At 44.0% G+C, this 71,301-nt stretch overlaps 2 protein-coding genes and 1 long non-coding RNA gene across 11 annotated transcripts in view; 1 reads left to right on the forward strand and 2 right to left on the reverse strand.

Moving 5' to 3' along the window:
* Positions 1–370: 370 nt before the first annotated feature.
* TSC1 (TSC complex subunit 1) lies at positions 371–32,156 on the reverse strand. 8 transcript variants are annotated; one of them, XM_081846939.1, is made up of 22 exons: positions 32,031–32,156; positions 25,880–26,053; positions 24,364–24,467; positions 22,810–22,962; positions 21,383–21,527; positions 20,215–20,369; positions 18,899–18,972; positions 18,447–18,625; positions 15,041–15,126; positions 13,940–14,060; positions 13,265–13,365; positions 11,759–11,831; positions 11,039–11,122; positions 9,463–10,060; positions 7,940–7,983; positions 6,414–6,580; positions 5,419–5,601; positions 5,188–5,298; positions 4,690–4,812; positions 3,664–3,851; positions 3,155–3,313; positions 371–2,591 (listed from the first exon to the last, which is right to left on the reverse strand). In XM_081846939.1, exons 2-22 carry the CDS (start codon positions 25,983–25,985, stop codon positions 2,099–2,101), a joined length of 3,447 nt encoding a protein of 1,148 aa, XP_081703065.1. In that variant the 5' UTR covers positions 25,986–26,053; positions 32,031–32,156; the 3' UTR covers positions 371–2,098. The 8 variants fall into 8 exon arrangements, with proteins under 8 accessions (XP_081703065.1, XP_081703064.1, XP_081703058.1 ...); XM_081846938.1 differs by having other exon boundaries at positions 371–2,588; positions 11,018–11,122; XM_081846932.1 differs by having other exon boundaries at positions 11,018–11,122.
* A 22,005-nt stretch (positions 32,157–54,161) lies between these two features.
* GFI1B (growth factor independent 1B transcriptional repressor) lies at positions 54,162–70,693 on the forward strand. 2 transcript variants are annotated; one of them, XM_081847214.1, is made up of 8 exons: positions 54,162–54,653; positions 58,144–58,530; positions 63,209–63,340; positions 63,620–63,781; positions 65,239–65,489; positions 66,323–66,460; positions 67,673–67,838; positions 68,551–70,693. In XM_081847214.1, the coding sequence occupies exons 3-8, from the start codon at positions 63,220–63,222 to the stop codon at positions 68,727–68,729; spliced, it is 1,017 nt and encodes a 338-aa protein (XP_081703340.1). In that variant the 5' UTR covers positions 54,162–54,653; positions 58,144–58,530; positions 63,209–63,219; the 3' UTR covers positions 68,730–70,693. The 2 variants fall into 2 exon arrangements, with proteins under 2 accessions (XP_081703340.1, XP_081703341.1); XM_081847215.1 differs by having other exon boundaries at positions 58,334–58,530.
* LOC309333649 overlaps positions 66,449–71,301 on the reverse strand; it is a 15,914-nt gene continuing 11,061 nt past the window's right edge. The window contains exon 4 of the long non-coding RNA XR_014152638.1: positions 66,449–66,556. This is a non-coding gene — a long non-coding RNA (uncharacterized lncRNA). The remainder of the gene's footprint in view (positions 66,557–71,301) is intronic.

A 71,301-nucleotide genomic window follows, 5' to 3' on the forward strand; every position in this document is an offset into this window, starting at 1 on the left:
AGCCTTAAAAAGCACATCTCCTTGACATCTGATGGGAGGGCATTCAACAGGGTGGGCGCCACTACTGAGAAGGCCCTCTGCTTGATTTCCTGTAGCTTCACTTCTCGCATTGTGGGAATCTCCAGAATGATGTGAGTTGTCACTCAATATCTGGGAGGGTTACACTTTCCTTAACCCTGCCTTGCTATGGTTAGAAAACCAATCCAGCTGTTCAGTAAAGTGCCCACTCTCTCGAACAAAAGGAGTTGGCTATTCTTATAATCACCAATCCAGTTTTGTTTCTGCACACTCCTTTTAACATTAGCCAGCCAGTATAGGTCCTCCAACAGGATCCTTTTATGATTTTACCTGCAAAAACCATTCAGTCTAATATAGTACAAAAGAATTCTTTTTATTTTTGTTCACAGTAAAACACAAGGAACTGCTGTGACATATTACAACATCCTAGCAAGGACAGCAAATTTTCATCCATTTGGGTTTTTTCCCCCCTTTAATTTACTCCTTTATCTTGAATTGCACCATTTCTTACTTACAATTTCATATTTACGGCATTTTACATTTTATAAATGTAAAATATTTACTTATACAAAGAGCAAGGCAGGAATCAATGTTAAATCTAAATAGAGAAATCGCTCTCTGACAAACGGTTAACTAAAAGCAGCCAGGTTTTTTGTTTCTTTGTTAAGGGAACAAAATAATTTCCAGCTTTACCACCGGGATCTTCCTGCATCCCCTTGCCTTTTCATGTGCTGCATTCATGATTCAAGAGATTTACTGAATGCTCCATAATTTCTGTGGTCCATGGTGCAGTGGGGAGAGAACATACTGGGAGATTCTGGCAGGTGATCATGTGCCCTTTTAGAGAAAAATGCTGTCTCTTTAAAAGAGAGAAGGCTCTCTCAACTGAAGGGGTACTTTTGCTGTTGAAAATAAAGCCCATTTTGCAAATGAACCACAAGGGGACAGTTTGCAAGGGGGGAGGACACAATATAGCCAATCCCACTGCTTTTAAATCAAGGGGGGGATTCAGAAGCATTCCCCACCCATAGAAATGTAAATAGGCCAACTTGGGGGGGGGCAGGGGGGCATCTGGGCAGACAATGAGAAACAGGACTACCACTCCTTAGGAAGGGGTGGAAGAGAAAAAAAATCAGCTCACCCTTTTCTCTTAAGACAGACACAGCAGCAAACACAAAGAAAAAATTGTCTCAGCTAAGGTGAGGCATTTGCTTTGCTGAGGAAGTTCTGCATCCACTGTACTAACCAGAAATCTCCACAGGACAGGTTTCCAACAGAAAAGCCTCAGCTTTCTTTTCCACTCAGGGTGGAAAAATAAACACCCACACAACTGGAGGTCAGCTCAGTACCATCTCATCCAGCAACAAAAGCAAATTTGTGGGGAGGGGAGATGAGAGAAAGAGGGTATGGTTTTCAATGCTGGAGGGGACTCTGTCTCATTTCACGGTTAGAGTGAAGTCCAGTCTATGCACAAAATGCAAAAAGTTGAGTGGGGGGGAATGGGGAGGGGGAAGGCTGAAGGCGGGGAAAAGACTGAGTTGCCATCATATTATAACACTTTGAGAAAAACAAATCCAGGGGTTTCTCAATAAGAGTAAGCCTGAGTTGCTTGCAGGAGGGGAGACAACAGATGCTTAGTTCTCCAGATGAGCACACCCCGAGTATTCCTTGGGGGAGGCTCTGCTCCATATTGCACACAAGTTCATTTAAACCAACCTCTCAGCAGGGGGGCAGGGCAAGAAAAATGTGGATGGGCTGACAAAAAGTTTGGAGAAATCCTAGCTGCTGCTGCTGTTGCTGCGTCAAAGTGTGTACTACACAGTGGCTTCAAGAGGGACAGAAGTGTTTCAGGGAAGGCCTTGACTGATCACCTACACTTCTAGACCCAGAAACTCTGCCATCCCATAAACCCACTTGGGGCAAACAAGTCCAACAAAAGAACTGCTGCCTGTGTAAGCTGGTAGGGTGCTGGACTGACAAAACCCAAAAGCTTTTAGTTAAATTGGGCAGCCACACCTCCCTGTTCTATGCCAAAAATATGAAAATGTTAATACTGATTTTGATTATCCTTTCCTCATTTCTAGCTATGGCCATGAGATTCATTGTAATCCATGATATGAAGCTGTCCAACATTGGCGTCCTGGGTTCTGGGGGAGGGAGGGAGTTCCTCGGGGCTAGGGGAGGGTGCCTGGGCTGCCTCCGTGACCTCCAGGCTGGGATCTTTGCAGGTCTTCAAAGGTTCACAAACGTTGCCAACGGCTACCCCATCCTCATTGCAGTGACCCTTGCTCTTGTTGTGGAACAGCTCTTGGGCCTTCATCCCTAGGAAACTCTCAGAGCTTGGGAAGGAGCCCACTGTGGGGGGGACACTGCCAGAGGAGGGCTCCAGCAATGCAGACGACTCCCTGCGGTTGTTGAGCTGCCCAGTGCGCTGGCTGGGCCTCTCAGGGGTGGACATCTCGCTGCTGCTGCCCCGGGTGCTGGGAGGTTCAGTCTCACTGCTACATTCCAGCGGTTCCTCACTGTGTCCCACAGTAGGGTCAGCACTGCTTTCGTTTGCTCCAGGCAGCCTGCTGCAGGGGAGGCGGGGGAGGGGAGAGAGACAGGTCAGCCCAAGTGACCAAAGGTTTGCCTTCAGAAGCAGCAGCACATGGGCTGGAAACTGCCCCACCTACCCAAAGATTTCACTCCCCCTACATAAGAACAGCCTGCTGGATCAGACCACTGGCCCATCTAGTCCAGCATCCTGTTCTCAGTTAGTGAAACTTAGCCAGTGTGGTATAGTGGTTAGAGTGCCAGACTAGGAGCTGGGAAAGCAAGATTTTAATACCACCCCCCTTAGCCATGAAGCTCACTGGGAGACCTTGGGGCAGTTTCTCAGCCTAGCTTACCTCATAGAGTTGTTGTGAGGGGAGAACTATATAAGCCACATTGAGCTCCTTGCAGGAAAGGGTGGGGTGGGGTTATAAATGCAATGAAGAATAGACCCATGTGTCAAACCCATTAATTTCAATGGGTCTAACTCTGAATATGACAAATGTTGGCTGCAACCCCTAAGCTCTGAAAGCCTGCCTCAGACATAAATTGTTTATTATGAGCAGCCAGCAAGCCTCACAGCTGCACATGGCCCCTTTACCTTTCATTGGATTCAGCTTGTTCCACCTTGTTTTCTTCACGGTTGCTCAACAGCCGTTCATTCTGCACTTGGCCATGCAGACTCAATATCTCCACCTCAAACAGCTGCGTAATATTTTTCTGCATTTTGTACCAGCCCTCAGCTGCTTGGAGTTGGAAACTAAAAAAAGGAAAGAAACCTGTGTCTGGATTTTATGTCATTACATTTCCCCTCTGTGTACAAAAGCATTTCTCTTTCAAGGGGGGAAAAGAGGTATTCCCCTCCAGGCTATGGTCACATTCACCCCATACATTTACAGTACTATAAACTACTTTAAAGAGCCACAGCTTTCCCCACAGAATCCTGGGAGCTGGAGTTTCTGCAGGATGCTGTGAGTTGTTAGGAGACCTTTGCTTGCCTCAAAGACCTAACATTCCTGGAAGTTGACTTGAGTGAAATTGGGATTTGGGGGAGGCCTCTGTACTCCCTTGCTTGGTAAAATGAGCTGAAGGGCGGGGGGGGGGGGTTACCTGGCTTGGATTTTAACATCTTCCAAGTATTTCTTCTGCTCCAACAAGAGGTGGTCCCTCTTTGCAAGCTGATATTCCAGTTCGCCTATTCGCTTCTGAGACGCCTCCAGCTCCTGGCTCTGCTGCTGAATGCAGTAATGTGCTTTCTCCAGTTCTTTCTGAAAGGCCATCTGCAGGCATTCCACTTCCTGGAAGATGCAGGGGGTTAAATAAAGCTAAATGATTGTAGACGGGACAAGAGAAGACTGAGAGGGAACAAGAGAGGCCAGGCAGAATTATGACAGAACTAATTAAGTAATAGCTGCTTTTGACCTTGGGTCTGGGTTTAGCGAAACCACTAACTCATCGTAGGCGCTGGCAAAGGATGCCTGGGGTTCAATTCAACCCTATCATTCTTCCTAGAGGTGTGAGATTCTCAGGTGTTGAAATATTGGCAAGTATTTTTTAAATCTCCCCAGCCACAGATAATTTGATGAAAATTGAAATGTCTGCCATCATTTTCTTATTGGAAATAAATATTACTACTGTACTTCTTTAAGTACATGCTTTTTTCAAAGTATGCAGGGTTCAAAGTAGTGCAGCAGTGGCTAACCTATGGTCCTCCCAGCTGCAGGCCTGTCTGTAGCTGCCATCATCCCTGATCGGTGGGGCTAAGAGGGGTCCAACAACATCTGAAGCACCCAATCTATTGATCTGATGCATGCTCATTTGCAAAACTAGGCTTTATTTCAAAGACCCAGTTTGGCACCAACACCCCACACGTGCATTTGTGCACACACACACAGGCTTAAAATGTCAATGACACCCCTCTGGAGGCTTCACCTGGGGTAAAAAACCTGGCTAGTGCCCCCCCCCCCATTGGTAGCTATGGCACTGATTAACTCCCCAGCACCCCTGACCATAAGGCCACACTGGCTGAGATTCATGAATGCTGGAGTCCAGCGGCATCTGCAGGGCCAGCCTGTTGTGTTTGCCCAATGTGAGCCACAAGCAACACTGCTGGCACACATCTCTCCTGAGGCATACCTTAGTTGTGCCAGCCTGCTTGTGCTGAAGCTGTTTCAAACACAACTCTTTCATCTCCCCAAAGACTAGGAGTTGCCTGTTCAACATCTCCATCTGCTGTTGGGCCGACTCACAGTTAGAAAGCTTAAAAGAGAAAGTTTTAGTTAGAGACTACACAGTTATCTTTTTTAAAAAGTACTGCTTATACCAGAAGATGGGGAACCTGCTGCCCTTCATGTTTATTTTGTATTAAATTTATATAACACCCTTCATTCAAAGATCACAGGGCTGCTCACAACACAAAATGCATACTAAAACAAAAACAAACCAATAGACGCCCCCTCCCACACGTTACTGGACTCCAACTCCCACCAGCCCCAACCACACACACAAACAAACACAGAGCAGGGTCCACAATACTGGGATGCAGCTGGAAGAAGTCTTATTGAAACCAAGGACACACACCTATGCACACAAAATAGGGGAAGTGGGAACCCCACAGGAAAATTTAGCTCTTACCTTCTGAGAAACCTGGCTCAGCAACAATTCCGTGTGACACATCTTGCTGCTGGTCGTGTTCAACTCCAGCCGCAGGCCTGCGATGATTTTGTGGCAGTCTTCCAGTCTGATCTTGTAAAAAGAAACCCAAACAATATTAGTGAAGCTGGTTAGTGGCACCATATCCTTGGGAGACACCCACCCCTGCTCTTGCCGGCCCCAACCCCCAACTCAGAGAGTCACTTCTTATACCTTCAGTTCCTGGCTGTGATTATAATACTCTTCCCGTTCCTGCTGCAACTGGCGGATCTGGCTGTGGAGCCGAGCCATGAGCATGTCGTGTTCCTCCTGGAACTTGCAGAACTTGGCCTGCTCCATCTTCAGGCTGAGCTTCAGGACTTGGATGTCCTTCTCCTGGAGCCTCAGCTGGTCTTTCTGCCAGGAAGCAGAGACCAGTCAAATGGGCCCACTTCAAATAAGGGCAAGTTTTGTCAAACGCAAAGTGTAAATGTGTTTATACCATGCCTGCTGCATGTCAGTAGGTCTGTATTTTATTTCATAGAATCTATACATTGTTTAAAAGCCTCAAAGCAGTTTGCAAAAAAAAAAAAAGATGAAACAACAAAATCAAAGAATAGAATCAATAATTTAAGACTTTTCAAAAGTTAAAATAACTCAAAACTCGAAACAGATTAAAACTCATACCAATTTTCTAAATATCTGGGTAAAGGTTAAACGTTTTAAGCACAGTCTCCAGCCATGCAGAAACGCTCAAGGAAGCCACAAAGCAGAGTTGGTGAAAGGCACGGCCTGGAAATACAGTGGTACCTCAGGTTAAGTACTTAATTCGTTCCAGAGGTCTGTACTTAACCTGAAACTGTTCTTAACCTGAAGCACCACTTTAGCTAATGGGGCCTCCCACTGCCGCCGTGCAATTTCTGTTCTCATCCTGAAGCAAAGTTCTTAACCCGAGGTAGTATTTCTGGGTTAGTGGAGTCTGTAACCTGAAGCGTATGTAACCTGAAACATATGTAACCTGAAGTGTATGTAACTTGAAGCGTATTTAACCCGAGGTACCACTGTATGGGGCAATGTGTGAGAATTATGGGGGCCACATAAGAAAGTCTTCGAATCCTGCACTTCACTCCCAGACCCAAAGTTGCCTTCCGTCCCCCTTCCCCAGTAGTAACACAGCAGGTGGAAAACTGCCTGCAGTGAAGGGGCTCCCTGTAGAAACCTTGACTCACCATGGCAGCATTGTGTTCCTCCAGAGCCGTCACCTTTATCACTTTGCGCAGGAGCCGCCGGTTTCGCAGCGCGTGCTGCTGCCTCTTGAAGCGCTCATACAACAGTTCGTTGTGCAGCAAGAGGAGCTGGATTCTGAGAACACTGAAATCATCTGGTGCAGGAGCACCTGAGGGGAAGGCAGAAAGAAGACGATGGAATGCAAAGATGCTGGCCTAAGACACCTTGCAAACAGGACACACAACCAAGGCTGCATACACACAATATATGTGAGGCACATGGGCTTCCCCTGAAGAATCCTGGGAACTGCAGTTTACCCCTGGGTAGAGCTACAATTCCCAGCACCCTTAAACTAAAGTTCCTCCTCCTAAAGGATTACATCTGCAGCTCAGGAATAAGAACGTAAGAAAAGCCTGTTGGATCAGGCCAACGGCCCATCTGGGCCAATATTCTGTACTCACAGTAGCCAGCTAGACACCTGTATGAAACCTGCAAGCAGAATTTGAGCGCAACAGCACTCTCTCCTCCTGTGGTTTCCAGGAGCCAGTGTGGTGTAGTGATTAAGAGCAGTGGGCTCATAATCTGGTGAACCGGGTTCGCTTCCCTGCTCCTCCACATGCAGGTGCTGGGTGACCTTGGGCTAGTCACACTTCTCTGAAATCTTTCAGCCTCACTCATCTCACAGAGTGTTTGTGGTGGGGGAGGAAGGGAAAGGAGAATGTTAGCTGCTTTGAGACTCCTTAAGGGGAATGAAAGGCAGGGTATTAAGTCCAAACTCTTCTTCTTATTCAGAAACATTGATGCTTCTAACTGTGGGGGCAGAGCATAGCCATAAAAGCTAACTGCCATCAATAGTCTTATCCTTGATGAATTGGTCTAATTCTCTTTTAAAGCCCTTTATGTTGGTGACCATCACTGCCTCTTGTGGAAGTGAGTTCCATGGTTTAACTGTGCTGTGTGAAGGAAAACTATTTGTTTTGCATCTGCTGACATTCAGCTTCAATGGATGTCCACAAGTTATGGAAAAACTACTCTCTATCCACTTTCTCCATGCTATGTATAACTTCTATCATGTTGCCTCTTACTCGCCTTTTCTCTAAGCTAAAATGTCCTAAATGCTCCAACGTTTCTTCATAGGGGAGACGACTGTCCAATCCAGTCTTAGAGATGGATGTCCAAGCATTGCCCATAGCATAAAGCACCTTCAACCAGGTTGGTGTGTGCTTTGCAGCCCTGTTTTGGAAAAGTATGATCTGGCCAGTTTTCCCATGTTCTGGTTAACATCTAGGTTAAATGCCACTGCACTCAGGTTCACGAAGTCTATGAAGAAACTGCAATGGATTACCAGATGCCAGTGAATAGAGGATATACCATTTACACTCTTGGAAGCTATCGAGCACCATCAAATGCAAGATGCCAGTGCAGTGAGGAAAGATGCACAGCAGCTTGATACAAAAGCTGAGCAAATTTTTGCTCCAACACATGGATTAAAATACATGCCTCAAAAAACAAACAAACAACCTCTTACCTCCAAAGTGAGTCCAGTCAGCTGATTTGCTTAACAAAGGTAATCTGAGGAACAAATAAGAATGGTGGGTTTTCTGGATTGCAGTAAAAATGTTTTTTTTTTTAAAGCAACAACAAACCCCAGGTGGTTTCAAGCATCACCCTACTGCTCTCACTGTCCTAAGGTACAGGACTACGTGAGTGACCAATTACACCAATGTAGTGGTAAATTTGGGATGCAGGTGGCGCTGTGGTCTAAACCACTGAGCCCAGGGGCTTGCCGATTAGAATGCTGGCGGTTCGAATCCCCGCGACGGGGTGAGCTCCCGTTTCTCTGTTCCAGCTCCTGCCAACCTAGCAGTTCAAAAGCACACCAAAGAGTGCAAGTAGATTATTAATAGGTACCGCTCTGGCGGGAAGGTAAACGGCGTTTCTGTGCACTGTTCTGGTGTCGGTATTCCATTGCGCCAGAAGCGGCTTAGTCATGGTGGCCACATGACCCGGAAAAACTGTCTGCGGAGCGGACCAATGCCAGCTCCCTCAGCCTGTAAAGCGAGATGAGCGCCGCAACCCCAGAGTCGTTCAAAACTGGACTTAAATGTCAGCGGTCCCTTTACCTTACGTGGGAAATGTAGCAATTAGCAAGCCATAATTTTTTTTTTTAAAAAAAGGCAAAAAATCAGAGCAAGTTCTTAAAGTGGAGCATGCAGGTTATATGCACTGTTTTGCCAAGCTCTACATAATGTGATTAAGATTTTGAATTGTTTGGCAAAGGGGGGGGGGGGGAGCTGTGCTGAAGGAGACCAGAGGATGAGAGGAAGGTCACACAGCTATTTCCAAGCTTTCCACAGCCCCATCCCATTTTTCCAAGAGCCACATGCCAATGGTGGGGCCAGAGGCAAAACTGGGCAGGGCAACAAATGAACCTCAGTGGTGGCTCCCCCTTTATGGAACAGTCACACCCCGGGAAGTATGCCTAGAATAGCACTATTTTATTTTAGGTGACAAGGCAAAAACATTCTTATTCAAATAGGCCTTTGGATCTTAGCTTTTTGCTCATATTTTAGTGAGGTTGATTTGGATTTTTTTTATATGTTACTTGCATATTTCAGGGTTTTGTTTGTTTGTTCTTTTGTAAGTAGTTTAGCATTTCTTTTTTCCTGAAAAAAGGTAACTAGAGGATAGAGATTGTTGTATGTAGAAACTAGCCTACTGTATACATAACACACACACACACACACACACACACACACACACACACTTTTCTACAGCAGGCTAGTTTCTACATACTACACTCTCTACCCTCTGTTCAGACAATTAAGAGGCACCATCGGCATTCTGGTCATGCAAAAACACTCAAGGAGGGCAGTGGCCCAGGGAGCATTTGGGGGCGGGGAGAGAACCAGAGTGCCCTGGAGAGTTGCATTTGGCCCCAAGGCCTCAGAATTACAGGGAACAGACGAGTAACTTGAAACAGTGATTCAGTCCTGTTCTTGTCACCACACTAGCTCCAGCCTTAAGAATACAAGCTCTGCCGTCACTTACTGGTCAAGCCGTTTGCTGTGGGCATCTGCTCCATGCTGTATGAGCCGATCCAGCATTTCCAAGGGGGATGGGGAGGAAGAGTTCACATTGTCGTGACCTGCGTTGACATTCCTGAGAAGCTCTTCTGTCTTCTTGCTTACAAAATGGTAGGCGGTCTTTGGCAAAGCCACTTCGAAGAGGTGCTCGTAATCAGGGGGCTGCTCATCCCCAAACCCCATCCACTTGCGTGCAGGAATCTTGCAAGGGCTAGGGGCAACAATGTTTGACTCCAGAGACACCTGGCTTTGCTGGTGACCAGAAGGATGATTCTCGGAGTATCGGCCGGGTAGGTCAATAGGCGTGAAGGTTTGCTTAGGCATATCCAGTGACCTTTTCAGCCCAGATTGGGCCACACTTGGTGTCGATGCTGCAAGGGGTGACAACGCCAGGGGCTTGGAGTCCAGGTTATGCCCCTGTGAACTTGAGGCAGCCAGCTGGGATTTCTTTGAGCTGGGGAGACCCTCATTCAGGCGATAGAAAGGGGAGTCAAAACCTCCCCGGGGCACCACAGGTTCCGCGTCTGCTGTGGTGATCTCTGAGATCTCTTTTGATATGGCATCTAAGGGCAGAGAAAAGCAAAGTGTGGATGGATCAGACATGCTGCCCTATATTTGCTCATCAGTGGCAGGAAATCCACCCGCCTTAGCTGCTGTTGCAAAAGGTGGAGCACTGAAAATAATTTAACCTTCTGGTGTTATCACTCCTTGAGGAATCACTTTGTTATTAGGGTGAGACCTGCCAGGGCAGATTCTATGCCAAGACAATACATACTCCAAATAAAGAAAACACTTGGGATTCTGTAACTATGTACGTTGATTCGAGTATTTCTTTTTTTAAAAAAAGTTTTTTCAGGACAAAATGCCACATTTGGTATTTTGCAGAATTTATTTTGGGTTTGCTAAGCATGTGGCAGTGAAGCTCTAGCCCCTTGGCAGTCCTGTTCAGGCAGCCCAATAGCTTTCTGAGATTTCAGCAGGCATTGCCCTACATACTTTCAACAGTCTCTTTGCAGCCATGACGGATAGAAACTTGACAGCAGAAGCTGCTTTAAACCAAGTCTGCCCACTGGCTCATCTAGTTCAGTACTGTCCAAACTGAGCAGCAGCAGCAGCAGCAGCAGCAGCAGCAGGCTTTCCAGACAGCGAACCTTTACAAAGCCCTACCTGGAGACGTTGGTGGATTGAAGCAGGGACCTTCCGCATGCAAAGCAGATGCTCTACTACTTGTTTTCAAAAGAGAGATTTCTTCAAGCAGCTGAAGCTGGTGCCTAACTAAGTTCTGCATTCCCCAGGGAAACCATGACACGTGCACACACACATACTGCCCTGCCCATGCCTAAACTGCTAGTCTATAAAAAGACTGTTTTCATCCGGCTCCTACCCAAAGCTGGACAGAGGCATACAATTCCCTCTGGAGCCACACAAGGTGAGATCCCAACAAGCAGACTCATGAGCACAGAGTCTACCCTCTTGGCCATGATGTTCTTGAACTTCCCAACGCCCCCCTACCCCATTACCTTCCTCTCGGTCCTTCTCACCACTGTCTTGAGAAGAGGCCTCCAGGTCACCCAAGATGCCAGGAAGGTCACTTAAAGTTACCAAACTTTTACTGCTGTGAGAATCTTTTATGGGAGGGGGGGGGGGAGAGAGAGAGAGAGAGAGAGAGAGAGAAAGAAAACAAAATATTTTAACTTGTTTGCTATGGCAAACATTGTTGCAATGCAAGTTCAAACCACACCAAAAGGCCTCTTCTCCAAACTATCACAAAATTTGGCTGTACCCACACACACTCTGGAAGAACTTCCACACTTAGACTGCCATCTAATGAACTAGCAGAGACATGATGTGAAAATGACACTCCCAATTTGTAAGAGATGATAGAGGATAAAGATTTAGGACAGGGGTCAGCAACCTTTTTCAGCCATGGGCCAGTCCACTGTCCCTCAGACCATGTGGTGGGCCGGACTATATTTTTTTTGGGGGGGGGGGGATGAACAAATTCCTATGCCCCACAAATAACCCAGAGATGCATTTTAAATAAAAGCACACATTCTACTCATGTAAAAACACCAGGCAGGCCCCACAAATAACCCAGAGATGCATTTTAAATAAAAGGAAACATTCTACTCATGTATAATCATGTTGATTCCCAGACCGTCCTGGGGGCCGGATTGAGAAGGCGATTGGGCTGCATCTGGCCCCCGAGCCTTAGGTTGGTGACCTCTGATTTAGGAGGTAGGAATTCAGGTGAAGCTTACCAACAGCTTGAGAACTTTGGGTGATGTTTGGCTGTCGGGACAACGAAGACCTTGCGGGATTGGTTCTGCCCTCCTAGAAGAGAGCAAGAATTCCATGCAACAGACACATCTCCATCACAATGCTTCACATGTTCCCCAAAACCAAACAGAAAAGGAACACCCCCAACACACACACCCCAATTAAAACCAGGACCACCAAGAGTGTGTGCAAGGGAAAATATAATACATGTTTTCTGGAGGAGCTTCCCTCATATACCCAAGTCACTGCTCCGGGTGTGCCTCCTCCAAGGGCAGGTAATTCAGCCCCTGCATAGGAATGAACTGACAAAATGACTGCCCCCCACAAGCCAAGACTGATGGGAAAGAAGGAGACTCAGCAGCAAGTATGGTGTAGAGTGCCCAACTAAGACCCAGGAGACCAGTGTTCGAATCCCTACTCAGCCATGAAGCCCACTGGGTGATCACAGGCCCATCACCGCCTCTCAGTATAACCACCTCACAGTGTTGTTGTGGGGAAGAACCATGTACATTACCATGAGCTTCTTGAAGAAAAGATGGGCTGTTAATATAGGCGTCCACCCACTTATGTCTTTACATTCTGGGCCCTGGTGCACACAAGCAAAATTGTGTAAAGTGGGGTTCACCCTCTAAAAAGCCTCGAAATACCTACTTTCCCCTGCTCTCCAGATCTCTTTCCTGCTCTTTCTCCAATCCAGACCAAAATATCTAGAGCTGAAGCTCTGAGGCTGGCTGGAGGCTGGAGAATGTGTGGGAAAGCGGTAGTGGCTGCTGCTGTGCTACCCTGTGTGTCAACTGTTAGGTGGGGAGGCTGATCAGCCTAAACAAAGCCCCACTGGGCCTCCAGTCTCTTCCTCCACCCTCACTGTATCTCCTTTTTTGTAAGGGAGGGACTCTCCAGCTCTCTCTCATTTCCTGGTATGATTCTATTTATTAATTTCCTGGTGCCATGCATATGCAAGGGCACACGTTAGTAGAACATGTATGTGGGGAGGCGGGGAATGCCTGTAAGTCTTGCAAAGAAACAGCAAGTAGCCTCCTACCTAAAGTAGAGTTCTTTGGACAAGGCTATGCAGACTTCAGACTGGTCAGAGCTAGTAATGTCCCCCCCCCCCTTTTTATAACAACTAGATTTCAAAGTTGTATGAAGCAAAACCAGGTGGAAGGAACATACGGTTTAAAATTAAACAAGAGGATGCCTCTTGAGTAGTGGAATTAGTTTTCAGAACCAGCACTGTACGCAAAGTCCTTTCATCCAAAAGTCCACTCCATGGTTAGTCCCACTCCATGGTTAGCTTTATTCATTTCAGCACCATAATGTAGGGTGGGGAAAATCATGTTATGGTTGCTTCTGATGAACTGGGAAGCAGAATCACCTTGAAAGTCTCATAAAAGACAGCCATAATCAATTACTTTTTAAATCTGCTCATAGGCCAAGTTCAAAAGTGGAATCCCCATTTTGCCAAGCATTATCAATTTTGACGGTACCTTTTTGGGAGGTGCAGTGGAAACTGAAACATGAGCAACTTCTTCTGAACTGCATGAGGGAGGTGGGGAGATGGCAGTTTCTGGGCGGGCACCTTTCTCGGCTGTTTAAAAGAAATACAGGAAAAAAAATATTCCCTTACAAATGTTAATGCAATGACCCTTTTTTTAAAGCAAGGGTTGGGGAGAGCACTTTTCAGCTTCCCAAGGACTATGCTCCCACATGGGCAAACATTCTAGGTGTCGTGTCCCAGTGGTGGGCAGGACCAGAGGCCAAAAGTAGGTAGAGCAAAGTTAACTCTTTACCTTTGTACCACAGGTTATGTACCAGCCATACAGAATTTAAGAGGTTTCTATACACCCACATATATCTCTCTTCCCACCAAACACACTCACCTCTATCCATCCTCCAGTCAGGCAACCAAGGGTATATTCTGGCCAACCAAAAGTACTCAAAGAGGGCACAGAGCAAGGCTGCTGGGGCACACCTAGGAAAAGGCCCAAGGGCCAAACAGAGAGGCCAAAAGGGCCACTTTGGGCCCCCACGTATGAGAGTTTAGAGGCTTCAGGGGCTTGTGCAATAATGTCACAGGCCAATGGTTTGGCACTTAACTAGTTTTTGTTGCTGACAAACCTGCCAGGGTGCTGAAAAGAAAACCCCAATATGGCTGGCCCTACCTGGTATGTTAAAGGTCCTGTTGAGAGTCTGGGCTGTGGTATAAGGTGTCTCCAAAACAATTCCAGGGGAGTGGGGGGGAGTGGTCATGCCACAAGCAACGGCAGGGCTCCAGAAGGTCACCTGGAAAAAGAGTGGCAGGGTTTTTCCCAGTGTACCCAATAGAAAGGAGGGAAAATCAGACCTCCTGCATCCACTTTCAGTGCCATCACCACTTTAAACTTCCATCTCTGTTCCAGTCTTCACCAACCTGGTGTACCCTCCAGATGCTTTGGGCTCCCAACTCCCATTGACAAGGCTGGGGGGCTGATGGGAGCATGTCATCAACTAGGGCAGCAAGGCAAGAGCATTTTAATCCGACACTGCCTGCCGGTGTGGTTTTGCGCCCCATTTAAGGCATTGGTATCAATTTTTTGTTAGTCAGTCAGTCTTGGTATCAAATTAAATAAAGCCCTGTATGGCTATAGACTCAAGTCTCTGCAGAAGCACCTTCTACAAGGCCAACCAACTCAATCATTAACTTTGACTGGTGTGTGTGTCTGCTCATTGACGCTGCTAGGATTTGCGATTCAAGGATGCATAACAGGGCCTTCTCTGTGGTGGCACCCAAGCTTTGGAACTCCCAATAGAGGAAGCTGCCATACACTGAAGTCAGACCATGCAGTCAATCTAGCTCAGTACTATGAAGACTGACTGACAGTGACTCTCTCAGGGGAATCAGACACGTCTTTCTCAGCCCTATCTGGAGATGCCGGGGATTGAACCTGGGACCTTCTGCATGGCAAAGCCGGTGTTCCAACACTGAGCTGGGGCCCTTCCTCATAGCTCCCTTCTAGAGCACTGATTGTCCTCCTCACTTTTTACACTGAGACACAGTTTGAGGATGCTCTTGTTTTCCCAGGGCTTTACAGATTTGAGATTTTAATTGGCTTAATGCTCTACCGCTGCGAGTGATCAGTATTTATGGCTTATGCATTCTTTCATTTGATGTATTTTGTTCTGTTATCTTTTATTATACATTTACCTGAGATATTTCTGGAGAACAATTCATAACTGTAACCAGTAAAAGAAAAATGTAACAGTCACAACACAAGCAGGGTTACCTGCTCAGTTGCCAGAAACGAGGACTGAAACTTCGAGATCTGAGGTAGCTGCCCTTGCATTCGTGACAGCCGAGAAGTTGGTGTTCCTGTATTTTTTATTAAAGAAAATGGAGAAATAAAGGGTAAAGGGGAATTATTTCTCCCAAAATTAATAAAGCTGTATAAAAATTATTTCATATCCAGCAGGATTCCCCCTCCCAAAATTTGTAGACTGTGTGTGTGTGTGTATATATATGTGTATGTCTCTATGTGTGTGTCTTTATGTATGTGTCTAAATACATACACACACACACACACACACACACACACAAACTTGGAATGCTATAAAAAATGAGGCATTAGGAACATAGGAAGATGCTGCATCATCATCATTTATTTATACCCCGCTCTGGGTGGCTTCCAACAAAATATTAAAATACAATATTTTATTAAACATTAAAAGCTTCCCTAAACAGGGCTGCCTTCAGCTGTCCTCTAAAAGTATAGTAGTTGTTGTTCTCTTTGACATCAGGGGGGAGGGCGTTCCGCAGGGCGGGTGCCACTACCGAGAAGGCCCTCTGCCTTGTTCTCTACAACTTGGCTTCTCGCAGTGAGGGAACCGCCAGAAGGCCCTCGGTGCTGGACCTCAGTGTCTGGGCAGAACAATGGGGGTGGAGACGCTCCTTCAGGTATACTGGACCAAGGCCATTTAGGGCTTTAAAGGTCAGCACCAACACTTTGAATTGTGCTCGGAAACGTACTGGGAGCCAGTGTAGGTCTTTCAAGACCAGTGTTATATGGTCTCGGCAGCCGCTCCCAGTCATCAGTCTAGCTGCTGCATTCTGGATTAGTTGTAGTTTCCAGGTCACCTCCAAAGGAAGCTCCACCTAGAGCGCATTGCAGAAGTCCAAGCGAGAGATAACTAGAGCATGCACCACTCTGGCCAGACAGTCTGCGGGCAGGTAGGGTCTCAGCCTGCGTACCAAATCGAGCTGATAAACAGCTGCCCTGGACACAGAATTGACCTGCGCCTCCATGGACAGTTGTGAGTCGAGAATAACTCCCAGGCTGTGCACCTGGTCCTTCAGGGGCAGAGTTACCCCATCCAGGACCAGGGAGTCCTCCATACCTGCCCGCCTCCTGTCCCCCAAAAACAATACTTCTGTCTTGTCAGGATTCAACCTCAATCTGTTAGCTGCCATCCATCCTCCAATCGCCTCCAGACACTCACAAAGGACCTTCACCGCCTTCATTGGTTCTGATTTAAAAGAGAGGTAGAGCTGGGTATCATCCGCATACTGATGAAAACCCAGCCCAAACCCTCTGATGATCTCTCCCAGCAGCTGCATGTAGATGTTGAAAAGCATGGGGGAGAGGACAGAACCCCGGGGCACCCCACAAGTGAGAGCCCAAGGGTCTGAACACTCATCCCCCACCACCACTTTCTGAACACAGCCCAGGAGAAAGGAGCGGAACCACTGTATAACAGTGCCCCCAGCTCCCAGCCCTCTAGATGGTCCAGAAGGATGTTATGGTCAATGATGTCAAAAGCTGCTGAGAGATCCAGCAGAACTAGGAAACAGCTCTCACCTTTGTCCCTAGCCCGCCAGAGATCATCGACCAGTGCGACCAAGGCAGTTTCAGTCCCATGATGAGGCCTGAATCCCGACTGGAAGGGATCCAAATGGTCCGCTTCTTCCAGGAGTGCCTGGAGTTGTTCAGCAACCACTCGCTCAATCACCTTGCCCAAGAATGGAAGATTTGAGACTAGGCGATAGTTGGCCATATTGGCCGCATCTAAAGATGTTTTTTTAAGAAGCGGTTTGATAACCACCTCTTTTAGCAGGTCTGGGAAGGCTCTCTCACAGAGAGAAGAATTCACCACCCCGCAAAGCCCATCGCCCAGCCCTTCCCGGCTAGCTTTTATAAGCCAGGAATGGGCAAGGATCAAGGAGACAGGTGGTTGGTTTCACTCATCCAAGCAGCCTGTCCACATCCTCGGAGGTAACAGATTGGAACTGATCCCACGCAACTTGACTAGACAGGACTCTAGTATTCTCCCACCCCGGCCCTGCTCCCATGGTGGAGTCTACCTCTTCCCGAATCTGAGTGACTTTATCTGCAAAAACACCGTGCAAAATCATTGCAGGAGATCATGTGGCCCGTACTGGGCCCCGATGTAGCAGGTGGTTTCGCTAAATTGCGAACCACCTGAATTGCGAACTACCTGAAAGAGTCTCCTGATGCTGTTTTCTGCAAATACAATAGAGGCGGTGAAGAAAGTCTTCTTCGCCGTCGCTACCGCCACTTGGTAGGCTCGACATTGAGCTCTAACCCGTGTCTGGTCAGCTTCAGAATGAGTTATCCGCCACCAGCGCTCTAGCCGTCTCAGCGATTGTTTCATTGCCCTCAGCTCCATGGAAAATCATGGGGCTGTCCGGGCTCCATGCAATCGGAGAGGGCGCTTCGGAGCAAAACAGTCAAAAGCCCTGGTTATCTCCACATTCCAGCGGGCCACCAGGAAATCAGCTGAAAGGCCATCAACATGGGATAAAACATCCCCTGAACTGCATACACAGTTCATTGTTTTATCTAGCTCAGTATTGTCTACACAGACTACCAGGAGCACTCAAAGACTTCAGAAAATGGACATTGCCAGCCCTACCTGGAGATGTCGGGGATTGAACCTGGGACGTTCTGCATGCAAAGCAGATGTTCTATTAACGAGCAACAGCCCTTTCCAGGAATATAGGAAGCTGTGTTATACCAAGTCAGATTCTTGGTCAATCTCATTTCGTACTATATACTCTGATTGGCAGTAGCCTTTTTTCATTGGATGGAGAACATGGGGGTGGGCTTTCTTGAACCAGCTGGAAATGGAAATTTACAGCACAGCATGAAGTTCTGAAGGGGGCTCAGCAAAAGAGAGCTGACCCCTGCTTTAAAGCAGTATAAGCAACTCAAGTGGGGCAAAGGGAAGACAGTGGCAGGTCAGAACATGAGACACATAAATACAGATTCCAGAGCAGTCTTGAGCAAGCTATGGTTGCCCACTGCAACCATTACTCTGGCTTGCAATAAACCATGGTTTGCAAAAACCAGGATTCAACCACAGGCATGGTGTCTGCTTCCATCCCTCCACTTGCTGCCTCATACATGAGTTCACTTACCATGTACACAAACACTAGCCAGGTTCCAGTTTAGATAAGGTTAGCAAAACCAGTTTATGACAGGGTCTGGTTAGCATCAGGGCATTTGTCACAGGAAACCATGGTTAAGGCAAAAAAAGAAGCCCCAGAGAATGGCATTCTGAGGAGAGAACTAGCAAACTTGGTTTGCTAGAATGAGCAATACATCTGCTCCTAGCAGGCGCTTCAAGGATGGCGCCTGCTGTTTATAGACATTCTGAAGAGCTGGGGGACCTTACCAAAGTTTCTCTGCAAAGCAACAGAAGAATTGGAAACAAAATCAGAGGAGTGATGCTGAACGTAAGAGCTCATCTGCTGGGAAGGTGAATAGTAGTCATCTTCACAGGAAGCTTCGGCTGGGTCCAGGGAGATACGGGCACATTCTATCAAAACATCATGGGTTTCTAGCCTCTTCCACCTGTTTTAGGTCCAAGCACCACCAGTCAATTTTCACCCCGTCACAGAATTTATGATACAATCTCTATTTACAGGAAATATTTATCAAAAACATTTTAAAAGATTTTTGGAAGCCAACCCTAGGGTGACATGGGTGTCACTATGGTCTAACCTAGGGATGGTTTTAGAAAGGGTTCATTGTAGAATGCTATGAACGTAGTATTTTTATTTCAGAAGGGACGAGCGAAATGTTCAATCACAGCCTCTCTTTCAAAAGGGATGGGAATGTACATACCTCCGAGGGTCCAGTTCGTGATCCTTGGATCCAGTCACTAGCTCAGGGTGGATGCGCACATGTGCCATCATTGGCTGGAAGAAACAGAGAGAGAAAATGGGTATTTTATCTTGGTATATCATAAAAAGAGCTCTGCTGGATCAGACCACCAAAGGCCCATCTAGACTAGCATACTGTTCTCATACTGGTCAGCCAGATGCCCATGATGAGAAGCATACAAGCATGACCCAAGCCCAACACATCTCTCCCCACTGGTGATTCCCAGCAGCTTGTATTCAGAAGCATACTTCCCTCTTACTGTGGAGGCTGAAGATATCCACCAGGTCAGTAGCCAGTTACAGTCTGATTGTCTTTGAATATGCCTAAAACTCTTGTCAAGTCATCTAAGTTAGCCATCACTGCCTACTGTGGAAGCAAATCCTGTTGCTGTGTGTTGTGTTTAATACTTTCTTTTTTCTATCACCAGAGGTCTAGATGACCATCTGACTGTTACAACACAATTCTGTTATTTCCGGGTAGCCGTAAACAAACATGATGAACAGAGGACTTGGGGGGGCAAGCAGGGGGCACTGTGGCTTGCCGATCTTGGGCTTGCCAATCTTAAGGTTGGCAGTTCGAGTCCGCACAATGGGGTGAACTCCCAGTGTTCTGTCTCAGCCCCTGCCAACCTCGCAGTTTGAAAGCGTACCAGTGCAAGTCCATAAATAGGTACACTGCAGCGGGAAGGTAAATGCCATTTCCATGCGCTTTGGCGTCTGTCATGGTGTCCTGTTGCTCCAGAAGCAATTTAGTCATACTGGGCATGACTTAGAAGCTGTCTGCAGACAAGCGCCGGCTCCCTCGGCTTGAAAGCGGAGATGAGCACTGCACCCCATAGGCAAATTCAACTGGACTTAGCCGCCCTGGGGTCCCTTTGTCTTTAAGAACATTAATCAATCTAGCTCAGCGCTGTCCACCATGGCTGGCAGCAGAACTCTAGGGTTTCAGGCAGGGATTCTCTCCCACCTCCATCTGGAGATGTCAATGGGGATTGAACCCAAGACCTTCTGTATACAAATATATGGCTGTTCCCTATACACACCTGATTGCAGGTATTAATTTTCAGTTCCAATTGATTGCTGGACTTCCGGTTTCTCTTTAGAAGCCCACTTCCTCAGATGCAGGTTCAACTAGTTATTCATTTCGGTACAGTGAATGGCCAATACAAAAATAAATAAATACCAGCAATCATGCAATTCCGAAAAAGAAGCTTGGGTCAGGTCTTTCTGACTTACAGGTACACACAAACAAGACGTGCTTTAAAGAAAAAGATTTACCTTGACTATCTCTTCAAAGGTCTCCAAGTTTTCTTTCATACTGTAGTGGGAGCGCAGAAAGGAGACAAAATTGCAAGGGTACATTCCATAAAGGCGGTGAAAGAGAGCATACACACTGGCATGGAGGTGGACCAGGTAGATCTCAGCCGTGTGTCCTAGGGAGGGAAAGACGTGAAACAGGTTACAATAACTCCTATTATTGAGGTCTCTGGACATGTGCCCTCCCCCTAAAAATACTGCTGTGCTGTAAATATTATCATAATAAGTGCCACAATTCCATAGGTGCACAAAGGTAGCGGGGAGAGTAATTATGAACAGAACTGACTGTGATTTCAGCACCTTAGGAAAATATGGCTTCATTTTTAGAAAACTGTGTACAAGTCTGATTTAAACTCCATGGCTCACTCTGGGACAATCTGTTAAAATGGAGATTAGATGACAATCTTTACAACAATTTAAAATGCAAACATTAAAAATAACCTACAATCACAAAAATGTGGTGTGTCCTGAAAATTTACATCTCGGGTGTCAGAGGTCAGAATGCAAGTGTGTCTTCAAAGTAGTCAATTTAAAACCCAGACGATGAAAGATCAAAATGAAGCCCCAGTAATCTGGCTGCTGCATTTTGCACTGATAGAAGTTTCCAGTCAATTTCAAGGGCTGCTTCTTGTAAAGCACAATGTCAGGCTGAGACACAATGACTATGACACAATGCTACCCAATGAGCTTTCAAGGCAAGAGTCAGGATTTAAACCCTGGTCTCCCAGATCCAACACTCTGAAAACACAATGCCACAATTTCAGGGGGTTGTGTATCCATGGCCAGAATTGTAGTCTGAATTTAGAACCTTTGGCAAGGATGGGAGAATTAGTGAACTGCCTTATTCTGAGCCAGGCCTTTGGTTTATTTAGCTACAGTGAGAGCTATTCGGTTTTGGTTACTTTGATGTGGGTGGACTAAAACTCCCACCATCCTTGACCATCATGCTAAGCTGGCTGTGAATTCTGAGAGTTGTAGTTCAATCACATCTGGGGACCCAAGGTTCAACAACACTGATCTATGCTGACTGGCAGGGGCTCTTCTGCATGCAAAGCTGATGCCCTACTACTGAGCTACAGACGTTCCCAAGGATAAGCTTGTTCACAGCAGACCTTTTCTAGCATCTCACCTGGATTCTTCAAGTTCCAGGAAGCAAGGCGACCAAAGATGCCAAAGTAGTCATGCAGGTACTGCTTCCCAGAGTGGGGGATCATTGGCAGCATCGTTATTAACACTAGCACACCTGTGATGAGGACCACTACATCCGCGTCACTCTGAAAAGGATGAGTGTGTGAGGGGGGAGAGAGTTATCCAGAGGTTTAAGATTTCCTGACAGATGCATCACAAGTATTAGGAAAGCCCTCTGTTCCATTGCCTTCGTTTCTGTGGGTTCAGTTAGGATATCAATAGCTCTTTCAACACTCCTTAGCAGAGACTGCATTTGTACAGTCCTTACAACGTGGTAAATGGTTTCCCGAAATGCAGTACTTCGCCACCACTAATGTCACATGCTTTTATGCTCCTACAGATGAAGGAAACCCAACATTTTACATATAAAGCAGCATGTCAGGTAGAAGGGTTTAGGTCTCTCTGCACAACACCTAGTTTTCTACTTGTAGGAGACTTTGAATGATTCCACCATATTTAAAGCAATCTTTATTTCTCACAAACTCCCTTTTTAAAAAAGGGTTATTTAATTTCCCTACTCTCCTTTTTACATAAACAGGGTTCAATAAAAGTAACAGCATATGAGTTAAGTGGCAAATTTAAAATGTGAAACAATGTTTGAGAGGCTTGGCCAAAGCTACACTGGGGCGGGGGGGGAGAGAGCCAACAGCGAAGACCCTATTTGGGACAATAGTTGTAAAAACACACTGAGTTGGATCAAATATTAGTCCTACTCAGAGCAGACCCATTAAAAACAGTAATAGGTTACTAGCCTGGGTCTGTTAATTTCAACTTTTCTACTCTGAGTAGGACACAGCCCAATGAAAACAAAAAAAACTCAAACCCAGCTGTGAAGAAAGAGGTGTTATTTATTTTCACCATGTTTTGAGATTCTCTCTCTTATAATGGAGACTTTACCACTCTGATTTTATTGATCCATTTCAGAAATAAAGCCTACATCCCTTGAAAAGAGAAAATTCTGATATGAATGAGGGGAACTGATCCAACTTGCATGAACAGGAACAGGCTTTGACTCATTATCTGTCCTTGCACTATGGCAGGAGTATGATCGAAGAGAAATCAGTAAGTGATAAAGGTGTTATGTGAATGTGCCCTGATGAATAGTTCTAGGTTGGACGCCATTCACAAAGGTTTGCATTGCAGCCACAGTGTGCAGTGACCACTGTCCAAAAGGGTTTTGTTTTTGTATCTCAGGCTGGCACCCTCCAAACTCCCATCAGCCCCAGCTAGCACAGCCAATAGTCAGGGATGATGCAAGTTTTAGCACTGAACATCTGGAGGAAACCAAGTTGTGAGAGGTCACTGTAAGTCATCACATTCCACAGAAACATATAATAAACAAGAATTGCAACTACACAGCATCTGTACCTTAAGACACTTAAGCAACGTAACCAGGACAGACGCCTGAGAAAGCTTATGTTTCCAAGATGGCTGACATCTTATCACATGCCCAAGGAGTGAGAGAGCGGAGAGACGGGTACTTGACCTGTTCATACATTCATTGATTTTGTCCAGAAGGTGCTAAGAGAAATAAAAAAGAGAGAACTTGTGATAAAAGCAAATGGAGAATTTACCTGGAGGGAAGCCGAAATATATAACTGAACCTGCTCTCACTCTCTTTCATAGGCCTCTCAAAGCACTCCTAAATAACAACATGGGCCTTGGTTCACCTGTTAGATCACCTTACCCCATGAATATGCTCACTTGACCACTTCCATCTGCAAAACTGGCTATCACATAACATTCTGAAAGCAGAATATGTGTTTTTATCTGTTTTTAGCTTATCACTGATTTCAATTATTATTTGAATGTTTTTACTGTTAATTTGCTTTCTTCTTTTTTAAAGCTACTTTCTTACCATCATATTGTATATAAACTGAATGAAATAAATATTTGTTTACATCCCACCTTTAACTATAAAATAAACTCAAAGTGGCTTGCAATATAAAAATCTCTCCTTCCAAGAACCAATGCAACTAATGAATGCCAACAGGATTATAGTAAAAAGGAGGGCACTGAAAAGCATGAGGAGATTAGCATGTTCAGAAGGAACCTCAAAGTTTGCAGAACAATCACTCAATCTTTGGGGGAGACATTAAGGAGGTTAAAAAAGGGCAACAACTCCAAAACAGTCCAATATTGACTCAATGGCCACTGAATGCTGGGAATATCGGTTTAGGGACATGGTTGGCTGGCATTCAGAAACATTCTGAAAATAATACAAACAAGTGCAAATGTAAAACATACACACCCCACAGAAGTTTCATTTAACTAGTGGTTGTGGTTCAAGAACAGTACCACAATTAAAGACCCACAACTGGCTCAATTTACAAGGTTGCTTCATTCATACATGCTCAAGACTGGACCATGGAAGAAGCTGCTCAGAGGCACCTACAGTCACATGGGAAGTGATTGGCAGTGATGGACACCAACTTCAATGGCTTTTAAAAACTGCTTTGATGTATCTCCCCACACACACACAATCAAGCAGTTTTATAAAATTTATTAAATAAATAAAAAGTTGATCAGACAAAATCATGGAGGATAAAGCTGTCAATGGCTACTAGCCATGGTAGCTATGTTCCACCTCTGCTGTCACAGGCTGCATCTCCTAAATACCAGTTGCTGAGAATCACAAATGAGAAAATAGCTGCTGCACGCAGGTATCGCTTGCAGGCTTTCCATAATGGGCATCTGATTGGCCACTGAGAGAACAGGATGCTGGACTAGATGGGCCACTGGCTTCATTCAGCCGCACTCATCTTTTGATCTAAGTGGGCCCGTCTTGTTGCTTTTTAAAGCAGCTCAGCAATTCTTCAGCTCAATTTATACATGGCAGACTTTTCAAACATCCCTTCTTCCATTTAGTGTTTTCTCAATTTCTGGAGAAACATTTCTTATGACAACATACGTGTGCATTACCTTGTCATGCGGCTCTTGAAGAGTGCACAGGGCGTGCAAGACTTGCTCTGAACTTGTTTCCAAGTAGGAATCCACCAGGGTATTTACATGCACTGGCCCGCGGTCTGATGTGGTTATTGGCCACCAAAAGAAAACACAATTACAGATCAGTGCATTCACATACACAAAAAAGATGTATTGGTTAGAAATGATTTGAAGAAACTTATATAGGAGGTTACAGAATAAATCCACTGAGTACTATGCAATTTAACATTTATCCTGTGGGGATTATAGGATTTATTTTATTTTTAATATTTTATTGAAAGTTTTCAGTAAGGAAGTAAAGTGAAAGAAAAGAAAAGGGGGACTAAAACTGAAATACAATACAATATATGGGTGTATAAATAATACAATTATTTCACCAAATGTAAAATTATTAACAAATTATATTTTTCATAAAGAGATTCAATATATCAATTTATTTATGCATACACAATCTGTCTAAAAGCAATCCATTTGTATGCTGCAACCATTGTCATGACTTCTATCCATTGACGGAGGGGGGCCATGGTATTATCTTTCCAGTGAATAAGCATCAGTCTTTTGGCAGAAGGGCACAGAAAGTCTATCTACACCAGGGGTTTTCAACCTGCTCCCTACTGCCCACTAGTGGGCGTTTCAGGATTCTAGGTGGGCAGTAGGTGGTTCTACAGCACAAGCTGAACCCTCCTTCCATCGAGCACTGATGGGTGGTAAGGAAATTTTACCATCAAGAAAGATGCATTAGTGGGCGGTAGGTATAAAAAGGTTGACTACCCCTTATCTACACTGATCCATACCCCATATAGTTGCTATATAATTTAAAATATTATCACCTAACAAGTTTACATTTTTCAGTGGGGACTGTAAGATTTAATTGAAGACTGAGTGGCCAGCAACATGAGACACCTCTGCTAAAACATCTGTTGGCTGCCTCTATGATTCTGAGCCAGGCTCAAGGCTCTTGTGATGCTATACAAAGCCCTGAAAAACTTGGGTCCATGTTATCTTAACTTCCCTGAGCATTTCTATCCCAGTCTTCACTGAGATTATATGGAGAACTGTTAGTGCCCCCCCCACCCCCTGCCCCATCAGAGAGGTGCCATAGCCTCAACTACAAATACGGCTTTTGGTGCAGCCAATCCCATGCTGTGGAACACTCTTCCAGCAGAGATGCAGCATGCACCCTCGCTTTTGACTCTCCAGGTGTCTCTTGCAGACTTCATGCCAGCAGGCCTATGCAGTTTAAATCTCAAGAAGCCAGTTGTTTCAATGATTGTTCTGTACTGATTGCAATGGCTTACATTTTTATACTGCTGTATGCTGCCCTGATATTTTCTAAGAGAGTGGTATATTATTACTACGACAACAATTTAAAATAGCAGTATTCCGTGGCCACCTTAGGTTGAGCAGCAGTTGTGGGCCAGCTGCTTCAGAATAAAATGTGAGGAACTTCGGAAATTCTGTGGACATCACTGGAGACATGACTGATACTTACCTGAGTTTAGGATTTCTCTAAGCTCAGTCTTTACACCTTCCAGGACAGGCAGGTGTGGGGAATCCAGTACAGCCAGAAGATGGCTGATATTTCCATGCTGAGCCATTCTTCTTCACACAAAGTGCTTCTGTGCATGCCACACTGGCTGTGTTGACTCTCACTGCTTCTGTCTTACTGAGGCAAGAGAAATAAATAAAACCCCTGCTTTTGAAATGGGTTCTTTTTTCCCCTTCAGCCAAATACTGACTTTTTTACACCTCAACCCCCAATGCTTTCAATGTATATGCATGCTCAGAAAACGAAAACTACTACTATCTGAAATAAACTTACAGTATTCTGGTGTACACCAGCAGCAAATTTTGTTATTATTATTAACTGTCCTTCAACACTTTAAATGAGTTAAACATATGCCTAAATCCCTCTCAGCAAAATCAATGGGGTTCAAAAAATACTCGTTTTATTTTATTTATACAGGGGTTGTTCCCAGTATAACTGGAGTACACTGTTCTCACCAATTAACAGTTAGCTTCCAGCAGATTATATAGTCAGCTCGAGGGTGATTATCCTGATTTTACAAAGGGCATTATTATTATTTTGCAGAAGGCAAACTGAGTTTGATACATCGCAGGCTGGCTAAAACAATACAGTGGTACCTCAGGTTATATACACTTCAGGTTACATATGCTTCAGGTTACAGACTCCGCTAACCCAGAAATAGTGCTTCAGGTTAAGAACTTTGCTTCAGGATGAGAACAGAAATCGTGCTCCGGCGGCCCGACGGCAGCAGGAGGCCCCATTAGTTAAAGTGGTGCTTCAGGTTAAGAACAGTTTCAGGTTAAGAACGGACGTCCGGAACGAATTAAGTACTTAACCCGAGGTACCACTGTACAGGAATCTGTATGTGAGGCCTGATATTTGAACCCAGGCCCGTCCTGAGATTCAAAAAGTAAAGCTGTCCCACTACCCCTAACAAAGCATTTTAAACAGACTTTCTGGACATTTCCCATTTTTGTCTTTCAAAATGTGATTGAAATCCTCGCAGCCTACAGGATTCTATTTTCGCAAACACACCAATTTCTAGCAAACAGCAAAAGGGGGGGCAGGTTTTTAGCTTTTCTTTTAATGCTAAGAGCTGGGCTGAATGCCTCAAGCCAAGTCATGCTGGCTGGTGCCAAGTCAACTGGACTCCTGCCACTGTTGTCTTCATCTCCAGTGTCATCACCTCCTTTTCACTGCTATTTTGATATTCTACTAGCTATAGTACATAACATCTTGCACAGAGTTTTAATTTCAGGACAGACCCAGCGTCAATAATTCTTTGACAAAAGAGCTGTTGCTGCGGAACCAAACCGCCATTTCCCAGAGTCTTGGAACCGTCAGGGAAAACAGAAAAGGAAGTTATGTGAGATTTGTTTAGATTGTGACAGCTGACAGGCAATGCTGCCATTTTGCAAGCAGAAGCCAAACCCAAGCACAAAAACCCAAAACCATCCTTAAGTCATTTGGCAACTGCCATCCAACATCAAATACAGCTTTTATATATATGGGTTAGTAAAGGGCACTCAACACCAAAGAAGAACTATCAAATTTGCAATTATTATTTTTTTAATCCCAAACACTTGCAGAACATCTAATAGCATTCCAGAAAAAAACAGGCTGCAATTTAAACATCTATAAAATGCAAAAGTTCAGAACTCTTTAACTGTAATGCTGACTCTCTTTCCACTGCTAGAAAATCTGACTTTTTTTCATTAACACCAGTGGATAGGAAAAATAAAGATAAAGGATGATGAGTAAATAGCTGTTGAGCACTCCTACATTCAACAATTTGCCCCAACTAAAACCACAAACTGTATTTTAAAACTTGAACAGATTAAATACTTCAGTTATCTAGGGCTCACATTCCATCATACAGGATCTTGGAAGCACCACTGACAAACCTCCCTTCAAAAGGCGGAAATCTCAAAGCTAGCCATACTCAGATTTTTTTCCACAAAGGACGGCAAATATGTTCCAGCAGCCTTAAGGGTTTTCAGTGCAAAATCTGTTTCCCAACTCCTGTACACTGCAAATGTCTGGCCTAATGGAGACCTGCCTAAGCTAGATGACTTTCAGGCAAAATTTCTACGATCTCTGCTGCAGGTACCCAACTGTGTCCCCAACTCCATACTACTGTTAGAAGCTGGTGAATGCCCAATTTAAACTAAAACATGGTGGGCTGCCCTAAAACACTGGCTCAGGATCTCAGTGTTTGCTCTAGGGAAGGGTTTGTACCAACACCTGACCAATGAGGAGTCTGTCAGCAAATGGCAGAAAACCATGGCTAGAAAAGCCACCTCTATTGGTCTGTCACCCCCCACAACTTTATTACCTGGGTTACGCAGGCGCCCAAAAGACGTTAAATCAAAGATTATGGGATAATACACACAGTGACTTGCGATCTCGATCAAACGCAATCTGTAGTCCATTGGCAGTAGGAGTACAATATGGGCATGTCTTTAAGTTAACACCTTACATTAAATACCTGGCAGTACCAAATTATTGAAGGTTATTCACTAAAGCCAGACTAAACATCTTTCCTTCTGCAGTGTTGGATGGCAGGTGGAGAGGAGCCCCCTACCAGGACAGACTTTGCTCAGGTGCTCAGGACATCGATTCTATAAAACATATTTTGCTGTGCAAAATATGAGCAAGCCAGGGCTGAACTGATATTACCCTTGCTGGTACCTTTCCCAGGAAAATCAGAGGCTCACTATGTCAGGTTCCTATTGGAAGACCGGACAAACGCTAGAACATTAGCAGTGGCAAAGTTTTTATCAGTGGTTGCAAGAACCAATGATCCCTATCTTTAAGTCTGAACAAAATGTTTGTTTAACCTGGAGGTAGGCTGCCTGAATTGTGCATTGCTTTGTAACGATTTGTTGGGTCTCTGCACCGTAATAAAGATTGATTGATTGATTGATTGATTGATTTTGAGACTTTCCAGAGGGCCACTGCTCCTGCCCTACAATAGTAAGTTGTACACAGGTGCCACATCCTTAAAGCACTAAGATACCACCTGCAAGAATCATGGATTCTTCTGCAGAATCATGGGAGCTGTAGTTTGGCAAGGGTGCCGAGAGTTGCTAGGCGACACCTATATTGCTCACACAGCTAAAAATTCCAGAGTGCTTTAAAAATTAATCCTTCTTCCTAGGGAACTCTGGGAATTGTAGCTCTGTGAGGTGATTACAGTGTCTCTTAACCCTCAAAGTCTATGACAAACTAGAGCTCCCATGATTTCTGGGAGGACCAGGGAACAATTGTAGGAATGAAAATGTAATTTCTAGCCATGTTTGGTAATCAAGGCTCTCTCAAAAGAGCCAGACCTAACTGTAAGACTTAAATCTAAAGCTTCTTCTATCATGGCTCAAAAAAATAATGTCTGCACACTTGCACACAAAAGCTCATACCAATAACAAACTCAGTTGGTCTCTAAGGTGCTACTGAAAGGAATTTTTTTATTTTGTTTTGACTACGGCAGACCAACACGGCTACCTACTTGTAACTAGAACTGTGGTATAGTGGTTAGACTATTGGACTATGGCTTGGGATCAAATCCCCACTCAGTCACAGAGCTCACTGGGTGTGACCTTGGGCCAGTCACTATCAGCCTAACAGCCCAAGATTGTTGTGAGAATAAAATTTAGAGGGAGGTGTAGAAATACATATGCCATCTTGAGCTCTTGGAAGTAAGGTGGGATAAAAATGCAATAAAAAATAAATAAAAAAATAAAAGTTAAGCAACTGCAAAGGACAGCTGGCCGAATCTCTGCTGGAAGGGTGTTTACAGTGTGGACCCAACAACCACAAATGTCTGACTTCTAGTTGAGGCCAGCTTTGCCTCTGTAACACGGGTGGGGGGTGGGCTACTAACAGAACTCCTGTGATTGAGCTGCAATATAAGGGCTATGGCGATCCTTAAGGTACTCTGATCCAGAAGCGCATTCTTTTTTAAAATGCAGACTTTTAGGGTGTCATCTCCCTTCACACACAGCCAAGTCAACCAGGACACAAAGTTTAGTCTGCACATTACAATAGTTATCATAAAGCCTCCTGTAAAATTCTGCTGAAGTGGATTCTTCTTTGGATTGCTATAGACAAGTACCTCAAAGATGACTTCCCCCAAAAAACCTAGTAAATAGACTGAAAGCTCAAGACAGTTTTCACATCCAAGCCAACCAGGGAATAACCTGCTGGACCAAAGTGACTCACAGAACCAACATAGCACCCTCCAGGCAGTGTGGAGTACAACTGCTATCAGCCCTGATTACTGGCCATACTGGCTACAGCTGGAGGAAGTTGCAGTCCACAATTTCTCCCTGCCTGTAGACAATCAATGCCTGTAAGGAATAACTTTCATAAACTCTGAAAAATTAATCTTATTTTAAGTGATGGAGAGTATTATTAGTAACAAGCTCATTAGACAGGATAGCCTGAGGTATTTCAAGTATGCCTGCCAATTTGACGAATTAGCCATAGTTGGTATTAGTCAGTAGAATTTTACAGAAGTCATCACCAGCCACACACACAGAAATGAATGTGAGAGAATTTTTAAGTGCATACAGCCACCTTGAATACTCTCTACTGACAGCTATGCCTGGGAAGAGTGGTTTTCCTCTCAATCTAAGCCAGAGAAACACAACAATAGGATAAGCAAGCCAGCTGACTGTGCCTGAAAAACAGAAAGCCTTGCAACAGAAATAATCCAGCTAAAAACAAAAGACTATTTTGTTCCTTTATTTGTGGGTCCCTCTGAATTAGAGCTAGTCAACAGGATGTTTTTCAGAGGAGAAGGGTGCATTTTCTTTCCCCCCCAAAAATGTAAGAAAAACCCTGCTGGATGACAGTGGCCAAACAGATACCTATGAGAAGCCCACAAGTAGGATCCAAAGGGGGCTATATACACTAGCCAACTTTCCATTTTCAAAAACAGGTTAGTCAAGATTTGCCAAACACTGGTTAAAATGTATCTCAGATAAAGGGGCCCTTAGAAGGGACTTCCTGGTTCAAGGGGCAGGGAGAGGACGTTTCAAAAACAAGCTTAAACACAAGAGAACAGACTGGGGAATATTCACAAAGGCAATTCACCCATGTCTTTGTCCTCCCCCCCCCCCCCATTCCTCCCCTCTACCCACTACCACCTCTACTTAGCCCTGCCCACCTCACAGGAATAGCACACAAATAACACTAAAAGCTATAAAACTGAAATAAGTATCGTTCCTTTACCCTTCCTTACATAACAACAGAGCCCATCTACCCTTGCTTCCCTCCCCCTTTTTGGACCTTATTCTCCATTTCTTCTCGGTCTAAAGGCTTGCTTCATAGCTTTAAAACAATAAACAATTGGTTGCATCAACTGCTAGTCCTACTCAGTAGAACCACTGATGCCTAAGATGCATGGGTAAGTTAGGTCAATTAATATCAATAGGTCTGCTTTCAGTAGAACTAGCACCGGGTACATGAAGCACTGTGATCACAAAACAAGCACTATAACTATTATTTAGCAGCTGTCTTATGATTCTGCTTCTCTACACCGCCCCACCGTGCCCCTTCCTCATTCGGCCCCTACCCCAAATAATACTTAGAACTGATCTTCCCCTCATCTTCTCGATTTTTCTCCCCACCCTGTTTTTAGGCAAACACTATTCCGCAGCAAGAGCTTCAATTCAAAGGCGCATTACCTCTATTATTTCTTTGCCCGCAGGACCCTCCCGCACAATATATTTAGCTTTCCCTCCGCATCGCCACTTTCTTTCTTCCTTCCCCCCCCCATCAACACACCACTTTTCCCTGACCTACCTCTCAGGGGCGTTGTTACGGATAAACTGAAAAGTTGCAATGACAAAAAGGCGTCCCTCAACCAAAAAGCTCCAATTTAAATGCACGATGCCCCTTTATTGTTTCTTCGTCTCCCTTCTGCTCCGATGCACACACAGACAGCCCTGCCCCCGTGCTCCATCCTCTTCCCTGCTTCCTCTCGCCTGATGGACCACTCCTTCCCCACTGCCCCTTATTCCTCTCATCGCTACCCCCGTTTCTTCTTCCTTCCCCCCTGCTTTCCCCACTGTCACCCATTCATTCTTACCGAACCCCAAACCTAGATATTCACCCTTCCGATTCTGCTCCGGCGGCTGCTCCTCCTTCGCCTACGCTCAGCTGTTTACCACTCAGGACTCCTAAAGCCCACAGGGCGCCGCCATCTTGCCCCGCCCAGATATCCCTCCGCCGCCTTTCTCTTCTTCGCCCCCTCCTTCAGAAAATAGTCCCCCTCCCACAACGCAAGCGACCCCCGCTCCCGCCCGGTGTCACATCCTTTTGTCGCCTCAACCAAGACCCCTTCTCTTAAGACATTGAGACCCGAGCACGTTGTGTGCCGTCTCCGGTGTCCTTTGCTCTAGGGCGGAGGCGGACGGTTATCAGAACAGGGTGGCAATGCGTAAAGCGACCAAGAGGTCTCGTGATTAAGAGGGAGGCCCGCGGCGAAAAAGGTTCCAGCACTAGGGGTGGGTCATGTGATGCGAAGTCGCTCTGTGGGGGAGCAAGGCGGGAGGAAACTTTTGCAAACGGACAAGCAAGGCTGATGGAGGGAGGTGCTACCGGGTTCGGCCCTGGGGGCCACGCCCACCCTGTTTACGTTAGCAACTGCGGCCTGGACAACTTGAACCCGCCCGCCGCGTAATTAGAAAATGGTCAGAACTAGGAATAGGCCCGCAGCTCACTGGAGGGGAAAGCTACAAAGGCAGACCCCTTGGTCTTTCTATGCAATATCTGAGTTTCCATTCGTCTCATGAAAGCAGACACGGTCGCATTAAAACACTACATTTATTCCAAGAACATTCATCGCTATTACAGTGGTACCTCGGGTTACATACGCTTCAGGTTACAGACTCCGCTAACCCAGAAATAGTACCTCGGGTTAAGAACTTTGCTTCAGGATGAAAACAGAAATCGTGCAGCGACGGCGCAGCGGCAGCAGGAGGCCCCATTAACTAAGGTGGTGCTTCAGGTTAAGAACAGTTTCAGGTTAAGTACAGACCTCCGGAACGAATTAAGTACTTGACCCAAGGTACCACTGTATATATCAGCATAAGAACCTAGGAAGAGCCAGGTGGATCAAGCCAATTGTTACGGTAAAATCTGGGTGCAAGGCTGCTCTGCCACCCAGCTCGTCGGACTAAGTCCGCCGGTCCCTGCGGAGGAAAATGAGCTCAGCCGGAGACAGGAGCAAGCTGCAGAAGATCCAAGTTTATTGCGCAACAGGTTCAAGGCGAGATTGAACAGCAAGAAAGGGGTGACATGAACTTTTGAAACTTCCCTCCATGTGCCAGAATACAGTGCAAAATACATCCCAGTTACATCATGAATACATTAAGAAGAGGTTGGGTTACACAGGATTAACATATGGAGGAGGGAGGGGGGAATATGCAGAGCTGGAGATATGCGCAGATAAGCACATCCTGAGTACCAGCGATGAGAAGACAATGGTCCATGTACTGGCATTGCCCAGAGGAAAGGCTTGGCAGAGTGATTTGACAGGATTAGAGTCTTGACACCTTGCTTGAGGGATTATGGAGGACAGGGGAGGTGTCATGGAGTCCTAGAGAAATTGAGCAAATTGGCACGTTGATTTTCTATGAATTTTATAGATTTTATAGACAATTGGAAATTTTATAGACAATTGGAAATAAATGGATATATTGTAGCGAAGAAGAAGGTGAAGAAGACATGCCCCTCCCTTCCGTATCACAATGCATTCAGATTTGAAAATAAGGGATCAGCAGACTCACCTGTTCCAGGGACAGTCTACGGGATATCTAACAATCCGGGATAGCAGCGGGAAATGGCGGGAAACGGTGCTGGAATAAGGGAATTTCCCACAAAAAAAGGGAAGGTTGACAGCTATGAGCCAATGGCCTAATATAGCAAACTTAAAACCATGGAGAGACCTGGTCTGAACAAAGACATTGGATTCTTATCTCATTATACATGACAAAGCCATTTTTCACCTTCTCACCCCTTGCTTTTTCCTGTAAGACCTATTGCAGTCGTTAAGAGTCGTCAACAGGCTCATCACAGCTATCTGCCTATCACCCATTCCCACCACCCTTCTGAGTAATACCCCTCCCCACCTTCTCACTATATATATAGAAGGGTCTGGTGACTTCTGTTTCAGTGTATCTGAAGAAGTGTGCATGCACACGAAAGCTCATACCAAGAACTAACTTAGTTGGTCTTTAAGGTGCTACTGGAAGTTAATATCCAGGTGACCTCCAGCTTCCCTGGAATCCTCCAGGCTTTCTCTTTCCTCTTGAGGTACACTCTGATAACCATTCCAGTGCAGCTTACCCAGTCACTCACACTTGGCAGCCAAGATTATGAGTTTCCAAAGCATGTTTAAGTCAGGATGCCAGCCTCAGAACCAGAGCTGTCTCAACCCAGATGCCCTTCGTCATCACTATCAACATTTTCACCATTTCTTATCAGCACAGCTCCTATACATCATTAACAGTTTTCATTATCACAAGCATGCAAAAGCACATAGCTGAACAGAGTAATTTAGACAAAACACTTACTAACTGCATTCAAGAAAACAAAACACACCACAGCATTTCAAAACCTTTGTTGAACTTGCAGCAGGCAAAGTCCCTTTGTAAATCTGTTCAGTCAGCAGAAACCCATCCTCCTCTCCTTGTTGCAATACCCTGCCTGGGGTTTCCACATAATTCTTTCTACTGAGTAAATCAAACAAAGTTCTCAGTCCTTGTTGGTTAATCCATAGGTTCAGTCTTCCTGGGGCCCTGCTATTCCTTCTGGGTTGTGGGTCAGGGCTTCCAAACTTACACCTGCAGCCCCAAAACAATTTATGCAGCTGCTTGAAACACAATTCCAGGACCCCCAGCTGTTTCCTCTCTGGCACATGTGGAATCTCCTCCCTGGGGCCCAGTCCACCCCATCTCCTGCCCCATATTCCAAATCAAAATCTTGCCACCAGGCTTTATCTGGGGGCACTTTCTTCAGAATCTCCAGGCCCGCCTCACCCACACAGATGTCCAGAAAACGCCTCTTTGCATACTCCTGGTCAGTGCTGGATTTATGTATAATCAAAACAAGCTTTAGCTTAGGGCCCCACTCTATTGGGGGCCCCAAAAAAATTTAAAGGGAAAAAAAAACCCTGGATGTACATTTCCAAAATATAAGATAACAAATAAAATAAAACCTACATACAGCAACAGTGTTTTGGGTTGTGTAGGCTCCTATGACGTAAATAATGGACCCCGCCTGCTAGCCTGCTCCCTAAAATATCACTGGTTTGCTCATTTCTTTATATAGTTCAACAATTGCTTTGATAAAATACATATTTTGTTACATGCAAATGGCTTTAGATACCTATTGGGTCCATAAATTACCATATAGCATATATGCAACTGAAAAAAACAGCGACAATTTGTTGTTGACAAAGGACAGCTGGACATATAATGGGCCCCATTACCTTCAGTAGCTTTGTTGTTGTTTAGTCGTTTAGTCATGTCCGACTCTTCGTGACCCCATGGACCAGAGCACGCCAGGCACTCCTGTCTTCCACTGCCTCCCGCAGTAGTTGGAGCATTCTTTGGCACTGCCCTTCTTTGGGATTGGGATGTAGACTGATCTTCTCCAATTCTCTGGCCACTGCTGAGTTTTCCAAATTTGCTGGCATATTGAGTGTAGCACCTTAACAGCATCATCTTTTAAAATTTTAAATAGTTCAGCTGGAATATCATCACTTCCACTGGCCTTGTTATTTGCAGTGCTTTCTAAGGCCCATTTGACTTCACTCTCCAGGATGTCTGGCTCAAGGTCAGCAACCACACTACCTGGGGTGTACGAGCCATCCATATCTTTCTGGTATAATTCCTCTGTGTATTCTTGCCACCTCTTCTTGATGTCTTCTGCTTCTGTTAGGTCCTTACCACTTTTATTATGGTAATCTTTGTACAAAATGTTCCTTTCATATCTCCAATTTTCTTGAACAGATCTCTGGTTCTTCCCATTCTGTTGTTTTCCTCTATTTCTTTGCATTGCTCGTTTAAGAAGGCCTTCTTGTCTCTCCTTGCTATTTTTTGGAAATCTGCATTCAATTTCCTGTATCTTTCACTATCTCCCTTGCATTTTGCTTGCCTTCTCTCCCCTGCTATTTGTAAGGCCTCGTTGGACAGCCACTTTGCTTTCTTGCATTTCCTTTTAATTGGGATGGTTTTCGTTGCTGCCTCCTGTATAATGTTGCGAGCCTCCACCCATAGTTCTTCAGGCACTCTGTCTAGCAAATCTAAATCCTTAAACCTGTTCCTCACTTCCACTGTGTATTCATAAGGGATTTGATTCAGATTGTATCTTACCGGCCCAGTGGTTTTTCCTACTTTCTTCAGTTTAAGCTGGAATTTTGCTATAAAAAGCTGATGATCTGAGCCACAGTCAGCTCCAGGTCTTGTTTTTGCTGACTGTATAGAGCTTCTCCATCTTTGGCTGCAGAGAATATAATCAATCTGATTACGATGCTGCCCATCTGGTGATGTCCACGTGTAGAGTAGTCTCTTGTGTTGTTGGAAAAGCGTGTTTGTGATGACCAGCTTGTTCTCTTGACAGAACTCTATTAGCCTTTGCCCTGCTTCATTTTGATCTCCAAGGCCAAACTTGCCAGTTGTTCCTTTTATCTCTTGATTCCCTACTTTAGCATTCCAATCCCCTATAATGAGAAGAACATCCTTCTTTGGTGTCACTTCTATAAGGTCTTGTAAGTCTTCATAGAATTTGTCAATTTCAGTTTCTTCAGCACCAGTAGTTGGTGCATAAATTGGATTACTGTGATGTTAAAAGGTCTGCCTTGGATTCGTATCGAGATCATTCTATCATTTTTGGGATTGCATCCCAATATAGCTTTCGCCACTCTTTTGTTGACTATGAGGGCCACTCCATTTCTTTTACGGGTTTCTTGCCCACAGTAGTAGATATGATGGTCATCTGAACTGAATTCGCCCATTTCCGTCCATTTTAGTTCACTGATGCCCAGGATGTCAATATTTATTCTTGCCATTTTTGACCACATCCAACTTACCCAGGTTCATGGTTCTTACATTCCAGGTTCCTATGCAATATTTTTGTTTACAACACTGGACTTTTCTTTCACTTCCACTCATATCCGCAGCTGAGCGTCCTTTCGGCTTTGGCCCAGCCGCTTTATCAGCTCTGGATCTACTTGTACTTGTCCTCTGCTCTTCCCCAGTAGCATGTTGGACGCCTTCCGACCTGAGGGGCTCATCTTCCAGCGTCATAACTTTTATATGCCTATTGTCTTTGTCCATGGAGTTTTCTTGGCAGGGATACTGGAGTGGCTTGCCGGTTCCTCCTCCAGGTGGATCACGTTTGGTCAAAACTCTCCACTATGACCTGTTCATCTTGGGTGCCCTGCTCAGCATAGTTCATAGCTTCTCTGAGTTATTCAAGCCCCTTCGCCATGGCAAGGCAGTGATCCATGAAGGGGTTCAGTAGCTTAGGGCCTCATCAAACCTAGATCTGGCCCAGCTCCTGCTGCTAAACAAAGACATGTAACTTCCCCAGTGGCTTTCTTCCCCAGACCGCATTGCTCTTGGCAGCTCCAACTGCTAGAGTCCACTTAAGGACTGTTTCTAGCATTGGGTCATTTCCTCTCCCACTCAAGGCCATTTGGAGCCATCTAAGGGACAAAAGCCCCAACGTTCCCCCCTCGCCAAATCCAACAGGCACTGAAGCCTCCTGTTTCGATTCAGCTGTCTGTTCCCTGAAATAAAAAGATAAAGGTCTTATAAATGTTCATAAATGTACCAAGCAAACACGTACATAAATATATAAACCACATGTCTAAAGCAGCACAGGAAAACAGCCCTGGAACCATTTTGACTCTCAAACTGACCAAATGTTTTCTCTGCAAGGTCAAAGGAAATGGAAAAGTCTCTCCATTGTTTTTTCCTTCACAAATCCTGTCTTAAGGGTATGTCTGTGTATGAATAGGGTGAGCCTGTGACCTGGCTTAGGAACTAAGTATTTGTCATTACAAAAGACTGGCCAGGCTCCCCAGGGTATCTAATCAAGTGACCCTTAACAGGTCTGCCCGAAAGGAGATAAACAACGCACTCAGATTTCTGTTGTAGACCACCCCTTCTGTGATATAGGTATGATGTATCTGGGGGGTGGTCTTGAGCTACACCCCTTCTGTGATGTATGTATGATGTTTCTGGGGGTGGTCTTGGACTCCAGGGCGGCCAATTTTAAATGTCTATATAAGGGCGGGCACACCTGGGTTCTGGGTCCCTCCTCCTTTCCTGTGTGAGAGGGGAGCACCCTGTTGCAACAGTTCAACAAAGATCAGGCTTGCGAGCTGCTTCACTTCTCAATATTATCTGGTTGGCCTCTTGTTTTTTCCTCCGACTGATGGAGAATCTGCATAGGATTGGCGCCTCTTCCATTTCCTCAGGCACAACTTCCAACTCAGTGGGAGCCAACTGCTCCCCCACTCCAGACAGCTCATACTTGTCTCCATTGCATTCAGCTGCACACTGCAACTCCTCACAGTCCAAGCCCTTCAACTGCCCACCCACATTCTGGATCTTTATAGCCACCCTGGGCGGTCTGACAGCTAGACTCCCAGATCACTCCCTGACCCTTGTAGCATCTCACCACCCAGCAGGGCACTCTCCCCACATGTGGTATAGAATTCAACTAGTAGCAATTCTTGCTCTTTGGCACTTCCATTTTCTCTTTTTCTTCCACCACTGACTGCTGGAATGGAGTCACATTTTTGCTATGCAAGGAGACTTCTCCCCCACTATATCACCAGCTGCTTCATTTCATCAAATCACTGCTCCTGGTGCTTTTCCAGCCTAACTCGAACTGCTCAAAAGGTGTTACTGTTTCTCCCCTCCATTGTTACCTCAGGTGGATGTTGCGCCTACGTCAGGCAACCTATGGCCCGGGGGCCAGATGCAGCCCAATCGCCGTCTCAGTCTGGCCCACGGACGGTCCGGGAATCAGCGTGTTTTTACATGAGTAGAATGTGTCCTTTTATTTAAAATGCATCTCTGGGTTATTTGTGGGGCCTGCCTGGTGTTTTTACATGAGTAGAGTGTGTGCTTTTACATATTTAAAATGCATCTCTGGGTTATTTGTGGGGCATAGGAATTTGTTCATTTTCCCCCAAAAAACATAGTCCGGCCCAGCATATGGTCCGAGGGACAGTGGACCAGCCCATGGCTGAAAAAGGTTGCTGACCCTTAGCCTACGTCTTTCTCTCCAGAAGCACAGGTCCCACATTTGACACCAGTGTTACAAAGGTTGGACACCACCCCCACTCTCTGCTGAGCGGTAGCAAGATTCCAGGGGGTTCCAGACACTCACCCAAAGTTTGTGCCCCTTTGGAGAATTGAAGATGTGGAGGAGACTGTCATAGCTTTAATAAATATGATATATTCACATATTTACACCTTCAGTCTTCATGGAGTCCAGATCTTATAGCATGGTCATCTCAAGCAGGGCTTGTTCTAAAAGCAGTACAGCACCGGAGTCAAAGGCATCTCTCCATGTCAGACTTTCAGCCTGCTCAAGGTGTATCTCTTTGCTCTCCCCTACTTCTGTTCAGTACACCTTGCTCTAAAAACCTCTCTTTTCCTGTCACACCAAACACACCTCCCATTGTTGTAAGCCATTACCACGTTTATTGTTGCCCTTTGGGCCACCACCACACCATCAGCATGGCAACCTCTGTCTTCCCAGGCCCAATATTCCTTCTAGAGGGGCCATTAACACTTTTTGTCACGCTAACACCTCTGTCTCATGTGAGGCTCTGGCTTGGAAGGAAACTTAGCCTGTACTTTTCCACTGACCTCCAATCTACCCTTCAATACTCCAGATAAAATCCTACCATTTACTAATTTATAGGGTTTAGGGAGGCTCCCTTTTCAAATCTATAAAACCATGTTCCCCTGGTCCCTCCCTAGTACAGTATATTGGCCTAGTTTAACAGATTGGAGGAATTTAGATAATAGGCTGGTCAGCTCTTGATGACAGAATTAGCTTCATTTTGTTCACGCTGTGTTATTTTGCTAAAGGCTCTTTCACTGCTGCTTTGTGCTGTAGTCAAGACTGCTATTTAATAAAAGCAGCTAACTTCCCTCCACTTGTGTTGTTATTGCCATTGAATCCAAAAGAACTCTTCACCTTTGTCCAAATGTTTTGAAACTTTGGAAAAAACTTTGAATGGTTAACTTATTAACTATGTTTAAACAGAAACTAAAGCTCGAATGCTGTTTAAAAGAGAAAAAAGGCTCATTTTCTATAGAAGTGAAAGCAATCAGACTGGAATAACCGGAAAATATAAATATATTGAAGGTACCCAGAGGCTGGGACATGATATTTACAAGAAAATATCCACTTTAATGTACCTTATCATTTACTTGTTTAAAATAAGTTTGATTTTTATGCTTATGATTTACTCTATACCCATACTAGTACTGGAGTGCCCTCTACTGTTAAAAGAGGACACACACCAGGGTGTAAGTTCTAAAGCATGGGTAGGCAAACTAAGGCCCAGGGGCCAGATCTGGCCCAATCACATTCTAAATCCGGACCGCGGACAATCCAGGAATCAGCATTTTTTTACATGAGTAGAATGTGTCCTTTTATTTAAAATGCATCTCTGGGTTATTTGTGGGGCATAGGAATTTGTTCATTTTTAGTATTTTTTTCAAAATATAGCCCCCCACAAGGTCTGAGGGACAGTGGACCAGCCTACTGCTGAAAAAGTTTGCTAACCCCTGTTCTAAATGTTTTGGGTTAATTCAAAAACATGGAAAGCTTAGATTGGCAAAGGACACTATTGCCTAATGGCCAAAATGAGTTAAAGGTATTAATGTAATTTCTTTAGCTGTGAAGGGGTTGGGAGATCCAATAAAATGCACCAGAATGGCAACTTATTTATTCAAAATGGATCCATATATAGCCTTTTTGCAAGAAACCCATAAAGCAGATAGAAAAAAACATTGTTTACATAGTCATGGGTGGGCCAAAAGTTCATGGCAAGTAGCTCCAACAGAGCTAGAGGGGTGGGCCTTATTTAGGGTTGCCATATGTCCAGATTTCCCAGACATAGGAGGAATTCAGCCCTCGTTAACAGCATCTGGCAGAAATCGCTGAAGTGTCTGGGAAAATCCAGATGTATGGCAACCTATGTCGGCAGTGTCATTTTTGGTGATATTCCTTTAAAATAGCTGGAAAACTCCCCCCCCCCAAAATTGCGAATTTGCTCAACATGTTTCCAGATTTTCATTTTGAAATATGGCAACCCTACCTTATTAATACATTCATTATTTAAATTTCAGTCTACAAAACTATTGAGAGATGAAAATGGAAGATATATTTTTGTTCAAGACATTAATGAAACACAAAATACCACATTGGCATTTATTTATGCAAATTACCCTTTCTGCAAAACAAAAAACAAAACAAAAACCTCTGGCCAAACTGAAAAAAACTGAACCGTGTGGGCAAGGTGTTTTCTTAACCCGGAACTCTGGAAAAGGCTGACTACAGTGGTACCTCGGTTTAAGAACAGCCCTGTTTACAAACTATTCGGTATATGAACACCACAAAACCAGAAATAGTGTCCTGGTTTGCAAACTTTACCTCGGTCTAAGAACAGAAGCCGAACGGTGGAAGGGCACTGGCAGCAGGAGGCCTCATTAGGGAAAGTGTGCCTTGGTTTAAGAACGGCTTTGGTTTAGGAACAGATTTCCGGAATGGATTAAGTTTGTAAACCGAGGTACTGAGGCATCTAATCATAAGCCTGCATTTTTATCAAAGCTTCTATATGTTTAATCAGGGCTTGCATTTTAAAAATGAGCTTAAAAAAGGATTTTCAAATGTTTCATGCCAGGCAAAAGACCAGCTGCCTAAAAGAACCTTGGCAAGATGTTTTTCCTCCAAAGACAAGAAGGGCCCCATTGATTTATAGTAGAAAAACAATTCTCAAAGTCATAAAAAGGGAGAATTACATATGCTGCCCCAAGGCTGAGAAAACACCATTAGGAATGGGGAAAGATAATACTAATGTGCCTCCCAGTAAAATGAGCCAGATCTTCTTTCTAAGGTTCAAAGGCCAGGAGCAAAAGGGAAAAATATTTAGCTGACAGAAAAAGAGAACATTTTTGAAGAGGCTTCTTTTAAAAGCTGTTTTACTGAGTTCTTTCCTTTTTACTTTGAAAAGCTTTATTCTTTTAAGAGGCTACCTATGATAAATGTATGAAATATATTAGCTTAAATATATTGGCTTAAATGTAATTATGCAAAGGATTTAAGGAATGCTAGATTCTTATTTCATATGGTTGTAAGAGTTGTATTTATCCTGAAATTAAGTCAGCCACCAGCCCCCCCCCCCCTGCCAGACAGAAGACGCCATCCGGGCAGTCTTGATATATAGTTGTCAGGCATTTTGTTTAGAAACATTAAATGAAGGAAATCTTTCAATGTTGATGTGAAACTCAAGATCCTTGACATCTGTTGAACATAAAAATGTAAGATTAAACCATTTGTTTTAGAAGGCAATAGGGCAAGAAGGGCAAGAGGTGAGCTGGTAATTAAGATTCCATGTAAGATATATTATTACTTATATGTCATATATATAGCTCTTTGTCTCCCTTATAAGGGCAAGGAAGTGGGTGTATCTTTTGTGGGTGTATCTTTTGTGATTGGCTCTAGCAAACAGCCAATAGGAATTTCAACCAGGCTGATTGGACAGAGGCAGCCACAGGAGGAGCAAAGGGGGCTGGATTAAGGGAATATAAGTGTTGGCCAGAATGGCAGGAGGCCAGGCCAGAGCTTGGTAACCACGTACCACTGAGCCTCTTATTTATTTGTCTGACAAATAAATTACTATTTTAATTTCTCTATTGCTGCGTTGAATATTTCATTCCAGCTAAGCGTTAACCACAAGCAGGGTGCTACATTTTATGGTGCCGTGACTCGGATAAGTGGTCTGCTGGAACGCAGCCCCTTCGCCCTACTGGGCAGGGTACAAGAGAGAGGACAACTGCTTACCCAAAGCGCGCACTGGTAATTTTTTCCAGGGGGAACGCAGAAGACTCGTCTGTCTGATACCCTGCTCACTGGCGGCGACGGACCGGGGGAAACAGGGAACCAACCAAGGGTAAGTGCACAAAGGGATTTTTGGCCCTCCAATTAATTGGGAGGAAGAGAAGTCTTGATCAAACTTCTGCGTCTCAGTAAGGGGAAACTGAGTACGCTAGGTGGTTGGGTACATCAGATGGTGATCTGGTGTAGGGAAAGGGAAGGATTGGGAGGTAGAGTGTGGTGAAGTATCCAGCGCATTGTATGTGTGAGAAAGTACAGAGCAATCTGTAGCTGACCTGAGTGTGGAGTGGGCAGTACTTCGATTCCTAGTGAGGCGACTCCATCTAGGCAAGGAAACCCACGAAGCGCGTCTGTGAGTGACTGAGTGGATACTTCACAGGGCCATACAATGGGAGTTGGGGGTTCAAAGGGGGAAAATACACCTCTTGAGTGTATGTTAAATAATTTTAAGAAAGCCTTCTCAGGGGCATATGGAGTCAAAATGACGCCAGAGCGCTTGAGAACGTTATGTGAACTAGAATGGCCAAAACAAAATACTGGATGGCCATCTCAGGGAACCTTTGATATAAATTTAGTAAGCAAACTTTGGACTGATATCGCCAAAGAAACTGGAGGGTGCCCAGAACAATTTCCATATATAGATTCCTGGCTGAGCACATTAAATAAAAATCCTCCATGGATAAGGGAATGCAAAGTCAAACGATGCAAATTATTGGCTGTAAAAGCCGAAGCTAGGAAAGGAATCTTGCCAAATAAACTCAAACCCATTTTTGAGGGGCCAGAGGAAGAGGTGCTTCCACCTCCACCCTATGCTCCACATCGAAGGGAGCTTAATCCAAACACTCCACCAGTTGTAACCCCAAGGCAAGAAACTGGAATGAATAATGGGAGTGGAGTCACAGAGCTTGATTCCTTGATAGATTATGATAAATATCTTCAGGAGGCATTGGAGTTCTATAATAAAGCCCAAGCAGAAGTGGTTATTCCACCTGTGACTCCTAATAGACCTCCATCTACAGTCTCCTTTAGTGGAACAACTGATTGCCCACCCCAAACCCCTGTACATCCAAGTCCCAGAGAAATGTTACAGAAGTTACAGGGAGACCTTGCTCGGTCAGCAAGCAATACAGCCAGGCGTATAAAGCTGCTAAAAGAACGCCTTGCGACAGATACCATCCCCTATGATTTGAGGCCCCTAGAGCAAAGTGAAGAGAAAGATCACGTAGTAGCCCCTCTTAGAAGAGTATTTGATGCACTTGAGGAGCCTGCGCTGGTTAATGGGCAACCCGGACCACGGCCACCTCGAACTTCGACCCTGCAATATATTCCATTCACAACTACAGATCTGATGAATTGGAAAACACACACCCCATCTTTTGCAGAAAAACCTCAGGCTATGATGGACTTGGTGACTTCAATAGTAAATACTCATAGCCCTACTTGGACAGATTGTCGCCAGCTCCTAAATACTCTGTTCACCACTGAGGAAAGGAGAGACATAATTGAAAAGGCACAGATATATTTGCGTGAGCAGGCCAGAGCGGGAAATATTTATAATATTGACCGTCATCTCCAAGATAACTTTCCCTTGGAAGATCCTAATTGGGATCCAAACAATGCAATTCACCTGGCCAGACTTACCACCTACCGCCAGACACTTGTGCAAGGTATCCGCAGGGCATGCCAGAAGCCCACTAATATGTCTAAAGTCTCAGAAGGGTAGATGTGTTACCCATAACACTGTTTCGTGTTCGGTGTGCACCCACAAAAAGACTTAAGTTGTCACCTTTTGAGCTCCTGTATGGGAGACCGCCCTCCTTTGTTCAGGATATTCCAGCTGACCTTAAACAAATAGGAGACCATGTGACACAGGAACAAGTGCAATCTCTCTCCCGTGTTTTTGTTTCTGTACCACTGTACTGGAAAGTGGGAAATATCTAATGTTCTGCTTGAAGACTCTGCAGGAGCTGTGCATATTCTGCTGATCACACTGGTCAAAGTGTAGTATAGTATCAACAACAGATGGTGAGCCCCATATAACAAATTATGGGCCAACTGACTCAGTAGTACTAACAAGCAGTTATTTCACACACATGTACAGTGGTACCTCGGGTTAAGAACTTAATTTGTTCTGGAAGTCCGTTCTTAACCTGAAACTCTTCTTCTGGGGTCTTCTGCTGCTGCCGTGCCGCCAGAGCACAATTTCTGTTCTCATCCTGAAGCAAAGTTCTTAACCTGAGATACTATTTCTGGGTTAGCGGAGTCTGTAACCTGAAGCGTCTTTAACCTGAAGCGCCTGTAACCCGAGGTACCACTGTATACCCATTCTTTACCCACATGCACTCGAAGCATAACCAATAATTTTCTTTATTTGTTTCTGGGGATGGAGAACATAAGCCATGTTTTGGTTTGTTTCCTACAGTTTGAATCACTTCCTATAGTTATAGAAATAGCTGCCAAATAAAAAAAAAAGAGAGTGGAAGAAGGAAACAGTTTACCAAAAATGAAAACAGATCCGTCATAAGGATGGAGGAAGTCAATTGGAAGAAAAGAAGAACTGAAATTTTTTTTTGTACATTACCTTGATATTGTTTTCTCCTGTTTTTTTGTCTCATTTTTTGTTTTATGAGTGTGTGTGTTTGTGTTGTAAACTTAATAAATAAATGAGATTACGTAATTAAACCATTGAAAATGATAAAAATACAAAGCCCACCCATACAAATACTTCTTTTCCAATGCTTGAAATTATAAACGACATTAAAATAATATTTCTGGTTGTAGAAACAACAGTCCTGTGAGCTTGATATAGATTTGATCTTTATAAAGAGTTCATCATCAGGATTCTAGATGCCTCATGTTCAGTGGCAGCAATGGCTGTGGAAGCTGAAATGTAGATTTTCATTGGTGCTGCTCAGAAAAGTTGAAACTGCAGAGAATAATAACTCCATCTCTCTAAGTGACTTGTGGCAATCATTCATTGCCTTGGTATGTCTCTCCAAAATGTAGGATGCAAGGACTCCTGCTGTCCTTTCCGATATGATGGTAAAGTTGACTCATCACACTCAGAATAGGCAGGAGAAGATGAAGTACACTCCTTCACTCTAGTTATAGCAATGCAGGAAAAACAGTTGATGTGTTCTGGCTCAGGATTCATATTGTTATGAGTCTGTGGGGGGCTTGATTCCCCTAAACTCCTGGGTGTCAGATCCTCCTCTAAATTCCTGGGTCTAGCGAGTGTTGGGGTTTATTCAATGGACTGAAATGGACTGCCAGACACTGGATTTAGCAAGGTGCTAAAATACAGGCCTAAGGGATGTGGGTGGCGCTGTGGGTTAAACCACAGAGCCTAGGACTTGCCGATCAGAAGGTCGGCGGTTCACATCCCTGTGACGGGGTGAGCTCCTGTTGCTCGGTCCCTGCTCCTGCCAACCTAGCAGTTCAAAAGCATGTCAAAGTGCAAGTAGATAAATAGGTACCGCTCCAGCTGGAAGGTAAACGGCGTTTCCGTGCGCTGCTCTGGTTGGCCAGAAGCAGCTTAGTCATGCTGGCCACATGACCCGGAAGCTGTACGCCGGCTCCCTCAGCCAGTAAAGCGAGATGAGCGCCGCAACCCCAGAGTCGGCCACGACTGGACCTAATGGCCACTGAGCTATAGCCCATAAGAACATGACAGGTCTGCTGGACCACACCAGTGGCCCATCTACTCCAGCATCCTGTTCTCACAATGACCAAACAGATGTCTTGCCAGGAAACTGGCAAGCAGGACCCAAGTACAATATCACTCCCCGCTTGTGATTTCCAGCAACTGGTGTTCAAAAGCTCTACTACCTCCAACCACCATGATTAGTAGCCATCAATAGCCTTCCCGTAAGTGGCATGCCCTAACTCTGCAAAAGGTCAGGCTGCAGAACTGCTGCTCTTTTTTATCACCAGAAGGGTATTGGTTCAGGATATAAAACCTAGCATAAACAGCCTTTGAAGATGGTTCTCCAATCTGGGATTGTGTCTGCAAATTTCACAATTCCCTGCACATGGGATTCCATGCTTGTTTCCCTTGAAGTTTCACCTGCGAGAGGTCAGCCCATCTCAGACAGAGGAGGGGGGAATCAGTTTCTTGATGTGAACAGCCTTCTAATCCTGTCCCACTTTGTGAATTACAATTAATTTTTATTTCAGTCTCCCCCCCCCCCCCTGCTGTGCTGGAGGCATGTTTATTTAATCTTCCCTTGGGAAGAGAAGGGGGGGGGGAGAAACTTAAATTAGGATGGGGCTTCAGAAAAGGAATGGATGGAAGCAATTAGTAATATTATTTCTCCTTGACTTAATCTGCATAATATTACATCGGAATAAATAAATTGGTGCACCATTCTGGGGAAGGGGTATTTGCAAGTGAGGCTTGTTAATGGAAAGAGACGGGGTGGAGGGGTGGGTTTAGAATCCCAATGCATAAAATATCCCCCCCCCCAATTATATCATTACCCTTATTTCCTCTTATGAGTCCATGGCCTTTAATGATTTATTTATTCTGCCTGTAATGTCTTAGAGGGCGCAGTGTGCATCAAAAGCCAGTAAGATGCTAAGAACCACCTGGCTGGATCAGACCACGCAGTAGTGTCATCTGGGCCACAGTCACACCATACCATTAAAGCCTATGGTACCACTTTAAACCGTCATGGTCCAAATGAATCCTGGGTCCAGAAATCTGGTGCTGAGAGCCATTAGGAAAACCTTCTTCTCCTCCCAGAGCTGCAATTAATTTCCAGAGTTCCCTGGGATTGATCACTAAGCAACTCTGATCGTTACAGATTTCACCTCTTCGTCTTTGGTCTCCCAATCTAATAATATGTTACACATCTTTTTTAAAAGCTTAGTGTTTTCATCTACAGTTTCTTTTTGGAATCTAGATACTGTGTAACTGAACCCCTTTTTATTTATTTTTATTATGCTCAAGTGGGCACAAGGTTTAGGACATAACATACAAATGGAGGACTGGGAGAAATTATGGGGAGTGAATCTGAAATTTACTGATTGTACTTTGTTAAAAGAGAATTATATGAAAATGATGTACCGATCGTATATTACACCTTTGAAAATAGCTAAAATGTGTAAAACTGTCACCAATAAGTGTTGGAAGTGTAAAAAAAAGGAAGGCACCTTTTTTCATTCACGGTGGAATTGTAAAATAATTAAAAATTACTGGGAAATGATATATAATGAAATTTAAAAAATGTTTAAGATAACTTTAAAATCCATAAGCTTTTTTGTTAGGTATTTTAGGTCAAGATTTGCCAAAACTAAAACAAAAATTCTTTATGTATGCTACAACTGTGGCAATGATGTTATTAGCACAAAGATGGAAAAGTGATAAAATATGAACTAAAGAAGAATGGCAAGAAAAACTTATGGAATATGCCGAAATGGCAAAACTAACTGAAAGACTCCGAAATAAGGACAACAGAGATTTTTAAAAAGATTGGGAACCATTTACAGCATATTTACAGAAACAAGGCAAAGAATTGGACACACTAGCAGGCTTTGAATAAACACTGACAATTAACAAAATAAATATAGTAATTATAAATATGACGATAATATGAGAACCGAATGATAAGAATATGATTTAAGGATACCAAAAAGTTGAGAAAAAAGTAGAATAAGCAGGAGAAGATATTATGTTAAAATAAACAAGAAGAGGAAGTTGAGGGAAGTCGCATGGAGGAAGGGGGAAACTGGGGAATGATGTTATTGTTATATAATGTGATATTTTTATGTTTATAAATGTAAAACCCTATTTTAAAAAAATCATTAAGCCACTCTGGAAATTGTAGCTCTGGGAGGGATATAGGAGTCCCCTAAGAACTGCCAGCACCCTTCACAAACCACAGTTCCCAGAATTCTTTGGGGGAACTGAGCACCAAGTGTATGGTGTGAATATGGCATACCTCTTTGACTTGAACATCGTGCTAGTACTGTGGTGCAGGAGTGCAGAACTTTTGCCCTCCAGATATTGGTGGATTACAAATGTTTCCATTTCCACTCCATACAGATTATCGATGACTATGAGCTGCAGTGGCTATGACAGTGGCTCCTCCACTGCACTGCCAGAGGCCCCATGCCTCTGAATGCCTGTTGCTGAGATTCACAAGTGGAGAGTGTTATGTATTGAAGTTCTCACCCTGGCCACCAGGAGTATCGTGTAGAGAGTTTTCACTCAGGTTCACGTCAGTTATTTTAGGCGGGAAACCCTGGGTTGTTGTTGCTACAGTGTTGACAGCTGGCTGCCTATAAAAGCAGGCCGGCTGAGCTGTTTGCTGTTCAGTTCTGTTCTGGCCTGTGAATAAACAAGAGCTGTTTGAAGAATCGCTGTGTCATCTGATATGTTCACCCACAACTTAACAGAGACAGTGCTAGAGTGCCAGGGCTGGCCAAATACATTTTGCAGCCTGAGGCAAACCATAAAATGGCGCCCCCTTGCTCTGCCGTTTCTCATTTTTACCAAAAACAAACATTTGACTAGCTGGGAGCTGAAGAGGCGCTTTTTGAGCTCTTTCGATCAACCTGCAGCCTGGGACATTTGGGCAGATGGAGATGGTCAGCACCGCCCACAGATGTGGCTACTTCAACGCTTCCCTCCAACTGCCCATGGTGTTTGAAAAAGAACAGCACTGTCTCCTCCCGCCCCCTAATAATAAATAAATAAATAAATAAATAAATAAATAAATAGGACAGTTTGACTTCCCAATTCTGATTAAAAATAACCCCCAATGCAAGCCCATTACACCTTCCAGCCACCTCCCACAGGCCCCCAGTCAAGGATGCAGCCCTGGGAGCATGAGGCAGGGTCAGCCTGAGCAAAAAGTAAAAGCATGTATAGGATTGCAGCCTAGACTTCCAGGTTAGTGCCATCGGCAATGGGGGAATTCCTCTGATCCAGAGGAACCCGCTCCGCGAAAATTGGGTCTGGCCGCCGCAGCGAAGGCGGAGACCCTTTAAAAATCCCAGGCGGAGGAAGCCTGGGAACGTGGGATTCGGCTGACACCAGGAGCCCTACACGCAAGGAAACCCCTTTTCGGGGACCTGAAGCGACGTGGGGTGAGCGGCGCGGTGTTTTGAATCGACAACTATTTTTACGGAGTGAAGCTGCACAGCCGTTGCCGGAAAGCGCTGACTTTTTCCTGGGGACAATTGGATTCTAAACAAGTACCTGTGAGTAGAACGGAAAATTGGGCTAAGAAACACTTTAATTTGGCACTCAGCGGGAAGGTCCTAAACAGGAAGTCCGCCTTCCGCTTTTGTAAATAGTCTGAAGCAAAAATCGTGCAAGCCAAAGTCTGGAAAGTTGTACATAAAGGTTTTAAATTCCTCCTGTTTTGACCATCTAAACCCCTCTTGGAAGCAGGAGTAAAGAGGGGAAATTTGACTGTTCAAGCCTGCAGGAGAGAGAGTAAAGAAAGATAAATTTCCACCGTCTCAATCCTGGGAACGTTGTGTCAGAGACGGAGATTTTTGGTGAAGTTCATTGACTGTGAATGGAACATCTTTTGACAGTTAGTTGAAGAAGAGAAACAAATTGATTCCAATGTTGCCTTTTGCATTTAAAAGAAACAAAAAATCCAAAAAATGAAAGTAATTTTTCTTTGTTGGATCTGCTTTTAAAAGATGGCTACAAATAGAAATTGCCTCCTCTACAGGGAGCTTGTTAAATTGTTGCTGGAGTCGTTCTGGGGATTTTACAGCTGAGGAGATTAGGATCGTGGGACCAGACTGTGACCTTGAACAAAAATGTGTTTGGAAGAAGTTTTGGTGCTTGCTTTTTGCAAGACAAGAGCTTTGTTGGAGCAGATGCATGAGAAGATGGATTTGATGACTGTTGCAGTCAGAAAATTTGGACAAACAGTGAATATGTATACAGAAACCATCCAAGAGCCAACTCAGGAATCTGTTTTGATAGAGCAAGTGCAAACGCAGAAGATAATGGAGGAGGCTGCTGTTGAACCTCAAGTAATACAAATGGAGAGGCCAGAGGCCCTACAGGAGCATAAGCTATTGTTGTTGAAGGCTGAATTTGAAGTGGGACGGGGGGGTCTGGAGTTGTGGGGCCCCTTAAGTTTGGAGGGGCTTTGAAACATGCTTTTAAATATTTTCTGGACTACACTGTTGACTGTGGGGAATGGGACTGTGGGGAATGGGCCGATCTGCTGAGGAGAGATGGAGATATTTTTGAGTTGGAACATCCCCGAGACCTACTCCTCAATGAGAAAGGAAAGAAATTAAGAAAGAGATCTACAAAAGACAAGGTAAAGTGCAAGTACAAACAAGAAGAAGACCTGCAGAAGGGACATGGAAAAGACTTAAGAGCCTCGGATATAAGATTACCAGGTTGATGGAATCAAGTTTAAGATACTAACTGATGCTAAAGAAAGAGGGGGCTTTGCCCTGCCAGACTTAAAGTTGTATTATGAATCAGCAGCCTTTTGCTGGTTGAAAGATTGGCTACTTCTTGAAAACACTGATGTTTTAGATTTGGAAGGATTTAATAATGCGTTTGGTTGGCATGCGTATCTGTGGTATGACAAGGTTAAAATATATAAGGCTTTCAAGAACCATGTTGTCAGAAAAGCAGTGTTCAATGTCTGGTCAAAATACAAAGACTTATTGGAAAATAAGACCCCAAGGTGGCTATCACCAATGGAGGCTAAGGCCCCGAAAAGACTCAATATGGAGGCCAAATGGCCGAAATATTGGGAAATAATAGAAAAAGATGGAGATAACTGGAGGTTGCAGAGTATGGAGAAAATAAAAGATAAAGTGCGAGATTGGTTACATTATGCTCAGATTAAAGAAGTCTTTAAGTTGGACAAAAAGATAGGATTTCAGGTGGGAAAATCAAAGTTAGAAACAGAACTGCTAGAGCCCAGCTCTAAGATACTTTCAAGAATGTATAACTTGCTGCTAAAATGGAATACACAGGATGAAACGGTCAAATCAGCTATGATAAAATGGGCACAGGACATAGGGTACAACATCATGTTTGCTGACTGGGAAAAGTTATGGACCACCGGTATGAAATTTACGGCATGTAATATTTTGAAAGAAAACATTATGAAAATGATATACAGGTGGAACATGACCCCAGTCAAGCTTGCAAAGATATATCATTTGCCTGATAATAAATGTTGGAAGTGTAAAGAGGCTGAAGGAACATTCTTTCACCTCTGGTGGACGTGCCCTAGAGTGAAGGCTTTCTGGGAAATGATATATAACGAGCTGAAAAAGGTACTTAAGTATACCTTTCTTAAGAAACCAGAGGCCTTCCTCCTCAGCATTGTCGGCCAGAGTGTGCAAAAGAAGGACCGAACCTTTTTTATGTATGCTACAACAGCAGCAAGGATACTCATTGCTAAAGGCTGGAAAACTCAAGACTTGCCCACACTGGAAGAATGGCAGACGCAACTGATGGACTATATGGAACTGGATGAGATGACTGGCAGAATCCGAAACCAGGGAGAAGAATTGGAGGAGGAGAACTGGAAGAAGTTTAAAGACTATCTGCAAAAGTATTGTAAACTGTATGAATGTTAAGAAAAATGTAAAATCTGTAACATCATGGCTCTAACAAATTAATAATCTTTATGTACAAAAGTCAATGTAATTGAAAAATAAGATAAATTGTGGATAAATGGTATTCTATAATTAACCTTTGACAAAAGAAATTTAAAAGATTAAATTTGAGATTTGAATATTGGGAAATTTTAATTAGGTAAACTAAATTAAGTTAATAATTTGCTGGTAAAACTTATGAGTCTAGAGAGTAGGAATAAGAGGCGTGAGGAAGTCCAAGGATGTTTATGAAATGATGATATCTGAAATTGATATGTTTTTATATATATTTATTGTCAAACAAAATTTAATAAATATTATTTTTTTTAAAAAAAAAGATTACCAGGTTGATGGACTAGATGGAATGGACAGTAAGGACTGACATAACCCGAGACCAGGAAAAAGAGACGCTGGAGGAAGATTGGAAGAAAACTTTAAAAAATTTATTTTGGGAATTAGTGTAAAATTAATGAGTATTAGGAAAAATGTTGGAATGAAAATATTTGGCTTTAGCAGAAATGTTATAAGGAATTATGTATAAATAAGTTTTAAGTCTTAAGGTATTTTTGGGAAGATAAGGTTAAAATAAACTAAGGTAAACTGAATGACAGAATATAGTGAAAGATGGAAAGGATTTGCTGAGTTAATTAATAGGTTAGACTGTTAAGATAAACTATTTAAAAAAAATTGAGAAGGATGGAAAGAATTTGCTGAAATAAATAATTAAACTAGAATACAAAAAGGGAGGTGTGAGGAGGTCGATGAAACAAGTTAATGAAAGATAAAGATATGGAATATTGTGTTTTTATTGTTATTGTTGTATTGATTTTTATGTCTTTTTTCTTTTCCCCTCTTTTAAGTATTGTTATATATGCTTTGAAAAAAAAATTTTGTTGTTGTTTCTTTCTTCTTTTTTCTTTCTCTGTAATTTTTGAAACTTCTAATAAATATCATTTAAAAAAAAAAAAAAGGATTGCACCCTAAAGATTTTCTAGGAATTAGTTTAGCATAGGCCTCTGTTGCTTGGCCCTGAACATCAACCTCCTTATAAGGAAAGCAAGCTGATTTCCAGGCTGATTAGGAAGCTGCTACCTCCCCTACCCAAGGACATTTTTTAATGTTGGGCAAAAAGAAAAAAGCAATCAACACAACAGCCAAAAGGGAGATCCTGCAAAAGATTACCTCCTCGTAGAATTGTAGAGTTTGAATGAATCCAAAGGTCATCTATTCCAGCCCCCTGCACTGCAAGAACCACAGCTATGATTTGTAGATTTACTGCAGCATGCAATTTATGGCTATAATCCAGTGCACCCATCCTTGGATGTGTGCCTTGTAATTATTACTATCACTTTATTATCCCGAAGGGTAGCAGTGTTGTGCTATAGCAGAAAACAACCCACGATGACACATTAAAGACTTCACAAATTTATACTGTAATATTTATTGATAAAATTTCAAATCACTAAAGGGAATCAATGTATGTATTTTAAGGGTGCAGAGCAAGGTCCATTGAGCTCATTTGCATCTACTTCAGAGTAAGAGCAGTTTCCTTTATTTTCATGGAATCCTGAAAGTCCTTACCTAGGTTTAAATGTCACTGAATTTAGAAGGGGTTGGTTCAAAGTTGGCATAGTTAGGTATGAACGGCCCCTCTTGCTGCTGTATCTCTCTTCCCTGAGAGAGGGAAATGTCAAGGCTGTGAAAGAGATGCAGCAGCAAGAGAGAGACAGAGGTGGATGACAGAAAAGGCCCTGAAACCTGTCAGGCACCTCTCTCAAGGCTGTGGCCTTGGTACCTCATCAGTGCGTCAGGTGTGTAATGTGCTGATTGGCCACAGTGGTAACAGTGATGCAACAGGACTCTTCTTATGTTCTTATCCCAGAGCATGGGTAGGCACACTAAGGTCCGGGGTCTGGATGCAGCCCAATCACCTTTTCAATCTAGCCCACGGACGGTCCAGGAATCAGTGTGTTTTTACGTGAGTAGAATGCGTCCTTTTATTTAAAATGCACCTCTGGGTTATTTGTGGGGCCTGTCTGGTGTTTTTACATGAGCAGAATGTGTGCTTTTATTTAAAATGCATCTCTGAGTTATTTGTGGGCATAGAAATTCGTTCATTTATTTATTTTTTCAAAATACAGTCCGGCCCACCACATGGTCTGAGGGACGGTGGACCAGCCCATGGCTGAAAAAGGTTGCTGACCCCTGTCCTAGAGGATCATATGTAACATGAGAGAATCCTACCTCTTCTAGGTTATGGGGGGCATTGAAGGTGATGTGTCTGAGGGCTGAGGGCCACAATCAATCAATAATCAATCAATGGAGACATTGCACACACTTTTGTAAATCAAGAAAATCTTTAATAAAATAATAATACAGTGGTACCTCGGGTTACATATGCTTCAGGTTACAAACTCCGCTAACCCAGAAATAGTGCTTCAGGTTAAGAACTGTGCTTCAGGATGAGAACAGAAATTGTGCTCCAGCGGCACGGCAGCAGTAGGAGGCCCCATTAGCTAAAGTGGTGCTTCAGGTTAAGAACAGTTTCAGGTTAAGTACAGACCTCTGGAACGAATTAAGTACTTAACCCAAGGTACTGTAATAACAACAATATGAGAAATGTGAAATTTTACGTTCTGTCAGTAGATGGCAGTAGCGACAGCTACTTGATTAAAAACAAAACAAAAAAACCTTAGGTTGTGTTGTATGCATTACCTGTGCCTATCTCTGGTGTTTCAAGCTGAGTCCACATGACATTAGTCACAATCCATATGCATCCAGCAGTTCCTTCAGAAATACTGTTGTTTTATGCATTTACCCCACGAACCCACCTTCCATCCGATTTGTAAACCTGAGCCATGCTTAAGTTGAGGTGCGTAAGTTTCAAACACCCATTGTACATGCCCAGATGACAGCTTTGTTGAATAAAATAAATAAAATTCATTATTATTATTATTATTATTATTATTATTATTATTATTATTATTATCATTATTATAAGAATTTGGGGAGAGGAGGGGTCGCAGGTGTATGGAAAGGATCAGGTAATGTGCATTGGGTGAAGACATCTCCACCCCCTCCACACACACCCCGCCCCCGTGTGTCAAAATGTGACTTGAAAACAAAGCATCTCTACAACAGGCAATAAATGAAGGGGGGGCTGGTTTCAGGCATAAGCCCCTTTTGATCCACACCTAATAAACTTCTAGGACAGGATGGTCCAATGCACAGCTCTCAGGGCCTTTTTTGGTAACCCTTGGCAACATTTGACGTCCTCCACCAGCCCTCCCAGCCCTTGTGCTGCCTTCCCAAAGCCAGGTAAGCGAGGCACTGGGCTTTGGGAAGGAGGTGGAAGGGCTCTAGGACCCTGCCAGAACTTAATGTCTCCTTCCCAAAGCGACAAGGCAGCCTGCAAGTTCCCTGTCAAAGTACTCTTGCAGCCCACTTGCTATGAAAAGTTGGACTACCCTGTTCTAGAGCAAAGCAGCAGCTCTATCTTTTCAAGGCCCTGGGAGTGGGATATAGGAGTTTGTGGGAGCACCATTTGGGAGGGCTTTTCTTTGGCCTTCCTATATGTGTGGTTTTGTTCTTTTAAAATTGTTGCACTTGATGATCAGTCTATTAGGCCATTTTATTGTACAGTGGTACCTTGGGTTAGAAGAGACTCTGGTGGCGCTGTGGGTTAAACCACAGAGCCTAGGACTTGCCAATCAGAAGGTCGGCGGTTCGAATCCCCGTGACGGGGTGAACTCCTGTTGCTCAGTCCCAGCTCCTGCCAACCTAGCAGTTTGAAAGCACGTCAAAGTGCAAGTAGATAAATAGGTAAGCGGTGTTTCCGTGCGCTGTTTTGGTTCTCCAGAAGCGGCTTAGTCATGCCGGCCACATGACCTGGAAGCTGTACGCCGGCTCCCTTGGCCAATAAAGCGAGATGAGCGCCGCAAACCCAGAGTCGGTCACGACTGGACCTAATCGTCAGGGATTTCTTTACCTTTAAAGGTAAAGGTACCCCTGCCCATACGGGCCAGTCTTGACAGACTCTAGGGTTGTGCGCTCATCTCACTCTAGAGGCCGGGAGCCAGCGCTGTCCGCAGACACTTCTGGGTCACGTGGCCAGCGTGACGAAGCTGCTCTGGAGAACCGGCACCAGAGCAGCACACGGAACGCCGTTTACCTTCCCGCTATAAAGCGGTACCTATTTATCTACTTGCACTTAAGGGTGCTTTCAAACTGCTAGGTGGGCAGTTACCTTTACCTTGGGTTAAGTACTTAATTCGTTCCGGAGGTCCATTCTTAACCTGAAACTTCTTAACCTGAAGCACCACTTTAGCTAATGGGGCTTCCTGCTGCCGCCACGCCACTGGAGCACGATTTCTGTTCTCATCCTGAAGCCCCATTAGCTTTTAACCCGAGGTAATATTTCTGCGTTAGCGGAGTCTGTAACCTGAAGCGTATGTAACCTGAAGCGTATGTAACCTGAGGTACCACTGTACTCCATTCTGTATTTTGTTGTTTTAATATGTAGTTCACTGCTTTGGGGGACTTGTGGGGTGTTGAAAAGCAATATATGAATAAATTATTGTAGTGGTAGTAGTAGGTAGTAGTAGTAGTACTAAATCTACTATGTATTTTGGAAAGTTGTTTATTTGTCTGATGGCTATGCATGCAAACACCTCTTAAAAGATCGCAAGCAAATTTGCACAATGGTCCTTGACACTGAGGAGCGGCTTTAAGTCTATACTTAGGTACAATTGGACATTAGAGTGTTTCCCATTTAGAGGGTTCAAAGCACCTGACCCATCCCTCTTTCATAATACCAGAACTTGTGAATATTCAATGAAACTGAATCTTAGACAGATAGCCATGCCTATGTTCTGCTTCCAATCTTCTGAATATCATTGCTGGAAACCACAGGAGGGAAGAAGAAGAAGAAGAAGAAGAAGAAGAAGAAGAAGAAGAAGAAGAGGAGGAGGAGGAGTTTGGATTTGATATCCCGCCTTTCACTCCCCTTCAGGAGTCTCAAAGTGGCTAACATTCTCCTTTCCCTTCCTCCCCCAATCTTCTGAATATCATTGCTGGAATCCACAAGAGGGATGAGTGCTGTTGTCCTGCTTGCAAGTTTCCTACAGGTGCCTGGCTGGCGCCACTGTGAGAACAGGATTCTGAACTAGATGGGGCCACTGGCCTGCTGCGGCAGAGCTCTTATTATGCTCTTCTTATTTCAGTAACCTAACAGCTTTGCAAGGCAGGGTGGTATTATTATAATTCCCCACATTGCTAGTTATGGGGTGGGGGTCTGAGGAAATGGATGGATTTCGTAAAGCCACCCAATAAATTCATCATGACTGACATGAGTTTAACATAAATGCCCTAAGTGAAAAAATAGCAACACTACTTTTCCTTCACAAAGCCCAGCATGTTTTTCAGTTGTGTATGTTTGGGCACATTATATTTTCCTTTGCCATTTCTAGAAAATCAGTATCTTGAAAGAACACTCTACCAAATAAAAAATAAAAAGTCACCAACCGTCTTTGAAAGGGTGTCACTTCGGGGACTTGAGCAACACAATATTCTCTTCAAGGTCATGAAGCCTGGGAGGTTTTGATAAGCAAATACTGTGGAGGGGTTTAGTTCCTCATTGGCTGCCTGGTTCACCACCAGATTTTGACATGAGTATAATCAGATTGAAAAATCAGGGAGGAGAATGAGGTAAAGTGAAGAAGGGGAAGAAAGAGGGAGATGTGTCTAACTTCAGCTGACAGCAAGACTGTGGAAAAGTCATAGAGAAGGAAACTTCACTGTGAGGATCATCCCTGAGGAAAAAAACAAGTCTACTTTCAGCAATTCTGCAATAACAGGTAATTTCCCCCCTTCACTAATAATAATAATAATAATTTTTTAAAGGATTGTATCCAAAGTTTTCCAAGTAGCCCCCTGAAATTAATGGGCCTAAGTCATGTCCATATTTTTCTAAGTAGGACCAACACTGAGTAAGACCTACAGTTCACTTCTAAGAGCTAGGTTAAAGCTTGTATTGATGTAATTGAAACCAAATCTTCTGAAAAGCTGTGCTGGAAGAGGGTTGCAGATAGAAGTTACTATATTTTTTGTTTGGGCAAGCCTATCCAGACATGTAGAAAGCTGACATGTATCTTAATCTAGGTGGGGTTTTTTTTAAGCTTAACCTGTTTTTAACGTGATCTCTCTTTTTTACTGGTAATTATATTATTTTATTATTTTTCTAAACTGCTTTGAGATTTTATTACAACCAAGAGGTGTGTAAATCTTGTGACATTAAATAAATACCAAATTCAATGAGGCTGACTCCCAGGTAAGTGGGGTTACTCTACAATTCTATGATTCTATAATTCTACACTGGGTTAAATCTACCTTCAATTCTACTCAAGAGGAGACCTATTGACATTAATGGGCACAACTAACTTGGGTAACTCTGAGGAGGACTTCATAGGTTCCAAGCCATAGATTTCAATGGGTCCGCCCTGTGTACAGAATTGGTGTAGTATAGAGTTTCAGACTAGAACCTGGGAGAGACCAGGGTTCAAATCCTGCCTTAGCCATTAAGCTCAATAGGTGTGACCTTGGGTCGGTCACTGCCTCCCAGCCTAACCTACCTCACAGGGTTGTTGTGGGGGTCAAATTAAGAGTGGGAGAAGAACTGTGTAGGCTACCTTGAGCAAATTGGAGAAAAGGTGGGAAATAAATGCAATAAATTTAGTTGGGACTTTACCCAACTGTCCCAAGATGTTCCCAGCCAGGGTTAAGCCTTGTTAGCACAGGAGAAATAAGGTTGATCCTTCATTTAAATAAATAACCTAATATCCCTGAGTTTTACTGCTTGGGGAAAAACATGAAATAACAAAATAATTAAGAGAAAGTATTGCAAGGAGTTGGATGTGATGTCCCCCTGGTCCATTCCAACTATACAAATCTATGATTTTATAAGCCATATTACGGAATTATTGGGAAACAATGCTGGACTGCTAGGATGGTACTGGGAAGCCCAATCCCTTCTGACGGTCTCAGGAAATCAGGTAAAGAATTGCAACCCTAACCTACTGTAAATAAATTTGGAAGAGAATTAAGGCTGCACTCCATTAGTCAACAGCTGTGAGTAATTGCCACTGAACAGTTTTCAGTCAGAGGATTTCAGTGCAAAAGGAAACGGTCCTCTCTGCTCATTTTATATTGGTTATAAATTCCATTTTCAGTTCTTGTTTTGTGCATACTGCTTTTAAAACCATTTTAGTTTTAAATATTAAAAAAAACTTTTTTATGATGTGACTGTGTAAATAGCCTTGAGACATATGTGTGAAAGGCAATCTAATAATAATAATAATAATAATAATAATAATAGTTCTCAAACTTTTTTATCTGGGCCATAATTTCAGAATAAATATTTGTTCAAGACACTCCTTTTTTTTAATTGATAAGAAATAAATAGAAAAGCAAAAATAAACAACTCCTGATTTATAACATAGATAACATTGATTTATAACATAGAACACAACTACTTTATAATATTATCATGCGGCACCCAGAAAGTATACAAACTCAATGAGAGGTGTGAGCTTGCAGTATATCATTTTGAAGAAATAGCTATCCATATTCTGCAAATAAAAAAGTTATTTTGATACTATACTAAACTACACTGAAATGTTTAGATGTTTCTTTGATGGTTCTTGAATCTTCCCAGTACACTTGCTCTCCTCTCCTGCCAAACCAGGACTTAGCAACACTAAATTTTGTTGCTTATCATACCATAGATGACCTCCTGTCACCGATAAATTCTCAATTATGTGCTATGATGTTGTAGTATCTTTTCTCTCTCAAAAAACCACACTCGCCCACAATCTGTGCTTCTTGTCTTTCTCACACTTTGGGTGGGGGACAGCCAGAATTGTGAGTTGCTAGGCCAATTGCTAGAGAGGACGAGAAGGTGCCTTTGAGTACCATTGTCTCAGCCTAACCTACCTGACCGGGTTGTTGAGAGGATATAATGGAAGAAGGAGTTGGGGGAAGAAACAACCATGTATGCCACATTGAGATCCTTGGATGAAAGATGAGCTATAAATATAATAAGCACAGTGGTACCTCAGGTTACATATCCTTCAGGTTACATACGCTTCAGGTTACAGACTCTGCTAGCCCAGAAATAGTACCTCGGGTTAAGAACTTTGCTTCAGGATGAGAACAGAAATTGTGCTCCGGCGGCATGGTGGCAGCAGGAGGCCCCATTAGCTAAAGTGGTGCTTCAGGTTAAGAACAGTTCCAGGTTAAAACAGACCTCCAGAATCAATTAAGTACTTAACCCGAGGTACCACTGCATATATTTTTTAAAAAGCCAACAAAAATTAACCAGATGGGGGCTGTTTCAAAATGTTGTATCCCATGTCAATTCCACTCAGAGTAAACCTATGGAAATTAATGGACATGACTGATTTAGGTCTATTCATTCCAGTGGGTCTACTCTGAGTAGAATGCATATTCACACCATACATTGCCAAATTAAGCAGTCATGGCTTCTGGGAGCCGGAGTTTGTTAACTTTCTAAGAGTTGCTAGGAGACCCCATTTCCTGTCCCAGAGCTACCATTCCCAACCCCTCTTCCTAGGAAATTATGGAAATTTTAGGTCTAAGGGGGGAATACAGGCCTCTGTGCAACTCTCAGCACCCTTAACAAACTGCAGCTTGCAGCATTTTGGGGAAGAAGCCACGAGTGTCTGAACTGGTGTAAAAGTGCTTTCAATGTATAATGTGAACGATGTCTAAGTTGGCTACAATCCATATTGACTCAAGGGTAGTCAAAATATCTTTACAGTTAAACAGACCTGGGAGACAGGAGTGGTGGGAGCAGAGACAATCTTGAGAGCCTGGATTGAGTACATATTTCCCAAGGCAAAATATAACATTTGTTTGTACGGTTACTGAACGGAGCAACTGGAGGAGAAAATGCAAACAACCATGCAAATGAGAGACTACTTGATTGCCTTCCAGTATGTTACCTTGAGGTTCTTCCATGGATTATGTTACTTATCACAAGGCAGCTGGGTTTAGCGGGGGGAGAAGAGATTTGCTTGTGCATATTTTATGAAGTATGTGGGAAATAAGAGCTATGCAGTATCCAGGGAGGACATTTGGAACTCCAGAAAAGAGGGCACAGATTTGTATAAACTTTGCATATGGCTAATGTTTATGTACGGATGCAAAATTAGGAATAATTCCTGAAGTTTTCAATAGACAATAATCTCTTGTGCCTAAATTTGTGGCTCATGTACTGTTATTTGGCTCTTTGCACAGAGATTCCTGTAAAGAATTAATCACTCCCTTAATAATAAGTCTCAATCAGGGCATAATTCTGTGACCTTTCTCAAAAAGGATGTTGCAGAGTTGGAAAAGGTTCAGGAAGGGCACTCCTCTGTAAGGAAATATTGCAGCGACTGGGACTCTCTGGTTTGGAAAAAAGGCAAGTAACAGGTGACAGGATGAAAGTTTATAAAAATATGTATGGCAAGGAGAAAGTGGACAGAGAAAAGTTTTTCTCCCTCTCTCATAACACTAGGAATGCAGGGACATCCAAAAAAGCTGAATGTTGGCGGAATCAGAACAGATAAGATAAAGTCCTTCTTCATGCAGTGCATAGTTAGACTATAGAACCTTCTCCCACAGAAGGCAGAGAAGAGCGTTCATTTGGATGGCTGCCCTGTGGAGCAACCTCCGATCAGATGTCAAGGAAATAAGTAACTATCCTACTTTTAAAAGACATCTGAAGGCAGCCCTGTTTAGGGAAGTTTTAAATGTTTAATGCGGTATTGTTTTTTTAAATATTTGATTGGGAGCCGCCCAGAGTGGCTAGGGAAACCTATCCAGATGGGCGAGGTATAAATAATAAATTATTATTATTGTTGTTATTATTATTGTTATTGCTTTTGTTGTTAAACGAGCATCAGACTAGCCACAGTGTCTATGTTCTACTGCCTCTGTCAGAGCCATCATGCCTCTGAATAAAAGTTACTTGGAATCAATCGCAGGAGAGGAAAGTGCTATTGCACACATGTTCACGTTGCAGGCTTGTATTGTCCCCTGGCTAGTTCTTTTTCCCAGGGTTGGTTTTTCATGAGTTCAGGTTGAGCAGATGGGAGGCAACATTAGTAGTAGTAGCAGTAGCAGTAGCAGCAGCAGCAGCAGCAGCAGCAGCAGCAAATAAAATTTGCATAACATTATGGAATGCATCAGGGGCTACTCTGTCACCCATGGCAGTTTATCCACACATGTGGTTTTAATTATGATCAGTGCTTTTTCGGGGGGGGGGGACACACAGGGGTACGCATACCCCTAAGCATTTTGTGAATCTTAGTTTGGCCTCAGTGAGGGGCAGTATTTCAATACAAGTAGGAAAATGAGAGTACCCCAAACATTTTTAAAGAAAAAAAAATATGATGATGATGATGATGATGATAATGTGTCATTCTGGTTTTACTATGTTTTCTCCTATCTTTCTGGATCTGTTTTCCCCAGGTGAACAGAAAATGCCAAGGTCTTTCTTAGTGAAGAGTAAGAAGGCAAACTCTTATCACCAGTACCGAGTTGTGGATGACGGTCTCCTGGTTCCGAAATGGGACCCAGCAACAGTTGTGCCCTCCACTGCAGGTGGGTCAGACAACTCTGGGTCGTCTAGGAACCACGCTGGTTACGCGAAAGCCTCCAGTGTTTAATCATAGCGACACTATATTTATTTGTTTGATTTGTGGGTCACCTTCCAATAATAATAATAATAATAGTAATAACAACAATTATTATTTATATGCCGCCCATCTGACTGGGTTGCCTCAGCTGCTAAGGATTGCAGCTTAGCAGCAGAGCATCCGGTTCCCATGCAGATGGTCTCGAGTTTAATAAATAAAACTATTGCCTGCATTCTGATCACAGTTATTCATGGCCACAACACCCCCAAGGACAGCGAGGCCCTCAGCACTGGTTGCCCACAAGGCCCTGCTCCAAAAGATGGAAATGAACCCAAAGGAGTCAAAGAAGAGTATGTTCTCCCTGCCCAGAGTATGACCAGAACAGTGTCAGGGCCTCCAATATCAGGTGAGCAAGCTGTGGGTCACAGCACTTTATTTGAAGCAGGCTGGGTAAGAATCAGTGCTCTTTTTTTTGGTTTAAAATAAATTGTGTGTGTGTGTGTGTGTGTGTGTGTGTGTGTGTGTGTGTGTTTGTGTGTGTGTGATCAAGAGAGGCTCCCAGAGCAGCAGCCAGATCACTATTTAAAAAGACACAGCACAAAAGGAAAACTGACTGGGAGGAGGAAATAACCAAGCTCAGGGTCAAGTTTCCAGTTCAGCTTGAGTGGAAATCTGAGAAGAGAAAGTGCTGAACTTGCCGGATAGAGTGGCCGTGTGCCCCTTGTCTTCCCTTTGGTATGCAACTCCAGGGTGCAGCTTCCAATATTCGCATACTTAGGCTGCGGTCCTGTACTCACTTGCCTGGGAGAAAGCCCCAGGGAGCTGCAAAGCCTGGGGGTCAGAATGAATCAGTGAATAACAATAACAATAACAATAATTATAATAATTTATTATTTATACCCCGCCCATCTGGCTGGGCCTCCCAAGCCACTCTGGGAAGCCTCCAACAAAATATCAAAATACAGTAATGCATCAAGCCTTAAAAGCTTCCCTAAACAGGGCTGCCTTCAGATGTCTTCTAAAAGTCTGGTAGTTGTTGTTCTCTTTGACATCAGGTGGGAGGGCGTTCCACAGGGCGGGCGCCACTACCGAGAAGGCCCTCTGCCTGGTTCCCTGTAACTTGGCTTCTTGCAGTGAGGAAACCGCCAGAAGGCTCTCAGCACTGGACCTCAGTGTCCGGGTGGAACAATGGGGGTGGAGACGCTCCTTCAGGTAGACTGGACCGAGGCCGGTATGTGATGCTCTGTTTAGCTGTACATCAGCATCGCCCAGTGGTGAAATTTGCACCATTGCTTTTAGGATATGTAGGAAGAAGTATTGATGGGGAAATGAGTTTAAAATAGTCTTTCTGTCCTGCTGAGTTTAAAACAGTCTTTCTGTCCTGCTGATTTAAGCCCTTGCTTTGTACCTTGAGTGTTTTTCCCTGGCTGGAATGTGCCCTTGTTTGCCTCTGTGGAGGATGGAGAGGGTGTATATGCTTCTTTACTCTACAAAGATAAAATTTACATGTATGCAATGCTTTTTTTCTATATAAAAAAGATGTTTAGAAGTACTCTCATTTTGACTCAAGAAAATCACCATTTTATAGTTCAGATCGGGAAAAGTAAATACATTAAATGGACAAAAGTACAAAGATTCACAAAATGTTTAGGGGTATGCGTACCCCCAGGAAAAAAGCAATACACATATGGCTCCTTCCACTTTTGCCTCAGGCCATGCTTGCCACTGGCATGTAGCCCTGGGAAGGTTGCCTAGAAGGGATTGTGACCCTGGGGCTGAAAAAGGCTCCCCACAGCCTTGGAAGGTTCAAAAAAAGTAAATTATGAGCAGGCTGATAATATGATTCATCCTATTTCACCTCAGAGATGCCTGTCCAAGCTCTGAAATCCAAAGACAGTGGCTCAGTTGAAAGTGTGGCCACCTTTTACAAGCCCAATTTTGCTTGGAGTGCCTTCCGTCCTCCATACAGCTACAGGCCAACCTCTTCTACCCTTCTGGAACATTCCGTTAGCCTGTATGAGAGCCACCTCCTCCCAGCCTCAGAGCCACCCCTTGACTACAGCCTGAGATTCTCACCGGACATGGAGACATACCACTGTGTGATCTGTAACAAGGTGAGTTCCCTGTGGACCATCGGTGATAAATCTGTGGCCCTTCTGATGTTGGATTACAACTTCCATCATCCTCGGCCATACCTGCTGGGGCTGATGGGAGTTTATTTAAATATTTTACCCCCACCATTCGGCCAAGAGAGGCTCCCACAGAGGCTTACCGATCATTTATCTAAAAAGACATGACACAAAAGGAAAATGAATTGGGAAGAAGGAGGAAATAACCAAGCTTAGGATCACATTCCCAGTTCCCAGCTCATCTAACGACCATCTGGGCTAGAAAGGTTTGAAGCTGGGCATTTGGAAGGCCAAAAGTTCCCCATTCTGATCTAAGAAAAGGCATTCCCTTCTCTCAAGAGAGAACAAATATAGGGGCCTATTTCATTGTAAGGAGAGAATCCCACAAGGGTGGTTTGTTGTTGTTGTTGTTGTTGTTTGTTTTACATCATTGAAACAAATTGCTCATTTACCAATCTACAGGCTGACCAGATAGGAAGCAAGCAGGCAGCATAGTCTCCATGGACCCAGCTGCCATGATAACCTAGATGATGCAGACATAATTCATGCTGCTGAATGGCTAAAAAAAAAAGTTTAAAAAAATTGCAGGTGTAAAGGAGATCTAATCTAGAGTGGGAACTTGGTATGGTGGATGGAAAAGGGCTTTAACTCTTTGCCTCCTGCTACAGGCTAATGAGACTTGTTGTCCAAAACACCGGTGGGGGTGGGGCTGGAACCATGTTGGGGAAAGCCTGCTCCATGAGAAGGAAAGACAGAAAAGCAGAACATGAGACAGACTGAACTGCCACAGTTCTAAAAACATCTCTTTGCCCTCTCAGATATTTTCTACCCCACATGGACTGGAGGTCCACGTTCGACGATCCCACAGCGGCACACGACCCTTTGCTTGCGACACCTGCGGCAAAACGTTTGGGCACGCTGTGAGTCTGGAGCAACACGCCAACATTCACTCTCAGGTCAGGAGTGAGAGGAGGCAATAATATTCATCCTGTCCCGTGTCTCTCACAATCAGATCTGTTTCCATTCCACTACTGTTTGGCTTCCATGAAAACCTACAACATAAGAACACAATAATCCCTTGTTGGATCAGGCCAATAGCCCATCTAGTTCAGCATCCTTTTCTTACAGTGGCTAACCAGAGACCCCAGTGGTAAGCCCACAAGCAGGATTCAAGCACAAGAGCCCTCTCCCCTCTTGTAAAGGTAAAGGTAAAGGTAAAGGAAAAGGAAAAGGAAAAGGAAAAGGGACCCCTGACCATTAGATCCAGTCGTGACTGACTCTGGGGTTGCGGCGCTCATCTTGCTTTATTGGCCGAGGGAGCCGGCGTATAGCTTCCGGGTCATGTGGCCAGCATGACTAAGCCGCTTCTGGCGAACCAGAGCAGCGCACGGAAACGCCGTTTACCTTCCCACCAGAGCGGTACCTATTTAGCTACTTGCACTTTGACATGCTTTCGAACTGCTAGGTTGGCAGGAGCAGGGAGGCAGGAGCAGGGACCGAACAACGGGAGCTCACCCCGTCATGGGGATTCAAACTGCCGACCTTCTGGTCGGCAATCTCTAGGCTCAGTGGTTTAACCCACAGCGCCACCCGGGTCCCTCTCCCCTCCTGTGGTTTCCAGCAATTGATATTCAGAAGCAGTGCTGCCTTCAACTGCAGAGGCAGAGCATAGCCATCTTGGCTAGTAGTCATCAACAGCCTTACCCTTCATGAATTTATCCAAACCTCTTTTAAAGCCATCTAGGTTGGTAGCCATCTCCTGTGGGAGCAAATTCCATAGTTTAACTATGAGCTGTGTGAAGAAGTTCTTCCTTTTTTTCTGTCCTTGAACTTTAAACGTCTGTCATGTCACCTCTTCCCTGCTTTTTCTCTAAATTAAAAAGTTCCAAATGCAAAAAGTACCTACATTGTTGTTCTCTCGCTAGTCACTATTCACTTGAAACAAGCAAAATTAATTATGTCATTAGTTATGTGATCAATTTCAACCTGAGGAAAACCTGGAAGACATAAACTGGAAATAACATTTACTTAGGTTTTGCAGACTAAAACAACCCCAACAATAGCAAATGCTGCTTGTATTCACTTGCGTGATTTCCAGGGTTGGTGTTTCCCATCTCTGGATAACTGGCCTGACTTTTGGTCTCGATTTCTTGATCTTCTTGTTACAGGAGAGAAGCTTTGCATGCAAAATGTGTGGGAAGACTTTCAAACGCTCTTCCACCCTCTCCACTCACTTGCTGATCCACTCAGACACAAGGCCGTACCCCTGCCAGTACTGCGGGAAACGCTTCCACCAGAAGTCAGACATGAAGAAACACACTTACATCCACACAGGTGAGAGGAGGAGTGCCCCCCCCCCCCGCTGGTGGGATGGGGAGATGCTGGTTCAGCCTATTACACTCGTGTCTATTGCAGATTGTGTCTATTGCACATGCAGGTGCAATACTTGGTTTTTTTCACTTGTTTATTATTATATGTCTAGACCCACCTTTCCTCCAAAGAGCTCAAAGTGGTTTCTCCCCTCCCCAGTTTATGTTCACAACAACCCTGTAAGGTAGGTTTAGGTTGAGACAAAGTAATAGATGACCCAGTGAGCTTCATGGAGAAGTTGGGATTTGAACCCACATCCACAGGTACTGGAAGTTACATTGGAGCCCCTGAGTGCCATGTTGGGGACCTAATGGATACATATAATAATTCCTTTTGACCGCCTTTCTTTGCCATCCAGGAGAGAAGCCAGTTTGGTCTCTCCCTTGCCTTGAAGTTATTCCTGGTATGTAAGCGTAACAGGCTTCCCAGGGACCCTGTAGTGGTTCACCACACCTCTTAGGCCAGTGGGCACCTGTGGAGTTTTGGGAATGTCCTTTTCAAAAATAATTTTATCCATTATAGCTATATTCCAAGGTAAATAGTACCAAGCATCCAGTGTAAGACTTTGGGCTCTTTCCCATTGAGTTACAATTACTGTTCGAGCTCCTAAGACCATACGACTAATTAGAGCTGCTGATATATTTTTACTTCTTGTCGTCTCCTCTTTGCCATCCAGGGGAGAAGCCACACAAATGCCAGGTCTGTGGCAAAGCCTTCAGCCAGAGCTCCAACCTCATTACACACAGCCGCAAGCACACTGGGTTCAAGCCGTTTAGCTGTGAGCTCTGCAGCAAGGGCTTCCAGCGCAAGGTGGATCTGCGGCGACACCGTGAGAGTCAGCATAGCCTCAAGTGAGATGAGGAGAGCAGTCTTCTGAGCTCAGCTAAGGGGAGATGGCTGACATCAGGAGAGATCCTTGCGGAGAGAGGAGAGTGTGCCCAAGATGAATTTCATCCTGTTCTCCATCAAGAGAGAGAGAGAATGAAGGAGCCTAAGGAAGAGCAGCATTGTTCTCCTCCAGAGGGCCCATTGCTTAGGCTCAGTTTCCCCCACCTGTAGATTTTCTTCTCCTTCAAGGGAGGCCTGTCAATGGAGACAGCACTGAGCTAGACAGCTCAACAGCCTTACTTGGTTTGAGGCCCTCTCTGCACTGTACGTTTAAAGCTGTCTTGTACCACGGCTTCTAGGAAACTGTTGTTTGCTAAGGAGGCTGAGAGTAATTTGGAGACTCCCCACTCCTTTCACAGAACTACAATTCCCAGAGTTCCCCTGGATGGCGAATTAGTTGTTAAACCACTCTGGGAATTTTTCCTCCAAAGAATCCTGGGAAGTGTAGTTTGTTAAGGGTGCATAGTGGTAGTATTCCCTTAACAAATCCCAAAGTTAAGAGGGATTGGTTATTCAACCATTCTGGAAACTGTAGCTGTGGGAAGGGAAAATGGATCTCCCAAGTACTCTTACACCCTTAACAAGCTACAGTTCCCATAATTTCTTTGGGGAGGCTATGAAAGTTGAAAGCTGTATGATACAGCTTTAAATCTACAGTGTGGATGGAGCCTGAGTCTGTCCCATATAATCTGCCTGCAAAACAAGTGCTCTGTCACTGAGCTAAGGCCCTTCTGGGATAATTTTTTTATCTGCTGAACTGTCATGGCTTCCTCCAAAGAATCCTAGGAAATGTAGGTTACTGAGAGTAGGACATTTCCTACTACAGTGGTACCTCGGGTTAATAACTTAATTCGTTCTGGAGGTCTGTTGTTAACCTGAAACTGTTCTTAACCTGAAGACCACTTTACCTAATGGGGCCTCCTGCTGCCACTGCGCCGCTGCTGCAGGATTTCTGTTCTCATCCTGAAGCAAAGTTCTTAACCCGAGCTAATATTTCTGGGTTAGCAGAGTCAGTAACCTGAAGCGTATGTAACCCAAAGCGTATGTAACCTGAGGTACCACTGTAGTCTTCCCCAACAGGACTACAGTACCCATGATGCCCTAGGGAGAAGGAACAACAGTTAAAACCACTTTAAGCATGGAACACTGATAGGCTGCATGAAGAAGATTTGCAAAAAAGAAGAGCATAATGGCTAAGCTTGAGCCCCTCCTTGTTGCCCCGCCCCCCCGGCAAAACCTCATCTGCCTTCTCAGAGAACACTGTCAATATGTATTTATGCTTATCTTATTGTATATATTGTTTTGAATGAATCATGCCACCCCTGGTGTTTTTAGCAAAGATGCCTTACACAGCACCTATGAGCACATAGTTACTGGAGGACAAACCTTTGCGTTGAGGTTCTCTGCTCTCTGTTTTGGAGTATTCATATACCCCCAACTCCCCATGCCACTAATATAATTATCATCTGTTTATTTATATGCCATTTCCCCACAAAATTGTGCCCAAGGTGGATCATAACATACCAGCAGAACAAGTATAACAATTCAAAATATATATTAGAAACAACCTATGAGATCGTCTTATCACATGTCCACTTGAATGCTTCGATCAGTGGAATTGCCACTATTACAGGTGCCACATAATACCCATTCCACATTTCTAATAAATCTTTTACTCTGGCAGCACCTATGCTTTGGAGCTCTGCCTATTGATACCAGGCAAGCGCCTGGATTGTACTCTCTTTTGGCACCCGCGAAAAACGATGTTTAGACAAGTCCACCTGGATGCTTAGAAACATGACGCAAGATTGAATCTGTTTTCAGTCTATTGCTATTTTAACTTTTTGAGTGTCTTAAATTATTTTCTTAGTGATAATTCTATTGTTTTATCCTTTTTTGTAAACTGCTTTGAGGTTGTTGTTTTTTATAAGTGGTGTATAAACTGTATGAACTTTATGATACAGTACATAATATCAATAAATGCATTTTTTTAAAAAAATCAATCCATACAAGTTTGTATAAAACAATACAGACAAACCAACCTAACTAAACAGCTTAGAATTAAACAGGAGAGATAATAATGCCTAACACGGAAGTAAAAAGTATAGAAATCAACCACATGATACATTGATTTCCTAGAGTTTGGACCAAAAGCTCAATTTTCAAACTTCCAGGGGCCTCACCCTTTCTATCTCTTGGGGTACTGCAGATACTCCTACATTAGTTCTCAGGGTGGGGAGAGGCCATGTGGGTGCCAACTTGAATAAAATAAGGGGGGGCAGGTAAGCCCCGCTCCACAGAATTGATCACAAGTCGTGGTGCACACACAAACCATGGCCCATCACCTTTGGGGGGACCTGCCCCCTCAAATAATTTATGGGGGGAGAAGGGAGCTCGGCCCCTAGGAATTGGTTCCTATGATCTTGGCTGTCACTCCACACAGAGGCCAATAACATACCCTCCAACATTTCTCTGAAGAAAATAGGGGTGTCCTACCGTGTTGCCCCAGCCACTCTAGCTAGCTTCCCACATATAAAAA

The sequence above is a fragment of the Podarcis erhardii genome (genome assembly GCF_964252035.2).
Source record: "Podarcis erhardii genome assembly, chromosome: Z".
In the NCBI taxonomy this organism is placed as follows: domain Eukaryota; kingdom Metazoa; phylum Chordata; class Lepidosauria; order Squamata; family Lacertidae; genus Podarcis; species Podarcis erhardii.

Excerpts from the sequence above, each read along its gene's own strand:
- TSC1 (XM_081846932.1), bottom strand. The coding sequence starts at position 25,985 with ATGGCTCAGCATGGAAATATCAGCCATCTTCTGGCTGTACTGGATTCC. Across the intron at positions 15,127-18,446 it reads TGCTTTGCAGAGAAACTTTG|GAACACCAACTTCTCGGCTG; the intron begins GTAAGGTCCCCC and ends TAAAAAATACAG. Across the intron at positions 6,581-7,939 it reads TGACTGGACTCACTTTGGAG|GTGCTCCTGCACCAGATGAT; the intron begins GTAAGAGGTTGT and ends CCTTCCCCTCAG.
- GFI1B (XM_081847214.1), top strand. The coding sequence starts at position 63,220 with ATGCCAAGGTCTTTCTTAGTGAAGAGTAAGAAGGCAAACTCTTATCAC. Across the intron at positions 65,490-66,322 it reads ACTGTGTGATCTGTAACAAG|ATATTTTCTACCCCACATGG; the intron begins GTGAGTTCCCTG and ends TTGCCCTCTCAG. Across the intron at positions 67,839-68,550 it reads ACACACTTACATCCACACAG|GGGAGAAGCCACACAAATGC; the intron begins GTGAGAGGAGGA and ends TTTGCCATCCAG.